The sequence below is a fragment of the Cricetulus griseus genome, chromosome 2 (assembly GCF_003668045.3).
Source record: "Cricetulus griseus strain 17A/GY chromosome 2, alternate assembly CriGri-PICRH-1.0, whole genome shotgun sequence".
In the NCBI taxonomy this organism is placed as follows: Eukaryota; Metazoa; Chordata; class Mammalia; order Rodentia; family Cricetidae; genus Cricetulus; species Cricetulus griseus.
In genome coordinates, this window is record NC_048595.1 from 205054284 (window position 1) to 205112414 (window position 58131).

At 42.9% G+C, this 58131-nt stretch overlaps 1 protein-coding gene, 1 non-coding gene and 1 pseudogene across 2 annotated transcripts; 2 read left to right on the forward strand and 1 right to left on the reverse strand.

The window, feature by feature from the left end:
• LOC100771112 overlaps positions 1-2479 on the forward strand; it is a 2570-nt pseudogene extending 91 nt beyond the window's left edge.
• A 6024-nt stretch (positions 2480-8503) lies between these two features.
• Positions 8504-8610, forward strand: LOC113834037. Its single transcript, XR_003482297.1, has one exon. It is a non-coding gene; the product is annotated as a U6 spliceosomal RNA (small nuclear RNA).
• Positions 8611-28835: 20225 nt separating this feature from the next.
• Positions 28836-54794, reverse strand: Ercc3 (ERCC excision repair 3, TFIIH core complex helicase subunit). The gene is given in 15 exon segments (NM_001246794.1): positions 28836-28967; positions 31286-31438; positions 33364-33482; positions 35364-35481; positions 37879-37975; positions 38388-38590; positions 42693-42877; positions 47810-48124; positions 49310-49514; positions 50139-50303; positions 50478-50613; positions 51341-51390; positions 53152-53388; positions 54347-54552; positions 54767-54794. Coding segments are annotated over 15 exon segments (2349 nt in total).
• Between the last annotated feature and the right edge of the window lie 3337 nt (positions 54795-58131).

Consider the following 58131-nt stretch of genomic DNA (forward strand, 5'->3'; position numbering starts at 1 on the left):
GATCATTTCCTCTTGCTCTCTATTTTTTTTAATACTAGCAACTTTCATCCTTTGGAACTTGTGCTGCAAAAGAAAAGTCAGCAAATACTACTGAAAGGGCAATATTTGATTATCACTGCGAGATGAGCTTTGATCCAAACCTTCTCCACAACAATGGACACAATGGGTACTCCAATGGTATTTCAGCAGCACTTCGTGAAACTGGGGTTATTGAAAAACTGTTGACCTCTTACGGATTTATTCAGTGTTCAGAACAGCAAGCTAGACTTTTCTTCCACTGTTCACAATATAATGGCAACCTCCAGGACTTAAAAGTAGGAGATGATGTTGAATTGGAAGTATCATCTGACCGGTGGACTGGGAAACCTATTGCTATTAAATTGGTGAAGATAAAACCAGAAATACATCCTGAAGAACGAATGAATGGACAAGAAGTGTTTTATCTGACTTACACCTCTGAAGCTGTGGAAGGGAATGCTCAGCTGGAAACTGGAGATAAAATTAATTTTGTAATTGATAACAATAAACACTGGTGCTGTAAGTGCTCGTAACATTGACAAGCTCGCTGTCAAGGAGTAGTTTGTGCCATGAAGGAGGCGTTTGGCTTTATTGAATGAGGTGATGTTGTAAGAGAAATATTCTTTCACTATAGTGAATTTAAAGGTGACCTAGAAACCTTGCAGCCTGGAGACGATGTGGAATTCACAACCAAGGACAGAAATGGTAAAGAAGTTGCAACAGATGTCAGACTATTGCCTCAAGGAACAGTCATTTTTGAAGATATTAGCATTGAACTGTAACCAAAGTTACCCCAAAAGTACCCAGTAAAAACCAGAATGATCCATTGCCAGGACGAATCAAAGTTGACTTTGTGATTCCTAAAGAACTTCCCTTTGGAGACAAAGACACAAAATCCAAAGTGACCCTGCTGGAAGGTGACCATGTTAGGTTTAATATTTCAACAGACTGACGTGACAAATTAGAACGAGCAAACAACATAGAGGTTCTATCAAATACATTTCCGTTCACTAATGAAGCCAGAGAAACGGGTGTGATTGCTGCCATGAGACATGGTTTTGGTTTCCTCAAGTGTGTGGATCGTGATGCTCGTATGTTCTTCCAATTCAGTGAAATTCTAGATGGGAACCAGCTCCACATTGCAGATGAAGTAGAGTTTACTGTGGTTCCTGATATGCTCTCTGCCCAAAGAAATCGTGCTATTAGGATTAAAAAAACTTCCCAAGGGCATGGTTTCATTCCATTCCCATTCAGATCATCGTTTTCTGGGCACTGTAGAAAAAGAAGCCACTTTTTCAAATCCTAAAACCACAAGCCCAAATAAAGGCAGAGACAAGGAGGCAGAAGATGGCATTATTGCTTATGATGACTGTGGGGTGAAACTGACTATTGCTTTTCAAGCCAAGGATATGGAAGGATCTACTTCTCCTCAAATAGGAGATAAGGTTGAATTTAGTATTAGTGACAAACAGGCCTGGACAGCAGATTGCAACTTGTGTGAGACTTTTAGGCTGTAATTCTAACTCCAAAAGGCTCTTGGGTTATGTGGCAACTCTGAAAGATGATTTTGGATTTATTGAAACAGCTAATCATGATAAGGAAATATTTTTCCATTATAGTGAGTTCTCTGGTGATGGTGATAGCCTGGAACTGGGAGATATGGTTGAATACAGCTTGTCCAAAGGCAAAGGCAATAAAGTCAGTGCTGAGAAAGTAAACAAAACTCATTCAGTGAATGGCAGTACTGAGGAAGCTAATCCCACCATCTATTCTGGTAAAGTCATTCATCCTCTTAGAGGTGTTGATCCAACACAGATTGAGTACCAAAGAATGATTGAGACTGTGGAGGAGGGGGATATGAAAGGTAAAGTGTATCCACTTGGCATAGTTGGGATGGCCAACAAAGGGGATTGCCTGCAGAAAGGGGAGAGTGTCAACTTCCAGTTGTGTGTCCTTGGCCAAAATGCACAAACTATGGCCTACAATATCACCCCCCTTTGTAGGGCCACTGTGGAGTGTGTGAAAGATCAGCTTTATTAACTATGAAGTAGGAGATAGCAAGAAGCTCTTTCTCCATGTGAAAGAAGTTCAGGATGGCATTGAGTTACAGGCAGCAGATGAGGCGGAATTCTCAGTGATTCTTAATCGGCACACTGGGAAAAGCAGTGCCTGTAATGCCTGGCGCGTCTGTGAAGGCCCCAAAGCTGTTGCAGCTCCTCGATCTGATCGACTGGTCAATCGCTTGAAGAATATCTCCCTGGATGATGCCAGTGCTCCTCGTCTAATGGTTCTTCGTCAGCCAAGGGGACCAGATAACTCAATGGGATTTGGTGCAGAAAGAAAGATCCGTCAAGCTGGTGTCATTGACTAACCACACCCACAAAGCACATCATTAATCCACTATGGTCAAGTTGGGGGGATTCTGGTGAAGGGTTCTGAATATCTTTCTCTTCATCCCTCCCCAAACCTGGAATACTTATTCTCTTGAGCTATTACACCAGTTTTAACACCTTCCTCGTGTTTTGTTTAAAAAATAAATAAATTTAAGAAATCATTTTAAAAAAAAAGAAAGATTGCCCTTTAAAAAATAAATGAAATGCTTTAATTAAATGTAAAACAAAATTTAAAAATAGGAACAAAACCAAAAAGAGAATGAATCATTTCCAAGTTGCCTTGGGGTCTTGGAAATAGGGAAACAATGAGTGAATAAACACAGGGTGTCTTCAGGTTGCCTGAGCTTTGCTTGTTTGTTTGTTTGGTTGGTTGGTTGCTTGGTTGGTTGGTTACTTGTTTGGTTTTATAGAGTTAATGACAAAAAAGTCCCAGGTGAGCTGAGAAATGGAGACTGACCTGATAGCACCTGTGGGCTGTCTGGACCCAGGATGTCTCTGGTAAGAGGAGCAACATTCTGACCTCCATTGGTGTCTCCCACTTTAAGACTGCGGAGAACTGACCTGCAAGTGGACTCTTCCATCCCCAAAAGTCCTCTTGTCCTCCCTATAAAACCTCAACCTCCTGTAACCCATGCACAGTCTCCATTCGCTTCCATTGTTCTGATTAAAGATCAATTCTGCTTGTGTAGAGTCTGGTCTCCGTTTTTTGTTGTTGTTGTTGTTTGTTTGTTGGTATGTTTTTATTTCCAAGTTACCTCCATCAGTCCTGATCTAAGAGGTTTGACATGTTTCGGGGGCTTTTTGGTTTTGGTTTTTTGAGACAAAGTCACATTCTATAACCCAGACTGTCCAGAAACTCACTTTGTAGCCCAGTCTGGGTTCAAACCCATGGCTGTCTTCTTGCATCAGTCTCCTATGTTCTGGAGTTACAGGCACAAACCACCATGCATAGCTGGAGTTAGAGGCACTAGCCACCATGCACAAATGAGCAAAGTTTTCATTTTTACATAAGGGTCAAAGCTGAGAATCTTTACTATCCTGCCCATTACTACTGGCCTATTTGGAAATTTGACCGTTTTCTTCTAATCCTGATTACTTGGAGTTCAGACAAAACAGTTTCGGTGTGGCCCTGTGGAACTTTAGCCTGAGTAACTCCATTTTTAGTCTATCAAACAATTGAAACAATGAACATCAAAGAAATGGGGATTTCCCCAGAAATCTCAATCCAGGAGAAGGAAATGGCCTAGCCAGAGGATTTGTCTCCCTGAGATTTTACACAGTTCTATGATTTTTCAGACCATCTTATAGGGGAGATTAAAGCTCAGACAGTGGCGGGTCAGTGGTAGCCAGGATCACTCTTGGACCAGGATTTCTTAGATGTATATCCTTGGCCCCCATTTCAACTTGAATCTCACTTCAGGAATCCTAAAACAGAGTTGGGGAAGTCCCTGGGTCTATTTGTTCCTCTTCCCAATGTGGCCACATTAAATTTTTCTGCTTTCCACTGTTTGACTCAATTGACTTACTGGAGGTGGGTGAACAAGCCCAGCTTGACTTTGATTCCCTTAATATGGCAACACTGGGACAGTAGGACAGTCAAGCCTCCCTGGTTGTAATACACACTTTTATAGGACCCAATACCTGTTTTGGAATTTTTTTCCAAAGCCAGTGGTATATATAGATATGCAGCAACAAGGAAGGTGGCTCTCTGCCTGATTCTATTCCTTTGACAGTGTGTTTGAAGGTTCCATCGGGGGAGAACAGGTAAGATACTGGGAGATTTAAAGACCATCCTTCCTCCATTGGGCAAGGTCATTCTCTTCCACGGAGTGCACAGCTTGAGGAGAGATATACATGGAGTAATGAAAGAGGAGGGGGCACTCACCCACCCCATTCAGCTGAATCAATGCTGGCAATTAATGCTATGGCAGGGGTTGCAGCCAGATCCCCTCATATCCATTGCTGTTGCTTTGAAAAGACCAGACATCGCTGGTGTCAATGGTCAGCACACTGTGAGGACACCCAGCTGTCTGCTCCATTTGAGAATTTGCATTTCTTTGATGACCTTAGAGTGGGCAGTATCTTCCTATCAGAAAATCCTGAGACTTCCTGAGTGCTTGCACCATTCCAAAGTTGGCAGTGAATGAAAGGCACACTCCCCACTTCCTGGATCATTTATGAAAAGAACTGGAGTTCCTGAGAGTTTGTCTTCTACATCCAAGTAATCATTTCCTCCTATTTAAATCAGCTGCGGGGGAAAAATGGAGGGGAAGAAAGGTGGGGGGTAGGGCTTCTCCATGGTTTGAATTTGAAATATCCAACATAGGTTCACATGTTTGAATACGTGGGCCCCAGCTTGTGGCATTGCTCAGGAGGGTGCAGCCTTGCTGGAGGATGAAGGTGCTGGTAACTGGCCTCAGAATTTTATACCCTGCCTTTTTTCCTGTTTTTTTTTTTTTCCTCTTCTTTCTGACTACTGATGTGGTGTGACCCTTAGCCACCTGTCCTGCTTCCAGGATGGATAGGATCCATTAGAACAGTAAGCCAGAATTAACCCTTCCTATCTTAAGTTACTTTGTTAGCTATTCTGTCAAAGTATAAGTAACTAGGACATCCTTCCCAGCCTCAAACTTCTCAGTCTCATCCCCACCTGCAGGGGCCTCTCTTCCCTCTTTTCCTCCATTTGCTATGGACCCCACAGACCCTCATGACAAACTCAGGTTTCCTCCTTCCTGTGGACCCTCTCAGCCCCCAGCCCTTATAGCATCCCCATTCCTTAGTGTCAGCTCCTAATTCCAAGAAACACCTTCTGCCCCTATAGGCCCTCACTCAGGGACTCAGAAGCACTCCCTACCAGGCTATCTGCAACCATCACAGCCTGCTAAGATCCAGAGAAAAAAACAGAAACCAAGGAATGGAAAACCCACTCAACAAAGACAAATCAACATCTAGAATTACAATCATACCAAACCTAGATGCCTAAATCATAGCTTTAAAACATGGTATGTACTCACTCATATATGGATTTTACACATAGAGCAAAGGATTACCAGCCTACAATCCACACCACCAGAAAAGAGGTCCCTAAGAGAGACATACATGGTCCCCCAGTGAAGGGGAAAGGGACAAGGTCTCCTGAGCAAATTGGGAGCATGGGGGAAGGGGAGAGGAAGCTAGGAGAAAGAGAAGGGGAGAAGAGGAGGGATGAGGAGGACATGAGGGAGCAGGAAGTTGAGTTGAGGAAAGAATAGAGGAGAGCAAGATAAGAGAAACCACAATAGATGAGCCATTATAGGTTTAAAGAGAAATCTGGCACTAGGGAAATGTCCAGAGATCTACAAGGATGACACCAACTAACAATCTAAGCAATAGTGGAGAGGTTACCTTAAATGCCCTTCCCCTATATGAGATTGATGACTACCTTATATGCCATCGTAGAGCCTTCATCCAGTAGCTGATAGAAGCAGAAGCAGACACTCACAGCTAAGCACTGAGCCAAACTCCTGGAATCCAGTTGCAGAGAGGGAGGAAGGATGAGCAAAGAGGTCAAGACCAGGCTGGAGAAACCCACAGAAACAGGTGACCTGAACAAGGGGGAGCTCATAAACCCCAGACTGGCAGCTGGGAAAACAGCATAGGATGGATCCAGAACCCCTGTACGTGGGTGTCAGTGAGGAGGCCTCAGCAATTTATGGGGCCTCTGGTAGTAGATCAGTATTATTTATCCCTAGCATAGAATGGACTTTGGGAGCCCATTCCACATAGAGGGATACTCTCTCAGCCTAGACACACAGGGGAGAACCTAGGCCCTGCTCCAAATGATATGACAGACTTTGAAGATTCCCCCACGGAAGGCCTCACCCTCTCTGTGGAGCAGAAAGGGGATGGGATGGGAGTTAGTGGGGGTCAGAGGAGAAAGGGAGGGAGCGGGAACTGGGATTGACATGTAAAACAAGCTTGTTTCTAATTTAAATTTAAAAAATAGAAAAAAAACATAGTCAATAATGCCCAGGACAACCCTACTACACTAGACCCTGAGAAATACAGTATAGCTGAAGCATAAACAAGAACTTCAAAATAGCTATTCTGAAAATTCTCAAGGACCTTAAAGAGGATATGAATAACTCCATTAATGAAAATAGTGGAATGAAACAAAGAAAACAGTTCAATAACTGCAAGTGAAAATAGAATCAATAAAGAAAAAACAAACTGAGGGAAAACTGGAAATGGAAACTTTAGGAACTTGATCAGGAAACTCAGAGGCAAATCTCACCAAATGACTATAAGAGATGAAAGAGAGAATCTCAGACATTGAAAAAAAGACACAAAAAATGGATACCTCGGGTAAGGAAAATGTTAATTTTTTTAAATCTACGCACAAAACATTCAGGAGATCTGGGACCCAATGAAAAGACAAAATCTACAAATAATTGAAATAGAGGCAGGAGAAGAAACCCAGGCTGAAAACATGGAAAATATTTTCCACAAAATCATAGAAGAAAATCCCCCAACTTAAAGAAGGAAATGGCTATCAAGGTACAAGAAGCATACAAAACACCAAATAGACTGCACTAGCAAAGAAATTCTCCATGACAAATAATAATCAAAACTTGAACAAACAAAGAATATTAAATGTACAGAACAAACAAAGAATATTAAAAGCCAGTAGAGGAAAAGAACAAACAATATATAAAGGCAGACTATTAGAGTAACACCTAACTTTTCAATAGAAACTGTGAAAGCAAGAAGGTCTTGGACAGATGTTCTACAAACTGTAAGGGACCACAGATACCAGCCCAGGCTACTATACCCAGCAAAACTTTTTCTCACAATAGACGGAGAAAAAAAGAAAACAATAAAAGCAAATATAAGCAGTATCTACCTACAAATCCAATCCTACAGAAGACACTAGAAAGAAAACTTCAACTTGTAGAGGCTAGCCACACCCAAGAAAACACAAGGAATAAACAATCTCAGATCAGCAAATCAAAAGAAGATGAGTTAAAACACACACACACACACCACAACAACAAAATTATGGGAATCAACAAACACTGCTCATTGGTATCTCGCAAGATCAGTGATCTCAATTCCCCCAACAAAAAGACACAGACTAACAGAATGGGTAGAGAAGGTCACTACATACTCATCAAAGGAAAAATCTACCAAGAGCATATTGCAATTCTTAACATCTATGCACCCAACAAGAGTATCAAGTTCATAAAAGAAACATTACTACAGCTTAAATCATGTATCAACCATCACACAGTGACAGTGGGAGACCTCAATAACCCATTCTCCTCAATAGACAGACCATCCAGACAAAAACTTAGAAAGATGCTGTAACTAAATGTTGTCACAAACCAAATAGGCTTAACAGATATTTATAGAACATTTCACCAAAACACAAAATATTATACTTTCTTCTCAGCACCTCATGGGACTTTCTTCAAAACTAACCACATACTTGGACACAAAACAAGTCTCAACAGATACAAGAAAATTGAGGTAACACCCTGCATCCTGTCTGACCACCATGGATTAAAGCTGGATATTAACACAACAGAAACCTTATAAACTCATGGAAACTAAACAATTCACCTCTGCTGAGGTGAGTGTCCCCTCTGCTCCTGCCCGAATCCTGCCATCACCCCATCCTGGATCTTTCTGGGCCTGCTCCTGGCATAGAGTGGACCTGCCCAGACAGGGAGGACCTCCCTGAGTCCAGAAAAACCTCACTCTTGGTTCCCCCTCTGCCCTGACCTCTTCTGAGAATACCAGGAGAGGCCAGACCATCTAGAGCTGTAGACACTGAAGTCTTGTCCCACGTATGCCACTGGATGACAAGAAGAGATAGAGAAATCCCACCTGCACCCACTGGAAGAAGAGATGGGAAGACAACAGAATAGGAACACACTCAACAACAGAAAGACCAATATGACACCACCAGAATCTAGGGACTCCACACCAGCAAGATCTGAAAAGCACAACACAGAGGAAGAAGAAGAGACAGATCTAAAAGTCTACTTCATAAAGATGATAGATACCCTTAAAGAGGAAACAAGAAAATCTCTTAAAGAAATAGAAGAAAGGTGCTTGCTTCGGCAGCACATATATTAAAATTGGAAGGATACAAAGAAGATTAGCATGGGCCCTGTGCAAGGATAACATGCAAATTCGTGAAGTGTTCCACATTTTTGTGGAGAGGAAACCCTAAAGCCATGCCCCTATAATGAGACTGATGACTACCTTATATGACATCCTAGAGACTTCATCCAGTGGCTGATGGAAGCAGAGGCAGACACCCACAGATATACACTGAACTGAACTCTGGAGCCCAGTTGGAGAGAGGGAGGAATGAAGATGAAAGGGGTCGGGACCAGGCTGGTGAAACCCACAGAAAAAGCTGGACTGAACAAGGGGGAGCACCTCAAGCCCAGACTGCTGTCTGGGAGGCCAGCATGGGACTGATCCAGACCCCTGAACATGGATGTCAATGAGGAGGCCTCTGTACTCTATGGGGCCCCTGGTAGTGGATCAGTATTTTTCCCTGGTGTAAGAAGGGACTTTGAGAGCCCATCCCATGTGAAGGGATGCACTCTCAGCCTGGACACATGGGGAAGGGCCTAGGCCCGGCCCAGGATGATGTGGTGGACTTTGCAGGGCCCTGCCCTCCCTGGGGAGTGGAGGGGGATGGGGTAGGGAGCAGGTGGGGATTGGGGGGAGGGGAGGGAGAGGGAGAATGGATTGACATGTGAAGCAAGCTTGTTCCTAATTTCAACTAATAAAAACATTTAAAAAAGAAAATTTCAAAACCAGAAAGAAATAGAAAAAAAAACAAAATAATTCAAGAAGTAATTAATTATTGTAAAGAATCTAAAGAAAGCCAAGAAAACCCAAACAAGTGAAGGAAGCAATCGAAACAGTTCAAGGCATGAAAACTGAAATAGAAACATTAAAGAAAACACAGAATGAGGGAATACTGGAAATAGAAAAGCTGGATAAATGATCAGGAACTAAGGATGTGACTATAACCAATACATGAGATGGAAGAGAGAATCTCAGTTGTTGAAGACTCGCTAGAGGATATACAGTCATCGACCAAAGAAAATCTCAAGTCCAACAAATCCCTAACACAAAACATTCAGGAAATATGTGAAAAGACTGAACCTAAGAATAATAGGTATAAAAGAAGGTGAAGGGCTGGACCCAGTTCGGCTGTGGCAGGTTACGAACATCGAACACCCAGAGGCAGCCCTGCAGGCCCAGGTAGGCCAGGAACCGTTTCCAGTTCCCGTTCGTCATCGCTGCTCAGAGTCATCTGAGGCAAGCGACCTGCCTGCCAGACCCAGTTCAGCGGCCGGTGGTGGGTCCCGAACACCAATCACACAGAGGCAGCCCTCAGAGGCAGCCCGGCCCCCATCCGCCGGCCCAGGTAGGCCAGGAACTGTTTCCAGTTTCAGTTCGTCATCGCTGCTCAGAGTCATCTGACACAAGTGTCCATACGGAGTTTGGCAGCGGGATCCAACACCCCGAGGCCCAGTGACAGCTCTGCATCCAACTGCCCTCCTGGCACCCGGACATTGCTGACACCCGGGTAACAGTGACACCTCCATCCATAAGAAGAGAACTGACATCAGAGTATTAGATCTGTTTGCATCTACCAGAAGGGAAACATGGTCCCACACCCATCAGGAGAACAAGAAACACTTGCTACACCCACCAGAAGAAAGGATAAGAAGAGGGCAAGGTAAAAGCACATCCAACAACAGAAAACCCAATATGACACCACCAGAGACTAGGAACAATACACCAGTAAGACCCCAACATCACGATGCAGATGAATCAGAAGAAAATGACCTTAAAAACATCTTCAGGAAAATGATAGAGAAACTCAAAGAGGACATGAGAAAATCACTTAAAGAAATTGAAGACAAAACAAACCAAAAAATACAAGAAACAGTTCAAGACCTAAAAACTGAAATAGAGACAATAAAGAAAGCACAATCTGAGGCAATGCTGGAAATAGAAAAGCTGGGTAAACGATCAGGAACTACAGCTGTAAATAGTTCAGAATAACCAACAGAATACAAGAGATGGAAGATAGAATCTCAGGAGTTGAAGACACACTAGTGGAAATAGATTCATCAACCAAGGAAAATCTCAAGTCCAACAAATCCATAACACAAAATATCCAGGAAATATGGGATACTGTGAAAAGACCAAACCTAAGAATAATAGGTATAGAAGAAGGTGAAGAAATCCAACTCAAAGGTGGAGAAAACATATTCAACAAAATCATAGAAGAAAATTTTCCCAACCTAAAGAAAGACATGCCAATGAAAATACAAGAAGCCTACAGAACACCAAATAGACTGGACCAACAAAAAAGGTCACCTCACCACATAATAATCAAAACACCAAGCATACACAGCAAAGAGAAAATATTAAGAGCAGCAAAGGAAAAAGGTCAAGTAACCTATAAAGGCAAACTTATCAGAATCACCCCTGACTTTTCCCTGGAAACTCTGAAAAGCCAGAAGGTCCTGGATCGATATTCTACCTACACTAAGAGACCTTGGATGCCAGCCCAGACTACTATACCCAGCAAAGCTTTCAATCATTATAGATGGAGAAAACAAGATATTCCATGATAAAGCCAGATTCAAACAATACATATCCACCAATCCAGCCCTACAGAAAGCACTGGAAGGTAAACTGCAACCCAGGGAAGTTAACTACAACCAGAAAAACATAGGCAATAGATAATCCCAATTTTCCAACAGTCAAAAGAAAAAAGGGATAGAATCCCACACATAATCTTGCCACCATCTCCAAATCAAAAACAAACAAGAATGAACAATAATCCATGGTCATTAATATCCATCAACGGTCTTAACTCCCCTATAAAAAGACATAGATTAGCAGAATGGATAAGAAGACAGAATCCTTCCTTCTGCTGCTTACAAGAAACTCACCTCACCTCAACCTCAAAGACAGACAGTACCTAAGAATTAAAGGTTGGGGAAAGATCTTCCAATCAAATGGACCCAAGAAACAAGTGGGGGGTAGCAATCCTAATATCCAACAAAATTGGACTTTAAACTAACATCAGTCAAAAGAGATGAAGAAGGTCATTTCCTACTCATCACAGGAGAAATCCATCAGGACGAAGTCTCAATTCTGAACATTTATGCCCCAAATACAAAGGCATCCACGTTTGTAAAAGAAACATTACTAAAACTCAAATCACACATAAAACCGCACACACTTATAGTGGGAGATTTCAACACCCCACTCTCACCACTGGACAGGAACACCAGACAGAAACTTAACAAAGAAACAAAAGAACTAATAGAAGTTATGGCGCAATTGGACTTAACAGATATCTATAGAACATTCCACCCAAATACAAAACAATTTACCTTCTTCTCATTGCCACATGGAACCTTCTCTAAAATCGACCACATACTTGGCAACATAGCAAACCTCAACAAGTACAAAAAAATTGAAATAACCCCCTGTGTCTTATCAGACTATCATGCTTTAAAATTAGAATTCAAAAACAACAAGAACTACAGAAAACCTACAATCTCATGGAAATTAAGTAACACCCAATTGCACAATTCATGGGTCCAGGAAGAAATAAAAAAAAGAAATTAAAGATTTCCTAGAATTCAATGAGAATGAGGACACAACATTTCAGAGTATGGGATACTCTGAAAGCAGTGCTAAGAGGAAAGTTCATAGCGCTAAATGCCCATATGAAAAAACAGGAGAATAATCACACTAGAGAATTAACAGCACAACTGAAAGCTTTAGAAAACGAAGAAGCCAATACACCCCGGAGGAGCAGATGCCAGGAAATAATCAAATTGAGGGCTGAAATCAATAAAATGGAAACTAGGAGAACAATACAAAGAATCAATATAACAAAAAGTTGGTTCTTCGAGAAAATCAACAAGATAGACAAACCTTTATCAAACTTACCAAACAACAAAGAGTGAACATGCAAATTAACAAAATCAGGAATGAAAAGGGGTCATAACAACAGACACAGTGGAAACCCAGAGAATCATCAGGTCATACTTTGAAAAACTATATTCCTCAAAATTTGAAAATCTAAAGGAAATGGAAAATTTTCTGGACAGATTTCACTTTCCAAAATTAAATCAAGAACAGATAAGCAACTTAAATAGACCTATAACCTCTAATGAAATTGAAGCAGTCATTAGAAATCTCCCAACCAAAAAAAGCCCAGGAGCAGATGGCTTCAGTGCAGAATTCTACCAGAAATTCAAAGTACAGCTAATAACAATTCTCCTCAAAGTATTCCACACAATAGAAGCAGAAGGGTCATTACCAAACTCTTTATATGAGGCCACAATAGCCTTGATATCCAAGCCACACAAAGACACAACTAAGAAAGAGAATTACAAACCAATATCCCTCATGAACATTGACGAAAAAAAATTCTCACTAAAATATTGGCAAATCGAATCCAAGAACACATCAGAGAAATCATCCATCCCGATCAAGTCGGCTTCATCCCAGGGATGCAAGGATGGTTCAACATATGAAAATCCATCAATGTAATCCACCATATAAACAGACTGAGAAAAAAAATCACATGATCATCTCACTAGATGCCAAAAAAGCCTTTGACAAAATCCAACATCCCTTCGTGATAAAGGTCCTGGAGAAATCAGGCATAACAGGAACATACGCCAACATAACAAAAGCAATATGCAGCAAGCCAACAGCCAACATCAAATTAAATGGAGAGAAACTCAATGCAATTCCTCTAAAATCAGGAACAAGACAAGGCTATCCACTCTCTCCATACCTCTTCAATATTGTCCTTGAAGTTCTAGCTAGAGCAATAAGACAACAAAAGGAGATCAAGGGAATACAAATCAGAAAGGAAGAAGTCAAACTCTCACTATTTACAGATGATATGATAGTCTACATAAGTGACCCGAAAAACTCAACCAGGGAACTCCTACAGCTGATAAACACCTTCAGCAAAGTGGCAGGATACAAGATTAACTCAAAAAAAATCTGTAGCCCTACTATATACAGATGACAAACGTTGGTGGAGAAAGAAATCAGAGAAGCATCACCCTTTACAATTGCCACAAACAACATAAAATACCTTGGAGTAACACTAACCAAAAAAGTGAAAGACCTGTACAGTAAGAATTTTGAGTCTCTATAGAAAGAAATTAAAGACGATACCAGAAAATGGAAAGATCTCCCTTGCTCTTGGATAGGTAGGATCAACATAGTAAAAATGGCAATCTTGCCAAAAGCAATCTACAGATTCAATGAAATCCCCATCAAAATCCCAACACAATTCTTCACAGACCTTGAAAGAACAATTCTCTACTTTATATGGAGAAACCAAAGACCCAGGATAGCCAAATAATCCCTATACAATAAAGGAACTTCTGGAGGCATCACCATCCCTGACTTCAAGCTCTATTACAGAGCTATACTCCTGAAAACAGCTTGGTATTGGCACAAAAATAGACTGGTAGACCAATGGAATAGAATTGAAAACCATGATATTACCCCACACACCTATGAACACCTGATTTTTGGCAAACAATCCAAATTTATATGATGGAACAAAGAGAACATCTTCAACAAATGGTGCTGGCATAACTGGGTGCAGACATGTAGAAGACTGCAGATAGACCCAAGCCTATCGCTTTGCACAAAACTTAAATCAAAATGGATCAAAGATCTCAACATAAATCCAGCTACACTGAACCTATTAGAAGACAAAGTGGGAAATACCCTTGAATTAATTGGTACAGGAGACCGCTTCCTGAACATTACACCAGTGGCACATACACTGAGGTCAACAATTGATAAATGGGGCCTCCTGAAACTGAGAAGCTTCTGTAAGGCAAAGGAGACAGTCAGCAAGACAAAACAGCAGCCCACAGACTGGGAAAAGATATTCACCAACCACCACATCTGACAGAGGGCTGATCTCCAAAATATACAAAGAACTCAAGAAGCTAGTCCCCCAAACACCAAACAACCCAATTAAAAAGTGGGGTACAGAACTAAATAGACAATTCTCAATAGAGGAATCTAAAATGGCTGAAAGACACATGAGAAAGTGTTCAACATCCTTAGTCATCAGGGAAATGCAAATCAAAACAACTTTGAGACACCATCTTACTCCTGTCAGAATGGCTAAAATCGAAAATACCAATGACAGTTTATGCTGGAGAGGATGTGAGAAAGAGGAACACTCCTCCACTGCTGGTGGGAGTGCCAATTTGTACAGCCACTTTGGTAATCAGTATGGCGATTCATCAGGAAAATGGGAATGAGTCTACCACAAGATCCAGCAATTCCACTCCTAGGCATATACCCAAAAGAAGCACATTCATATAACAAGGACATCTGTTCAACCATGTTCATAGCATCAATATTTGTAATAGCCAGAAACTGGAAGCAGCCTAGATGCCCCTCAACCGAAGAATGGATAGAGAAAATGTGGTACATTTACACAATGGAGTACTACTCAGCAGAAAAAAACAATGGAATCTTGAAATTTGCAGGAAAATGGATGGAACTCGAAGAAACCATTCTGAGTGAGGTAACCTAATCACAAAAAGACAAACATGATATGTACTCACTAATATGTGGACCTGCTTTATGATACACAGTAGTGACCATGCTTTATCAGAGCTGTTTTTAATGATGTTGCTCAGAATGGTTTCCTCCCAGATGATGACTGAGAAACTAATTTAAAAAAAAAAAATGGTGCCAAGTACCACAAGAGTAACAGAACTGTGCTGTCTTCTGGGATTTTGTTTTTTACTTTTTTGTTGTTGTTGTTTGTTTTTTGTTTTCTTAAAAATGGAGTGTGCTGGATGTCTCTACATTTTTGTTCAAAGGACTACAGAACCCGGAAAAGCTGTTGCTGCTATTGATGCATAACATATTGCCATTATTGCTCTTTTATATAAATATAAATATATACATATATTATAAGCTAAATAAATAAATAAAATATTATGTTGGAAGATAAAAGAAGGTGAAGAAATACAGCTCAAAGGTACAGAAAACATATTCAACAAAATCATAGAAGAAAACTTCCCCAACCTACAGAAGGATGTGCCTATGAAGTACAAGAAGCTTACAGAACACAAAATAGGCTGGACCACAAAAAGAAGTCTCCTCGCCACATAATAATCAAAACTCCAAACTTATATTATAAAGAGAAAATATTAAGAGCAGCAAAGAAAAAAGGCCAAGGAATATACAAAGGCAAACCAATCAGAATCACACGCAACTTCTCAATGGAAACTTTGAAAGCCAGAAAGTCCTGGATAGATGTCCTATAAATGCTAAAGGAACATGGATGCCAACCCAGACTACTGTACCCATCAATCATTATAGATGGAGAAAACAAGATATTCCATGACAAAACCAGATTTAAAGAATACATATCCACAAATCTAGCACTACAGAAAGTACTGAAAGGAAAACTCCAACCCAATGAAGATAACTACACTCACAAAAACATAGGCAATAGATAATCCCACTTTACCAAACACCAAAAGAAAAAAGAGGGGGAAATCCACACAATAACACCACCAACAATAAATCTAAAACAAAAAGAACTAACAATCAGTGGACATTAATATCCATCAATGTCAATGGTCTTAACTTGCCTATAAAAAGATACAGGCTAACAGAATGGATACAAAGACAGAATCCATCCTTCTGCTGTATACAAGAAATATACCTCAACTTCAAAGACAGACATTACCTCAGAGTAAAGGGTTGGGAAAAGATTTTCCAATCAAATGGACCCAAGAAACAAGCTGGTGTAGCAATCCTAATATCTAACAAATTGGACTTCAAACTAAAGTCAATCAAGAGAGATGAAGAAGGGCATTTCCTAGTCATCACAGGAAAAGTCCATCAAGATGAAGTCTCAGTCCTGAACATCTATGCCCCAAATACGAAGGCACTCACATTTGTAAGAGAAACATTACTAAAGCTCCAATCACACATAAAACCTCACACACTTATAGTAGTAAATTTCAACACCCCATTCTCACCACTAGACAGGACCACCAGACAGAAACTTAACAAAGAAACAAAGGATCTAACAGAAGTTATGACATAATTTGGTTTAACAGACATCTATAGAACATTCCATCCAAACACAAAAGAATATATCTTCTCAGAGCCACATGGAACCTTCTCTAAAATTGACCACAACTTGGCAACATAGCAAACCTCCACAGACACACCAAAAAAATTGAAATAACCCCCTGTATCTTCTCAAACCATCATGCTTTAAAGTTAGAATTCAACAACACAAACTGCAGAAAACCTACAAACTCATGGAAATTGAATAATGCCCAATTGCACTATTCCTGGGTCAAGGAAGAAATAAAAAAGAAATTAAAGACTTCCTAGACTTTAATGAAAATGAAGATACAACATACCCAAAATTATGGGACGCTTTGAAAGCAGTGCTAAGAGGAAAGTTCATAACACTAAGTGCCCACATGAAGAAACTGAAGAATAGTCACACTAGAGAATTGACAGAACAAATGAAAGCTCTAGAACAAATAGAAGCAAACTCACCACGGAGGAGTAGATGTCAGGAAATAATGAAACTGAGGGCTGAAATCAATAAAGTAGAAACTAGAAAAACTTTACAAAGAATCAATGAAACAAAGAGTTGGTTCTTTGAGAAAATCAACAAGATAGACAAACCTCTATCCAAACTAATGAAAAGGCAGAGAGAGCATGCTAATTAACAAAATCAGAAACGAAAAGGGGGATATAACAACAGACACTGGGGGAATCCAGAGAATCATCAGGTCACACTTTGAAAACCTGTACTCCAAAAAATTCAAAAAAGGAAATGGACAATTTTGTGGATAGATATCACTTACCAAAATTAAATCAAGAACAGATAAGCAACTTAAATCGACTTATAACCCCTAATGAAATAGAAGCAGTCATCAAAAGTCTACCAACCAAAAAAAAAAGCCCAGAGCCAGATGGCTTCACTGCAGAATTCTACCAGAAATTCAAACAAGAGCTAATAGTGGTACTCCTCAAATTGTTCCACACAATAGAAGCAGAAGGGACATTGCTTTTACAAGGCTACAATTACCTTGATACCCACACAAAGACACAACTAAAAAAGAGAATTACAGACCAATATCCCTCATGAACATCGATGCAAAAATACTCAACAAAATTTTACTGGCAAATCACATCCAAGAGCAAATGAGAAAAATCACCCACCATGGTCAAATAGGCTTCATCCCAGGGATGCAAGGATGGTTAAACATATGAAAATCCATCAATGTAATCCACCATATAAACAAACTGAAAAAGAAAAATCACATGATCTTCTCAATAGATGCTGGAAAAAGCTTTTGACAAAATCCAACATCCCTTCATGGTAAAGAGTTGGAGAGAACAGGAATAACAGGAACATCCCTAAATATGATAAAAGCAATATACAGCAAACCAACAGCCAACATCAAATTAAATGGAGAGAAACTCAATGCAATTCCTCTAAAATCAGGAACAAGACAAGGCTGTCCACTCTCTCCATACCTCTTCAATATTATCCTTGAAGTTCTAGTTAGAGCAATAAGACAACAAAAGGAGATCAAGGGGATACAAATTGGAAAGGAAGAAGTCAAACTTTCACTATTTGCAAACGATATGACAGTCTACATAAGTGACCCAAAAAACTCAACCAGGGAACTCCTACAGCTGATAAACACCTTCAGCAAAGTAGCAGGATAAAAAATTAACTCAAAAAAATCAGTAGCCCTACTATATACAGATGATAAATGCAATGAGAAAGAAATCAGAGAAACATCACCCTTCATAATGAAAGACCCCTGCCCCTTAGCCCTTTCTTTCTCAAGTTTGTCTCCTCCTCCTCCTGTCGGCGGCTTCCCCAATCCCCACCCCCGGCGGCCTCTACTTCCCCCGCCACCCACCGCACGCCCTGCCCGAGAACGAGCACCAGGTGGGCCGGCCTGGAGCCCTGCCCCTGAGCCCCCGCCCGATGAGAAACACTCCGTCCCAAGGTCTCTGCCCCCAAGGTCAGCCATCTGGACGCGGAGGGGGGGGAATTGAGTCTGTTGTACCAGACACCAGACCTTGAGAATATGCTGATCTGGAATGGCTCTGTGTCTCATTTGAACCATCCAATAGAAATGATTCTGTATTTCGCCTCATTTGAAAGACTCTGTGTTTCACCTCATTTGAATAACTCTGTACTGCGCCTCATTTGAATAACCCTGTATAGCGCCTCATTTACATTGACCAATGGGAATAGCTCTGTACAATGCCTCATTAGAATTATCCAATAGAATCCCTGCTCCTAGCTTGCGCCTTTTTCCCTATATAAGGACCCCTTTCCCTTGGCTCGGCGCGCTTGGCCTCACAGAAGCTAAGTCGCCCCGGGTACCCGTATCTCCAATAAAGCCTCTTGCGGTTTTGCATCCAAGTTCGTGGTCTCGCTGATTCCTGGGTGCGGGTCTCCTTCTACGAAAGTACCTCTTCGGGGGTCTTTCAATAACAGCCACAAACAATATAAAATATCTTGAGGTAACGCTAACCAAAAAAGTAAAAGACCTGTACAGTAAGAGCTTTGAGTCTTTAAAGAAAGAAATTAAAGAAGATACCAGTAAATGGAAGCATCTCCCATGCTCTTGGACAGGTAGGATCAACATAGTAAAAATGGCAATCTTGCCAAAAGCAATCTACAGATTCAATGTGATCCCCATCAAAATCCCAACACAGTTCTTCACAGACCTTGAAAGAACAATACTCAACTTTATATGGAAAAACAAAAAACCCAGGATAGCCAAAACCCTGATATTAACCCACACACCTACGAACACCTGATTTTTGACAAAGAGGTTAAATCTATACAATGGAAAAAAGAAAGCATCTTCAACAAATGATGCTGGCATAACTGGATTTGGACATGTAGAAGATTGTAGATAGATCCACATCTATCACCATGCACAAAACTTAAGTCCAAATGGATCAAAGACCTCAACATAAATCCAGCCACACTGAACCTCTTAGAAGAGAAAGTAGGAGGTACCGCTTCCTGAACATAACTCCAGTAGCACAGACCCTGAGATCAACAATTAATAAATGGGACCTCCTGAAACTGAGAAGCTTCTATAAGGCAAAGGACACAGTAAGACAAAAACAACAGCCCACAGAATGGGAAAAGATCTTCACCAACCCCACATCTGACAGAGGGCTGATCTCCAAAATATACAATGAACTCAAGATGCTAGCCACCAAAACACCAAACAATGAAATTAAAAAGTGGGGTACAGAACTAAATAGAGAATTCTCAACAGAGGAATCTAAAATGATCAAAAGACACTTAAAAAAGTATTCAAAATCCTTAGCCATCAGGAACATGCAACTCAAAACAATTCTGAGATGCCATCTTACACCGGCCAGAATGGCTAAAATCAAAAACGCCAATGACAATCTATGCTGGAGAGGATGTGGAGAAAAGGAACACTCCTCCATTGCTGGTGAAAGTACAAATTTGTAAGACCACTTTGGAAATCAGTATGGAAGTTTCTCAGGAAAATGGGAATCATTCTTCCTCAAGATCCAGCAATTCCTCTCTTGGGCATATACCCAAATAATGCACATTCATACAAGGACATATGTTCAACCCTGTTCATAGCAGCATTGTTTGTAATAGCCAGAACCTGGAAGCAACCTAGATGCCCCTCAACTGAAGAATGGATAGAGAAAATGTGATACATTTACACAATGGAGTACTACTCAGAGGAAAAAAAAATGGAATCTTGAAATTCGCAGTCAAATGGATGGAACTAGAAGAAACCATCCTAAGGTAACCCAGTCACAAAAAGACAAACATGGTATGTACTCACTCATTATGAATTTTAGACACAGAGCAAAGGATTACCTGCCTACAATCCACATCACCAAGGGAACTAGGAAAGGAGGACTCTAAGAGAAGAATGCATGGACCCCAGAGAAGGGGAAGAGGACAGGATCTCCTGAAGCTAATTGGGAGCTTGAGGGTAGGGGAGAGGGAGCTGGGAGAATGAGAGGGGGAGAAGAGGAGGGGAGAGGAAATGGGGGAGCAGGAAGGTTGAGGGGAAGAATAGAGGAGAGCAGGATGAGAGATACCATAACAGAGGGAGCCATTATAGGTTCGAGAAGAGATCTGGTACTAGGGAAGATTTCCAGAGATCTACAGGGATAACACCAACTGACAATTTAAGCAATAGTGGAGAGGCTACCCTAAATGCCCTTTCCCTATAATGAGACTGATGACCACCTTATATGCCATCCTAGAGACTTCATTCAGTGACTGATGGAAGCAGAGGCAGACACCCACAACTAAACACTGAACTGAACTCTGGAACTCAGTTGCTGAGAGGGAGGAATAAGGAGCAAAGAGGTCAAGACCAGGCTGATGAAACCCACAGAATCAGCTGACCTGAACAAGAGGGAGCGCATGGACCCCAGACTGATGTCTGGGAGGCCATCACAGGACTGATACAGACCCCTGAACGTGGATGTCCATGAGGAGGCCTCGACACTCTATGAGGCCTCTAATCGTAGATCAGTTTTTATCCTTGGCATAAGAAAGGACTTTGAAAGCCAAGCGTTGGTGGCGCACACCTTTAATCCCAGCACTCCGGAAGCAGAGGCAGGTGGATCTCTGTGAGTTCGAGGCAGGCCTGATCTCCAGAGTGAGTGCCAGGATAGGCTCCAAAGCTACACAAAGAAACCCTGTCTCAAAAAAACAAAACAACAACAACAAAAAAGGACTTTGAGAGCTCATTCCACATGGAGGGATGCTCTTTCAGCCTAGACACATGGGGAAGGGCCTAGGCCCTGCCCAGGATGATATGACAGACTTTAAGGATCCCCCATGGAGGGCCTTACTCTCCCTAGAGAGCAGAGGGTGGATGGGGTGGGCAGCTGGTGGGGGTAGGGGAGGAGGGGAGGGAGAGGGAGAAGGGATTGACATGTGAAGCAGGCTTGTTTCTAATTTGAACTAATAAAAAAAAAACTAGAATTGAATGAAAATGAAAGCATGACATACCCAAACTCATGGAACACAATGAAGGCAGTTTTAAGAGGAAAGTTCATAGCACTAAGCACCTACATTTAAAAAAAATTTGTCAAGATCTCATATTCGAAACTAAATGACATACCTGAAAGATCTAGAACAAAACAAACTTATACCCGAAAGGAATAGAAAGTGAAAATAATACAAACTTATACCCAAAAGGAATAGAAAGTGAAAATAATCAGTCTTAAGACTGAAATCAGTAAAATAGAAACAAACAAATAAATACAAAATGATCAATGAAGCAAGGAGTTGGTTCTTTGACAAGAACCAATAAGATTGACAGGCCCTTGGTTAAATTAACTTATTTTGGGGTAGGGATCCAAAGATCACTTAACAGGACCAAAGTCTGAATTGAGGGTCTGAATTAAGCCTGCTGGCATCTGTCGGGAGAGAAACACTTCTCACAGAGCAGTCTTGAATGAATTTTACAGAGAGCTTTTAAAGGCAAAGAACAGAGAAAACTACATCCAGCTGAATGAAAGTTGCAGGGAGAAGCAAGCAAGCAGTTTAATAGGACCAAGAACAGAGGAGCCAGAGGGACCAGGGACACAAGAACAGGGCACACAGAATCAATGGACCAGGACTAATGGGGGCTCACAGAGATCAGGGAGCCCCGAGGGGTCTGACCTAGGTCCTTTGCATATATGCTATGGCTGAGTAGCTTGGTGTTCTTGTGGGATTCCTAACAGTGAGAGTGGGGGCTGTTTCTGACTCTTTTGCCTACTTATGGAATCCTTTTCCTTTTACTGGGTTGCCTCATCCAGCCTTGATGTTATGGTATGTGCTTGCTATGCCTCATTTGGTTGATGTCCCTGAGAGGCCTGCTCTTTTCTGAGGGAAGGTGCAAGTGTGTGTGGTGGGGAGGGGGATAGGGGAAGTGGTGGGAGAGACTGGAAAGAGAGAGGAGGGAATGAAACTGTGGTCAGGATGTAATAGATGAGAGAAGAATTTAAAAAGTCTGTATGTCAAAAGGAAAGGATCATTTGTTAATTGGGGCATTTCAGTCCAAGTTTCTAGAACAGTATTGGTTGCTTTCCCATGGGACTTTTCATGGTTGGGAGCAGAAAAGGGGGGGAGTCAGTTTCAGTTTAAACCAAAGATAGTTCCATTTGAAACAAGATGGAGAAACCTTTGCCTTGACACAAACTAAAGACAGAGAGAGACTATTCAGATGAACAAAATTAGAAACAAAAGGGGGGACATAACAACAGGCACCAAGGAAATTCAGAGAATCTTAAGGACTTTAAAAACCTGTACTCAACCAAATTGAAAAATATAAAATAAATGGATAACTATCTGGATACACACCACTTATCAAAGTTAAATCAAAATCAGATAAACAATTTAAACAGACCCAATACCCTTAGTGAAACTGGAGCAGTCATTAAAAGTCTCCCAAGCAAATAAACAAACAAAACTCCAGGGCCAGATGATTTTAGAGCAGAATTCTACCAGACCTTCAAAGAAGAGTTAATGCCAACACTCCTCAAATTATTCCACAAAATAGAAACTGAAGGAACAATGCTCAATTATTTTTTACAAGGCATGTCATCTGGTATTGTAATTGTGCAGGTCTTTTTTTTTTTCTTGGTGGCCATAGCACTAAGATTTCATGGGTATAGCTCCCAGTCATGTATAGAAGACACTATCTCAAAGCATATGTATGGGTCCTCTAACATTGTCCCTCTTCTATGCCGCTCCCTGAGCCTTAGGTACAGGGGTTGTGTTGTAGATATTGGGTACATGGCCAATTGTTCTCTGCATTTTTACCAGTGGTGAATTTCTGCAGTGTTTCCTGGTCTGCTGTTAAAAGAAGATTCTTTGAGGATGAGTGAGAACTACACTTACCTGTGGATATAAAGATAAATACTTACACTGCAGTTAGGAATAAATATATATATGAGTTAGCAATAATGGTACATGCTTGTAAACCCAGATCCAGGCAGGTAGATATAAGCATGTTCTTGAGGCACTGGCTAGCTAGCCTAGCTCAGTAAGCAAGTTCCAGGCTAATGAGAGACCTACCCCCCAAAACAAGGTGGACCATGCTGGTATGGTGGCCCATGCCTTTATCTCCTCCAGCATCCAGGAAGCAGAAGCAGGCAGATGTCTGTGGGTCTGAGGCCATCATAGTCTACATGGTATGTTTCAGGCCAGTCAGGGAGAGAGGGAAAAAAAGAATAAACATCTCAGGCCCTGCATAGTTCTAGCCAGACAAAATCCTGGCACTGAGAAGAGGAGACTGCTAAGTTCCACCCCTAACCAAGAAGCTATCTGCAATTGACACCTGCTGGGTACGGAAAGATTGGCTTCCCCAGTGAGGGGGCCAACCACACTCTAGGGCAGTCCCATGCCCAGGAGTAGTTGTAGCTGGCCAGCACAAAAACAATTTCATGTGGTTTCTTAGGCTTTTGGATTTTTTTTTTCTTACTGGTTTGTTTTTATTCTCTCTCTCTCTCTCTCTCTCTCTCTCTCTCTCTCTCTCTCTCTCTCTCTCTCATCCCTCCCTCCCCGTGTGTGTGTGTGTGGTGTGTGTGTGTGTGTGTGTGTGTGTGTGTGTGTGAAGGGAAAAATAAAAATTAATTAAATAAAATGTAAGAAGAAATAAACAAGTTGACAACACCTTCGATTGCCCTCATGCACACACATGTCCACGAGACTGGGGTGTTCTCCAAGTTGGCTTGAGCCAGTCTCCTCTGCATGGCCACAGACACTAAACCCCTCTCAGTAGCTTCCTGGCAGCAGGAGCTAGCTCTCCAACCACAGCGGGAACCGGCTAGCAGGATGTCTAGGGCAGCTGAGAAGCAGCCCCATCTAGTGGTAGCGTGGAAGTAATGAGCCAGTGCACACCCACAGCTTCCTCCTTCTATGCCTGACCGCAGTATGCAGTAGGTGCTCAGCAGATAAATAACTTGTTGATATGAGTGTCATGGGTTCAGACAAAGACCAACAATATATCCTTGGTGCCTCTTTTCTCCGCTTCTGTCGTGTGTCCTGAGAATTATACTCAGGTAAGCTGAGTCATTCTAGAAAATAGTGGAACATGAGAGGGTTGTATGAATCTGATGATTCTCGAGCCTGTGGATGAGTCTCAATGAAGAGGGTCTGATTAGAAACTGCGCCCTTAACGTGGTAACTTCGGTTCCCCTGGGTCATCCGCACCACTAATCACTGCAGCTGTGTGACGAACCCTCGGACCCTCCTGCCATGGCCTCCCCAGGCAGATGTGTGAGAGTCGTGTTTTCTCAGGGAGCCCCAATTTCTCTGGAGTCAACCGCTTATGAAAATCGCACCCAGCCCCTGGAGGAAGAAGTTCTTTCTCTCCACCAAAACTGAAACATCATATGTTGCTGTTTTCTTTACCATTCTTGTTTGGGGGCTGGGAGATGACTCAGAGGGAAGAGCATTTCCCCCATAAGCATAGGGACCTCACTCCAATCCCCAGCTCTGACATAAAAAACAAGGTACCTCACTCAGTACATGACTGTGCCCCCAGATCTGGTGTGGGGGAAGCAGAGACAGGCAAGTCTTGAGAGCTTGCCAGCCAACCTGCTAGTAATGAAGCTACCGATTTAGTGAGAGGCCCTCAAAACAGCAAGGTAGAGAGCCACATCCAACATCCTGCTATAGTCTCCATATGTGCCTACATGGGCTCATGTTTCTGCACATTCATGCGCATACACCACACACACACACACACAAACACACACACAAGCGCACACACACACACACACACACACACACACACACACACACACACACACACACACACACACACACACACACACACGCATGCACGTACCAAACATAGTTTTGTTCTGGCCATATTTTCTGACACGGAAGCTAATTTTAAACATCCTGGGGTTCCCTGGGGGGTGCCAGTCTAACATCTCACACCAACATTAGCTCACTGTCATATCCACCCCAATACCACTTATGATGTCTGTGATTCAGCATGAGAGAACCAGGAAGGCTTGTATGAGTGACATATTTCACTAAGCATATAATTTAAATATCTGTGTGTGATAACATTAACATAACCACTTAGCACACATCTGACGTCAAAATGGCCCCCTGGGGAGGACCCATAGTGGGACACTGCAGGGTAGTGATAGCCAGCATTATCCCTCTGCAGAGATCTCTGGTCACAAGTTGCAGCACCAAACTACAAAGGTCTGCTGGCCCCCAGGAGAGTCTGAGATAAAGCTGCCAGGGGGCCTTCTGAGAGGATTTAATTGTGTAGGAGACACCAAGCAGAGCCTGCATAACACAAAACACTGGAGTGACTAAGATACTTCCTCCTCTGAGAGTTTCATTGTGACACACTGATCCTGGAGCCCACCATCATCCTACCCAAATCTATGTCTGCCCTGACAAGGTGTAGTGGGGGTGTTCTCCTTCACCTATCCACACCCTCGGCATGTCAAACTGCTCTTTTAACTCCTATTTCTTAACCATAGATTAGTGCCACTCTCAAACCTCATCAGAGAAGCTCCATTGCATAATAATTGTGGTTAATTCAGAAACTCACAACTGGTGAAAGTGCAGGGAATGAGTGTCAGTGTGGTGCTCTCCACAGATGGGACATCGCTATTATATTACCTTCCCAAAGCTCAGGGACATTTAAAAAGGGTGTGTGTGTGTGTGTGTGTGTGTGTGTGTGTGTGTGTGTGTGTGTGTGTGTGTAAAGATTGTTAAGAACTAGAGGGCAGGATGTTAAAACTTTAACAAGCAATCAGTTTAACTTTGGTTAAGAAAATAAACCATTAAGGCTCAGTGGTTAAGAGCACTGACTGCTCTTCCAGAGGACTCAGGTTCAATTCTCAGTGCCCACATGGCAGCTCACAACTGTCTCTAATTTCAGTTCCAGGGGACATGACACCCATGACAAAACACCAATACACATGAAATAAAAGTTTTAAATATTACTTCATTAAATTGTTCTCTCTAAGCTGGGCAGTGGTGGCACTCGCCTTTAATCTCAGCACTCCGGAGGCAGAGGCAGGCGGATCTCTGTGAGTTCAAGACCAGCCTGGTCTACAAGAGCTAGTTCCAGGACAGCCTCCAAAGCCACAGAGAGACCCTGTCTTGAAAAACCACACACAAAAAAAAATTTTCTCTCTAAATTTTGTAATAATAATAATAATGTTAAGATTAAAGAATTATGTAAAAATTTTTAAATGAATATAGTTGTAACTAAGTTAAAAATACAAAGTTATAAAGATTTTAAGACTAATTGATTATCCTACAATACAATTAATGTTTGGTTTTCTATAACAATATTTTCTAAAGTATTTATTTGTTTTTAGTATCCTCTTTCTAAATGTATATTTAAAACCTGTGATTAAATTTTAGTTTTTTTATGTTTACCACTGAACAAAGCCTTTGCTGTTTGGATACTCTTTGTTTTCTTTAACCATAAAACAAATTAGAGAATGATGCCTACTTAGGATATTCCTACTAAATTACATAGTGATTAAAAACTTGTTTTAATGAACAAAAATGTAAATGTTTATGAAATTGGGACTATTAGATAAGCAAATAATGCATAATATTGTAACAGACTTAGTTATTTAAAAATTACTTTATGTGTGCAGGTGTTTCGCCTGTATGTATGTCTGTGCCTGGTGCTTGTGGAGGCCTGTAGGCAAATTCTAATTGGTCTTAATAATAAAACCTTGGAGTCAGATATAGTGATTAATGTTGAAGGATCCGAGAAGCAAAGTAACCAGCCGCTAGTTCTTACATCTACTGAATCCTCAGACCAAAGGAGTGATCCTGTCCCTACGAATCCTCAGACTGAATGCAATGAGCTCCTGTTTCCTCCTGCCTAATATTCCTGTCTCCTCCCGCCTTATATTCCTCTCTCCACCCAGCCATATGACTCCTGTCTCCACCTCCCTAGTGCTGGGACTAAAGGTGTGAGCCACCACGGCCTAGCTCTGTTTGTCTTTTAGACTGGATCAATTTTGTGTAGCCCAGGGCAGCCTTGAACTCACAGAGATCTACCTGTCTCTGCCTGAACATCTCTAATTACAAAAATATTTAAGAAACACAAAAATTGAGGTAAATATTTAGTTAGTCCCTCAGGGCACTTGATTGTCAACATTTTAGATGTTCCACAGGACCTGGATCTCAGATGAGGTGAGAAAGTCCCCACCTCCTGGTGACTTAGAAGTTAACTGAATACAGTCCTAGTTAATGTTATAGTTTTGGTTGCGAGCCATCCCTCCAGGCCTCCTAGGTGATTTTAGATCCCCTCAGTTCATGACCAATAACTAAGCATGTGGTGGTTGTAGTGTCAACTTGCCTCAAGTTACATTCACCCCTATAGAGAACCTCAAACGAAGCAACTGATGTGGGAAGAGCCACCCCCACGTGTGGCACCATCTGATATGGACCTGGACCTAACAGAGGGTGTGGCTTCTGGTGGAGGGACCTTCCCTCTTGCCATCAGTCTTTTTTACCCTGTTGCTGCCAATCTCTTAGCTGATATCTGAGCCAGCATTTTCAGGCTCCCACCCCTAAGGACCAGCAGCTCTCCAGGACCCTTCCATAGTTTTGGCTTCAGATTGGGATTGCTAAGGCATCAAGCCTCGTGAACTGAGTGACCGGTCAGCCAGTGCTCAGACTCTCGGGTTATTAATATTTCAATGTAAGCCAGCTTAATAAGTTTTCATCAGTTCTGTTCCCCTAGAGATCCCGGACATGAAATTATGAGACAAGGAACCTATAAAGATGCCATTGAGTTCATTTCTTGTTGGCCATCTACTGCTGGGCATGGGGTCTACTCTTAAGAGGAGTTTGTTTCCTCAGAGAGGCTCCCTTGGGAAAACTAAATCTTCATTTCCAAGTGGCTATCAGTTGGAGTTTGCTTCTGGTGAGGGACAGGAACATGAGTCCACTTCTCCTTTCAGTTCCAGGGCCCACCAAATTCCATTTTTAATTTATTCAGTAGAATAAAAACAATATGCATTTTTTTTGACAAAATACCTTAAGTGGTGTAAGTTTTATACACAGAAATGATCCACTCTCAACAAGTTTCAGACAAACAAAAACAGTCTTTCTTTCCTTTTTAAAGCCTGGGCAACCCCATGAAAGCCAAGTCAAAGCCTTAATGCTGGGAGTTTTTCAGTCAACAGGTATTGTATTTAATACCAACTCAAGTACTTAGACTTGGAGAGAAACTATCACACGAGATGTCTTGTCAACCCTGATTCAGGCAGCCAGTCTTCAACTGAGGAACAGGGCAGGTGTCACTTCCTAAAGCGTTTGAAAAGTGGGTGCACGTGCTTGGTGGAAGCTTTGTTTCGGGAGGAGTGGTACTCCATATACACAGTGTCATCTGCTCCAGACATAGAGCTCATGGTGCCAAAGCGCCGGGATGCCTGTGGGGAAGAAGCACAAGCCTGACTAAGGTTAATCTCCAAAGGGAGGACCCTTTTACAACATTCATCATCAAATTCAGTACCTCGTGAGTGAGTTAGTGTGTGTGTGTGTGTGTGTGTGTGTGTGTGTGTGTGTGTGTGTGTGTGTGTGTGTGTGTGTGTGTGTTTATACATATGTGTGGTGCTGGGAACTGAAGCCAGTGTCTTGTACATGCTAAGCAAGCACTCTACCACCAAACTGAACCCCCAGTCATTTCTATATGTTGTTTTTAAAATAATACACTCTAAACTGGCGAGCTGGGTAAAAGCATTTGCAGTGTAAACATGGCAACCTGAGTTTGATCCCCAGAACCTACAGAGAGGCACAAGGAGAGAAAAGACTACAAAAGTTGTCCCCTGACTTTCCTAAATGTCCCCCTACACATACAAACACATGTGCACTTAAAATATAATACAAAATAAATTGTAAATATCCTTCTGACCACTTTCTGTGTCTTTGGCACTGCATACATACTACCTACCCTGTCCCTCACAACAATTATAATCTTAACCTACAGAATAAGAAACTGAGGCACAAGATGTTGATTTGGGCCAGCTCCAACACATAAGAAAAAGGGACTAGAACACTGCCCAGGCACTCTGATGTAACAGAACACTAGCTATAAGGGCACCCTTAATGACACCTGCTCAGCAGAACTTACTCTTTCTTTTGTGGTTCTGGGGTCAAAAAACAAGGCCTAACACTGCACATGCTAGGCAGACATGTTGTCACCAAGCAACATCTTCAGTCCCTGAACAGAATCTTTTTATTATTATTATTATTCTTTTATTAGTTCAAATTAGGAACAAGCTTGCTTCACATGTCAATCCCTTCTCCCTCTCCCTCCCCTCCCCCCCAACATCCCACCTGCCCCTAGCCATCCCCCCTCCACCCCTGCACAGAATCTTAAGAGTTAGGGTGGATAGAGGTGGAGAGGTAGTTCAGCAGTTAGGAGCACTGGCTGCTCTTCCAGACTAGGGTTTGAATTCCAGCACCCACTGGAAGCTCACAACTGTCTGTAACTCTAGTTCCAAGGAATCCGATGCCTCCTTCTGGCCTCCATGGGCACCAGGCACACATTTGGTACACAGACACACATGCAGACAAAACACCCATACATAAAATAAATAAAAGGAAAGTTAGGGTAGGAGTCTCCTAAGATCTCCTAAGACTTAATGCAAGGCTTTCAACCAATGGGAAAGCCAGGAAATCATGATTTGACTCAGCTCCATGCCATGGGCAAGTTCTGAGTGTCTATAAAATGGAGATGACCAAATGTGCTCCACAGATGGGTGTGGAGCTGGAGAGGGAGGTGCACACCTTTAATCCCAGCACTTGAGAAGCAGAGGTAGATGATTTCTCTGAGTTCCTGACCAGCCAGAGTTACACAGTGACACCCATCTCAAAAACACGAAACAAAGTAAAAACAAAGATGGGTGTGAACAGCAACCACATAGTCAGGGCCCAGAGCCAATCTGCAGGGGCACCTGAGCATTCACACCATGTCCCCCATAACCTCATCTCAGGGGACTGATCCAAAGGTCACCTTGGCACCTGTGGACTAACATGCAGACTGCCTGGCATGAGAAAGGTCTTGGCTGGAGGAGGTTGCTAGCACCTGTCTAAGTGGCAACTGCTGCTTCTTTGCCATCTTGCTCTAGTTAATCCTCACCTTCTGGCTTTAATATCACTGAATTTCAGAAATTGGAATTTCTGGAACAGCCAATTCAGTTTCACTTCTCTCCTTGAAGGGCCAGATAATGCTCCTCATGATGTACTCACTGACTACACAGGGCCCATGCCTGGGCCTGGCAGGTGCTCTCTAATGCATGTGAAAGGCTGAGTCTTTTTAGGGTTTTCAATGCACTGAAGCTGTGGTTTGAGTTCACCAACACACTCATCTGGAAGACTGAGCACTCTCACTGAGGAGGAAAGCAAGGTGAGCCAGTTAACCCCAGACCAACAGACACAGCACTTACTAGGTCCAGAGCCTGCAGGATTGTCATCCTGGGCCCTCATATCACCAGGCTGTCATATAAACAGACAGGATCCTAGTCACTGTTGCAGTAGACGCCTATGCCTGATGATATATTTACAAGGGACCCACAGTAAAAAATAATGGGGCTGTTTCTTCAGAATTTTTAGTTTTTCCCCAATCCTACTTGCTCACATGTCACAAGCTTGTGTGTGTCTGTGCATGTGTGAGCATATCACATATGTACACATGTGCCCATGTATAGCGGGCATCCTACAGAAGGACCTTTCTCTCTTCACTCACCTGGCCAGATCTAGAGCCAAACTCTCCAGCCACCACCTCTTCCTCTGCATCCAAATCAGTGGCTGCCAGGACCTTTTGCAGGAGCTGCTGCTGCTCCTCTTTGGTGGAGAATGCCAGCTCTTCTTCCTCCATGCCAGCTAGTTTTGTGATCACCTGCAGGAGCAACAGCAGACACAGACTGTTGTTCTCGCCTCCAAGTCCCCACTGCTTCCGGTCACCTTCCCAGCTCTACTGGTCCAACTAGAACTTGACTACTGGTTCATGACAGAGACTAAGGAACTCCAAATGCGCACACCAGAAGAGGAATCTTTGGCTTATAGAACATTCCCTTGTATTTTCCCATCTTGCACTAGGAAGGGAAGGAAAACATGGAAAGGTACGGGCAAAGACACTCCAATACCACCTGGCATCTTGGGCTTTTAGCAAGTTATTCATACAAGAGGTCAAGAATTTATAGACCAGGGGCTAGGACCTGGATTGAGTCCCCAGCACTCATATCTATAAGTCCATTCCAGGGAACCCAAAACCCTCTCTGGCCTCTGTGGGCACTAAGAACACATGTGGTACACAGACAAACATGCAAGCAAACACTAATACATATAAAGTAAAAATTTAAAAATAACTGACCAGATTTTCTCTCAGAAACAAAATGTCCAGCTCTCGTGTCTGTGGCTATGATAAAATACCCTGACCAAAAAAGCAGCTGTGGGGAGGACAGGTTTATCTGACTGACATTCCAGGCCACAGTCCATTACTGACCGAAGTCAAGGCAGGAACTCAAGATAGGAACCTAAAGGCTGGCCTGCCTGCATTAACTCTGACCAAGAAACTTACTTCACAGCTGAAGAAGTGTGGCAGGGCTGCTCTTCTGAAGGCTAATAATGGAAATCTCACCCAGGCTTACAGAGACCAGTGAAAATGTATCTCAGCAGTGGCAGTTTCTGTCCTATTTTGTTAAGAGCACAACGACACATACATTGAACAGATATTGGTATTTTCTTTCCTTATTGGTATATTGCTTTTTATCGTGTGATGTGACATAGACTGAGATAACAGCAGTGCTTAAGAGCTGTGAATCTGTTACCGTCAGCACTCCTAAAGGGACTGCCATCCGTTCTACACTGGAAAAAGACACAATGTGTGTGCAGCCATACACGGACAGCTGATCATTTTAGGGGGAGTTGCTCCTTTGGAACTTAAGCATGGCACAAGGAGATGTGACTGGGTGTCAAGCTGACACAGGGTGGACCTGTTACAGCTAATCTTGGTTGTCAACTTGACTAGAGCTGGAATCAACTAAAAGGCAAGCTGCTGAGCACTCCAGTGAAGAATTTTCTTGACCTAAGATTATTTGAAGCTGGAAGACCCACACTAAATCCAGCACCTTCTAGTGGCAGCTCAAATAAAAGGGCATGGAAAGGGGAAACTTTTTTTTTGTCTGCTTGCCCTCACTCTCACTAGCACGTTCATCTATCCTGTTTCTGCATCCAGTATTAAATAACTTATTCAGGACTCCAACATAGACTGCAAACCAGCAGCTTTCCAGGAATCTTGCAGGCTGTCCAGGCCAGACTGAGACTGCTGAGACATCCAGCCTTGTCTCTAGTATAGGGCAGTCATGACTGGACTACCCAAACCAATCTAATGAATGCCCTTTTGATAAACACATATTACATCAGCTCCGTTCATTTAGAGAACCCTAACATAGGGACCCATGTATAGTTTTTTGCAAATTAAGAACCTGGAACTTGGCATCCTGATTTGACATCCTATTAGTAAGCCACAGTAGGAGTTTTTTCTTTTTGCTTCTAAAAACATTCCATTAATCCCTCAAGAACAGAACGTTGGATCAGGCCTCTCCGGTTAAGGAAGACCTCTCCAAGCCACCTGGAGGGGCACACCGGAGAAGGAACCTCAGGGGTTCAGACTCTCAGTGACTACAGGGCTTTGGCACCTCAGAACTGCCAGTGTTACCTCAGCAATTTACAGAAAAAAAGAGCATGAAGCCTGCCTGAGTGCTGTCCCAGGCTGACGCCCCACCTTTGTCATAGCATAACCAAAGGTAAACGAATACATACCTTAAAGCTGTAACCTTGATCTACTAAAAATCTCTGTCGTTTGGTAGAATAAGCCATTTCTTGTGTGTCCTGAGACACCAGTGAGTAGAAAAAGGCATTGTATTCCTCTGCGACCATCCCTATAGGAAAAAGGTAAGAAAAAATCCACACTAGCAAAGAAAATCCACACTAGCCACCGAAACACCAGGTTCCCAACTGGAAGCAAGCACTGCAGTGGGCAAGCTGTTCACCCAGTGTGTAATCACCCTGACTGCATGGCATCTCATCCAAGTTCACATCCTATCTGCACTGAATCACTATCAAGTGAGTGAAGAAACAGGGCTGAGGATGTTGCTCAGCAGTAGAGCACCTGCCCTAGCATGCTCAAAGAGGGCCTGGGTTTGATCCCCAGCATCACAAACATAAAAACACGCAAACTTAAAAAGACACAAAAAGGACAATCAAGATGGTTAAGTGGATAATGGCACATGCTGCCAAGCCTGGTGATCCGAGTTTGATCCGGGGAACCTGTTAAAAAAAACCATCAAAACGTGCAGCAATTGGTCTGCAAAGGAAAGCAAACACCTAAGTTCCTTTTAGGAATGAGGTTTAGTATAGCGAGAGAGCCTCAAGGCAATGGCTGAGTCTCAAGGTCTGCAGGGAACCATGGAGTTGGCCTGGCCTGGCCTAGAGACAGGCATCATGGGTTTTTCAGGTTAGAGTTCATGGATCCTTGGACACAGTGTGCCTTCCAGTTCCTGAGAGACTGATGGACTCCCTCAGGTAGTGAACTTGCAGGCCGCCTTGTGTTTCTCTGTATGTTCCCTCAGAAGTCAACAAAGCGTGGAAACCCGACAGGACAATTGGTCTTAGACATTAATCTTATGTACCATGTAGAGCTTACAAACATCATTGTATCCTGGCAACTACAACTTTATTGATCTTGACAATTGACAATTATATTCTGTTTCTGGTAAACGTATAAAGTCTAATTGCCCTTCTTTTGAAGAAATGTCACAGCCTTACAGGTGCTGTGGCCCCTCTAACCTGCCCTGATTTCCTTCCTCAGGTCCTATCAGGTGACCCTGGTATGGTAAGTAAATGCAGGCACTTTCAAAGGTGGAAGGGAAAGCTTTCACACAGAAATGCTACAATATACGGTGATAGAATATGAGGCCTTAAAGGGAAGAAGTGGCTTCCCTTAAAGCCTGGAGAAAAACTTCAGTGAGAGTGGGAATCAGAGAGCCATCTCTCAAGGAGAAGAACAGCAGTGTGGAGGCTAGAGGAGCCTTTTCAGACAGTAGTGTTCATCTGCACATTTTCTTTCTTTCTTTTTTTGGTTTTTTGAAACAGAGTTTCTCTGTGTAGCCCTGGCTGTCCTGGAATTAGCTCTGTAGACCAGGCTGGCCTCAACCTCAGAGATCTGCCTCCCAAGTGCTGGGATTAAAAGCGTGTACCACCACCGAATGGCCCAGATTTTATTTCCGATTTGATGTGTATGTTTGTGGGTATGTGTGAGTATATGCCATGTGTGTGCACTTAAAGAGACCAGAAGAAGGTGTTAAGATCTAGTGGAGCTGAAGTTACTGCAAGGCATGGTGGTGCATGCCTTTAATCCCAGCACTCGGGAGACAGAGGGGGATCTCTGTGAGTTCAAGGCCAGCTGGTCTAAAGAGTGAGTTCCAGGACAGCAAGGGCTACATGGAGAAACCCTGTCTTGATAAGCCACCAAAATAATAAAATAATAATATTACTACTAATAATAATAACAACAACAACAAAACCCAAAAATAAAATACCAACCAAAAAAAAAAAAAAAAAAAGGGAGCCATTTAAAGATTCTGTGGAGAGCATGGATCCCTTGTGCCATGAGAAATAATGAAGACTTTGACTTTGGGCTCTGAGCTCTGCTTGGGGACCTTCCCATCAAGGTCTCACCAGCAGGTCACCTCCACTCTTCCTAACCTGTGTGGTGAGAGGCCATCCACCAGCCTGTGGCAGCAGATGCAAGGCAGCCTTACCTTTTTTGGCTCGGAGTACCCGCCCCAGTCTCTGGGCTTCCTGCCGTCTGGAACCACCATGGGAGGAGATCTGAATGAGGACATTTGCTTCTGGCAGATCAAAGGATGTGTCACCGACCTACAGAAATAAAGGAGCTATGGTCTGGGAGTTTTTATATAGGGAATAGTAAGAACAAAAAGAATATCAACTAGTCCAGAATTTCAATCTTAAATTCCTGCAGTTCTAGGAATGGAGTTAGGGCTTCAGGCATGCTAAGCATGTGCTCTCCCACCAAGCTAACTCCCCATACATCTCTGGTTAAGACTAAGTCAGAGTTGGAGATAATTTATAGAAACATCCTCTCTTCCTCTTGTCAAGGACACAATGAACTTCAGAATGACCTCCCCAGAACCTGGCCACTACTTTTATCTTTGTGCTACAGAAATGGGTCTGTACAAAAACCTGTCTTACTTGATGAACACTGACAACTGCAGCAGCCCAAGTAGAACAATGCACTTTTACTACTCACACAGACCCTCACTGAGAGCTGGCTCCTTCACTGGGGTCTCAGCTCACACCACAGAGGTACCCAGCCATGGCCACCAGACTGGAAACACTCCTGTCTTCTAGACTTTAGTTCTATCTTCACCTGACTAAATGCTATCCAGCTCCTTACACTATGGGTTATCGTGTCCAAGGTGACTCAGCAGGTGTAGTAGAAGGACAAGCTGTCCTCTGACCTCCACACATACAACACAGCACCCTCTCCCAACCTACCAACCAAACAAATAAATGTAATTAAACTATTTTAAAGGTTTCTGCATGTTTAGTTAAATGCATAATCTCGCTATAGCCTTGGTTCCAAACACACAACACATACACCTCACACTGTGCTTGCCATCATCTTTGCAACACAAATAAATGCTGCTTAAAATACCTCAATTGCACAAACTTTTCTGCGTTTACATAATGGTTTATTTATGGAAAACAAATTAATATTTTCTTACAATCATTCCTAAGCATGTGAGTAATAAATTTGTATATCTTTGTATTATACTGTGATAGAATGTTTAATTTTAATAACCCTATTTTAATGGATAACTTTTGAAATTCATTTTTAAAAAAAAATCATTCAACAAATTTGGGCTTGGGATTAGGACAGAATTTCTAACAATTTCTGGAGTGGCCCCAAGCATACTTCTGTTGTTCTGAAGTATGTATTTATGTGAAACTGCATTCTCAGCATTGGCAATTACAAAAAATATCCACCAACTCTGGAAAGCACTGACAGTGTTCTACATCCTACAACAGGATCCTGTACATCCTGTGGTATCAGCTGAGATGTTAATTCTTTAGTAAAAGCAGCAAGCAAGTCCATCACATCAATGGGAGAATTCACTTTCATCTTTAACAAATGTCTCCACCCTCGTAGTTCACTCTTGCACCCTTGCTGCACCAGAGACAGATCCCTGTGTGGCTATGAGTTTGTCAACAGACTCACCAGGTGAGTGATTCCAGGAGAGTGACAGGTGCCATTCTCACTTCCCAAAAAAGTTCACAGGTTGTCAGACTCTAAAAACATGAGCCAGCTAACTGGTATAATGGATACACCTCAACAACACACCCCTAGAGCTACACCTCCCTGGGATCAGGGACAGCCTGGCTGTAGGCTTGTGCTGTGAAACCTTCTTCCAGACTCCCACTCTGCCTTTCGGGCCTGAACTATTCTCAGAGCTCCTGCTGTGCTGCTGCCATCTATCTGTGTGGCCATGATGTAGGGAACTCTCCTAACAAACATCTAACCCAAAAGAGCATCCACTTCAGTGCCCTGCTGAACCCCAAGCCCAGACAGTTCACATATATCAAAAGTTTTTAGGTGAAAAGAGATCATTAGTGAAAAAAAATAAAAAGACCTCATTTAAACCACGGGTCAGGCAGTGGTGGCACACTCCTTTAGTCTTATCACTCCAGAGCAGGTAGATCCTTGTGAGTTCAAGGCCAGCCTGGTATACAGAGTAAGTTCCAAGACAGCCAGGGATACACACAGAAAAATTCTGTCATGGGGAATGGGGTGGGGGGCAAACCAGAATAGAATAAAATAAACAAAAAACAAAGGGTCATATGGTAACAGTGATGCCATGATGAAGCTCAGCCTACCAAGTCCATTGTGGCACTGGCCACCCACCATCAAGGCACATCAGACACCAGGACAGAAGCTTCCCAAACACACAGCATCTCCAGTTCCAAAAAGGAAGCTTCATTCTAATACCTGCTTTTGCCAGAGCCAGAAAGACAAAGGAAATAAAATTTAAATCTCTACTTCCCAGGGAGAGGTACAACACACCTGAGAAGTGAAAAGCCCTTACAGATAACCTCAAGACATAAGAACCCTAAGTTACTTTTCACACTAGCCAGAGCTGCCCCTCCCTAACCCCATCGCTGGGCCAGGAAAGTAAGCACACACAGGAGGCCTTCAGCATGTATGAACCATGTCCAGAAGAGTGAGGCACTGCCCCGCCAGCCTGCACCACACACCTTGGAGATGAAGATGGTGTTGATTTTGGGGTTGTGCTTGAAGTTCTGGAGAATCTGCATCCTCTCTCCCTGGGATGTGGGCCCGTAGATATAAGGTCTAGGAGCAAGGAGTTTTAGAAACATCACAGAATCACACTCTTGCCTTGACTCCACCAGGCATTCGGTCAGTGAAGAGAAAATCAAGTACACCTGAGATACTAGCCACTCCAGCTTGCCCGACTAGCCCTGGGACCATACAATCTAGCCTTAACTCCAACCCCAGTTCTCACTTAGCCTGAAATGTTGACTCATTAGCCTTTGGAGTCCTGAAAGTTCAGTATGGTCAGGTGCCTCTTTCCTACATTTTCTAGTCTCTGACCCTGACTATATGCTTGCCAGTTACTGGGATAAGGGCAGAGAACAGAGACCTTTAGATCCCAGGGAGTTCTTGAGAGCTTACAGAGACAGGAACCTCTCATACTCTCAATGGGAAGGGGATTTGGAAGCAACTCAAAATTTTCAACTCTTACTTGTTCAACCGAATGGCATATTCTTTCAAGGCAAATACGTTGTCAGCAAAGACAATAATCTTGTCATTCCGCCGTTCGTGGAACTTAATCAGAAATTGGCAGGCTCTGAATTTGTTGGGATTCATGGTGTACAGCAGGATTCTTTTCTTTGTTTTGATTGCCACATACTCCCGGTAGAACTCAGGAGACATCGGGCACCAAACCTGAGATGCAGTAAGAATAAGGGGTAAGGGATCATTTTCCAAAACAAAACATTACACTATTAGGGACCTTTGATGCTGTTTCATTTAGCAGAATTAGTTTAGCAAAATAATAATAATAATAATAATAATAATAATAATAATAATTCTAGTGCCTTCAATGACTCAATAAGCAGAGGTGCTTGGTTTTGCAAAGGTCTAGTGACCTGACTTTGACTCTCAGACCCCACAAGGTAGTAAGAAAGAAACAATCCCTAAAACTTGTCCTCACCCTTCACAGGCACACTGAGGCACGGGTATGCCTACACACACACACACAAGCACGCATGCGTACATACACACACCCACTACAAGAAATGTTTTTTTTTTTTAAATTAAAAACCAAAACCAATGGTAGGTGAATTTTATCTCAATATAGTAGTCATCCTTTATCTATAACTTCAGTTTCATACAATCAAATGTTGTCTGAAAATATTAAATAGAAAAATCCAAACATACAATTCATGATTAACCTGCACACTATTCTGAGTAATGAAATCCTATGCATACCCATTCTACTATGCGTATGCTGTCACTCATCTCTTGCTCTAGCTTATCTGCACTGTACATAATTCCTGCTCATGAGCCGCTATCTTAATTACTGCACCGACTGGCCCAGTACTACAGTGCTCATATTTAAGTAACACTTACTTAGTAACACTACTCAACAGTCTTAAAGCGCAAGCCTTGTGATGCCAACAACTTAAATATACCAAAGATGCCATAACACTCTTCCTCTACCTGAAAAGATGAAAGTCCTTAACATAGGAAAAGAACAAAAGCCTCATGCTGAGACTGCTGATAGCCACGGCAAGAATGAAGAAGAAGAAAAGAAAACTTCAGCTAAGTTTTCTGTCAAGTCTCACGGAGCAAAAGAAATGACCACAGTGCATGACATGTGCTTGTTATAATGCAAATGCCATTATATCAGAAGATTCAGACCATCCAGTATCTGACATCCATTGGGCAGTCTTAGAAAAAATTGACCATGGACAGGAAGGGAAAAACACTATACAATTATTAATCAAATTTAATACCGAGGACCATATCTTTAATCTCAGAACTGCAGAGGCAGAGCGAGAGGCAGAGGCAGAGGCAGGTGAATCTCTGTAAGCTAAAGTCAGCTTGGAACCTATACAGTATGTTGCAGGCCAGTTAAGACTACATAGTAAGACTATGTCTCAAAAAACAAACAAAAACCACAAACGGATGGCCAGGCAGTGGTGGCACATGCCTTTAATTCCAGCACTTGGGAGGCAGAGACTCTGTGAGTTCAAAGCCAGCCTGGTCTACAGAGCAAGTTCCAGGACAGCTAGGGCTGTTACACAGAGAAACCCTGTCTCAAAAAACCAAGAAGCCCTGACGCAAAACATAAATGAATAGAAACAGGTTAAATTAAGTTATAAGAGTTGGCGGGACAAGCATCAAATCTAAAGCCAAGCATTCATAATTAATAAGTCTCCATGTCCTTATTTGGGAGTTGGTTGGTGGCCCAAAGAAAATTCCAACTACAGGACAAAACAAGAAAGGGAAGGAAGAAGGATAAATAACACTAAGGATGTTTGAAAAAGTAATAGTGAATTATTTTATATTTACAAATTACATATAATACCTATCAATATATATATATGTATATATACATATATACATATACATATACATATACATATACATATATTGCCTGAGGACTAGCTTTCATAGTACCAGAAGGTGATACACCATCTGCAAAGGGAGGGAAATAATGAATAGTCCTGCCCAGCCAGGATGCCTGTGAACCAGACAATGACACCCCTAAATGTACACAGTAAGTGGAGCTTTCATCATGGCAGTAACCAATAACTGTCTAATTGGATTGAAGGTCCACTAAAAAAGGAGGGAAATGAAGCCTAGTACTGGAAATCATAACCACCTATCCAAGGCTAGTAAAGTCATGTAACTTAGAGGAGAACTTAACTGTTGCCACTTTCCTAAAACCAGTATAACTTCTAACTGGGTTCTAAATACTCACCCTTCTACCCACAGTAAGTGCAGTTCTCATCCATCAAAGGATTTCTTTTTGAAGCAGACAGAGACTGCTACACAAAGTCACTGGTCAAAATGCAAAGAACAACTGACCATGGTGTCCCAAGCCCTAACTGTTGTATCTACAACACAACCCTACACCTAAGGCTCAGTAACATAGTGGCAGGGAGGTAGAAAAATTGGAAGAACCAGAGGACCAGGACAGCTGTTGTGTCCTGTGTCTTCTATATATGACAGAGGACAGGGAAGCTGTACTCATGATTCCTTAACAACATGACTACTTAAACAAGACCTGAAAAATGACAACATGGATAGGGGGAATCTCATAGTACTCGATCCTCAGATGAAGAGCTGTAAACAATTAAGAACTGCTAAGAGAGGGAGAATTAGTTTTTCTCAGGGATAAGTCCCTACCCAATATCAAGTGGTAAGTCCTAAAAAAAGGGAACACTAAACAGGATAAGCAAGTTCTATTTCTTCATACACACACACACCTCAATAGTAATTAAAGAAAAAGAGGCCATGAATTTTAGAGAGAGACATGGCAGAAAGAGGTTGGAAGGATTGAAGGGAAAAGAGGGAATCAACGATGTAATTATATTTTAATTTAAAATAAAATAGTGGCTGAGAGATGGCTGAGTAGTTAAGATTACTAATTGCTCTTCAAGAGGACCTAAATTTGATTCCTAGCACCCACATCGCAGCTAACAACTGTCTAATTTTAGTCTCTTGGGGATCCAATGCCCGCTTTGGGCCTCCAAGGGCACTGCATGCATGTGGTATACAGATATACAAGCAGGCAAACACTTATACAAACAAAATACATTTAAAAAGAAAAATTAATACTCAAAATGTAACGGTTACTAACTTAATCAGAGATTTTCAAATACAGTCATATTTAGGGAATTATTTTCATGGAGCTGCTAGTGTGAGAAACCAGAAACCCCTCCACTTAGACTACATCACCACACACAAATCAGTACTGCTCCTCTTGCCTTCTTGGACGGCCAGCAGCACATCAGACTGTCGGGGGAGTATAGAGCCCTCTGTTACTATGCAGCATAATGGTGTTGGGGCTTTCATTTCTCCCTGTTCCCTGAACCCCAATCCTCACTCATAAATTATCTCTAATAAATGTTTGCTTATTTATTTCTTTGTGTATGTGTGGGAGATGAACCCAGAGTCTCTCTCACACATACTAGGCAAGAGTTTTATCACTGAACAAGTAATAAAACCCTTATAAAAACAATTTAGTAAACAAAATGTCAGTCAATATTAAAAAGGGTTTTCTATTGCTAGGTAGTATTTAGTTATATATCAAGTTGGGATACAGCGTATGAAAGACTACTACACAGTAATTCAAAGGAATGAACTACAATTACATGCATGATCAAGAAAATACGCAGGGCTGGCAGGATGGCTCAGTGGGTAGAGTGCTTGACAAGTATAACACAAGTTCCATACCAGTTACAAGTTTCTCACACTCATGAGTCCCTTCCTGTCCTTTCAGAGGCCACCTACTGTAGCTATTGAGTGGCAGCCATATTAAGTGCTAAAATGGATGGTTTTGTCATTCATTCAAAGACTTAGCTTTGACTATGGATTTTAACACATATCTGTGCGGGTATTCACTAGAAAACAGCATTAGAAAAATGTGTTCTCAGAAATAACACCATAAGGACCAATCTATTTTCTTAGGGCTTTGGCACTGTTATTAGTTTAAGTGGATGCCCACATAGGCCATTGCAGCAATCCTTCAGGGTGAGCATGAACAGAGTACCTAGAAGCCCATCACAGGAGAGCAAGGAGTGAGTGAGTGAGGCATGGTCTGTACTGGGCTTACTGACTTTACCACATGGCAGAGACAGGATTCCACTGCACTCTGCAGTGAGGTATGGCTCACCTCTCAAGGTGACTATGGTATGCATGCTCATTTAGACTTGGTCCTGTCCTGCTTGTCTGCCCACGAGGAATTTATCAACAGATCCCTTCCACTCCCATGGGAGGAGTCCTTTCTTCACATACCACCCAGGGGTGCAAATACCTCGGCACACTGGACTTTGGCAATGTACCCATTGTTCTGCAGCTCCATCCAGTTGGCTTCATAAAGCTTGGGCCCAATCAGGAAATTTAAGTCAACAATTTTGTCATCTTCCCGAACAAGGGTTGCAGTCAAACCCAGCTTACAGTGGGCCTGCACAATGGTCAGCACCCGTCGGAACATCTTGGCTGGGGAAACAAAGGGAACATTCATATCAGCATTTTCTACACTGAAAAGGTACCACACACAGCTTGACACTTGGCACTGGTCTGTGGCACTGTATGTGTAGACCTTGGGACTAGAGAGCTGAAGTCTGGTTCCAGACAAAAACAAAGTAAGAGTATTTCATCATGTCTTTTAGACCTGTTCAAGAGACAGAAAGAACAAGGGACAAATGACTTCAAGGAGTTCCAAGTTCACAAATTCCAGCACTCTCCTACCAACACTGTCAGGAGTCCAGACAACAGCAGGAAGTATGACTTGACTCCAAGCCACACAAATCATTCATCCTGAAGCTGGGAGAGAGACAGCCAGCTCTGCTCTGCTTCTTACCATCCCCCCTCAAACCAAAGAGCAAACAGAGCTCATGACAGTGACGAAGCGAAGCCTCCAGTTCGCCTAAGCATCCTGCTTACCTGTTCCCCTCCTAAAGATACCAATTACATCAAGCATGGAAGTGCATGCCTTTAATCTCAGCACTCTGGAAGCAGAGGCAGGAGGACTGTTGGGAGTTCGAGACTAGCCTATCCTATATAGTTAGTTCCAGGACAACCAGGAATACAAAGTGAGACCCTGTCCCAACAAAACAAAACAAACACACAACAATACCAATGAGACTTATTTTCGTCAACAAGCAACTTTTATTTTCTTCCTTTGCTTTGATTATTATAACTCCTGATTTCATCAAATAAACACATAAATGGGAAACAACTTTTTAAAAATCTTGCGTGGGTATGCTTGTGTGTGTGTGAATGCAAGCACCCACATGCTACATCACGTGTGGACATTAGAAGACAACCGCAGGTATCCTTCTTCATCTTCCATCTTGTTTGAGACAGCGTCATTTGTGATACACTGCTACACATGCCAGTCTAGATGAGTAGCAGAAGCCACTCCCATCTTCCATAGGACCAGAGTGCTAGGGTTACAGATATACCCTAGTGTTGGGAGCCAAATCTCGGGGCTGGGCATGAGATCCTAGGCCATGCTTGGCAGGCCACATAGTTAACCTTTACATAGCAGCTCCTTAGAACCTCAGCTCAAGAAAAGAAACAACTTGACCCAGTCCTCCACCCACAGGCTCAGTCACCTAGACAACCCTTCCTGGACCTCTTACTCATAAACTCTTTATCCTGCCAAACATCCTCTTTGTGGCTTCCTAATATCCTGCCTACACTAACACCTGGCTCACAAACAACCTATTCTACCCCTCCCCATATCCTGCTCTGCCGACTATATTACCTAGCCTGAGAAAAGTAAAGTTTGCCACTTGATCAGAATCCTGTCTTGTGGTCGTTCTTTCTGCGTCTCTTGTCCCCATTCCCTATCCCTGACTCTCTTGCCCCAGGTTGATGTCCTAACAGGTCAGGACACCCTAGCACATCCAGCTTTTATGTGGGTTCTTGGGACTTGAACTCTGATCCTCCAATTTGTAGGTTTCCATGGCCATAGATCTTAAAACTTTTAACACTTTGGAAGAAGATTAAGATGTTTTAAGTTGAGAGAACAATGAGATGGCTCAGCAGGTAAAGATACTTGCTGCCAGGTCTGATGACCTGAATTCAAAGTCTGGGATCCATGTGGTAGAAGGAGAGAACCAACTCCTATGGACCACCATGCCCTTGATGTGACATACACATGCCCTCCCCGAAAATAAATATAAAATTTTTAAGTGTTTTGGGTTGGGCCACACATTTTGAAGATAGCCTATTCCCCACACCCACAGGGAGCTGTTACCCTACTTCTCAATAAAACCTGGCTTGCCTGTCTTTCCAAAGGAGGAAAAAATAAGAGTTGGAGTTGGAGGTGTAGCTCAGTGGAAGAGCATACACTTCACATACATGAAACCCTGGCTACAATCGTCAGTATCCCCACCCCTACAGACATGTGATGTGGGATTCCCTTCTGTGTGCTGTATGTTTTATTACCATCTTTCAGAATGACCTCCAACATATGAACTCATATGAACAAGGTTTCTCTGTGTAGCCCCAGCTGCTCTGGAACTCACAGAGATCCGCCTGCCTTTGCCTCCCGAGTACTGGAATTAAAGGTGTGTGCCACTACCGCTGACTTAATTGTAGGAACTCTATGCAACACACCCAAAGGCCTCAACTCACATCTGGTTTCACTTTTACAACCAAAGACAAACCAGTGATGTTGTGGACCAGACCAGAAAACACAGAGCCCACATTATGAGCTCTATTCTTACCACCTGACACTAGGTTCCCACACACCTGATTTTGAGATCTCAGTTAAGAGCAGCAGCGTGCATTAAGTACACTCTCAGGAAGAATGTCTCAGTCCTCTCCAGCTTCATGTCCAGCCTCAAAGAAACCACTGCAGAACAATCTCAGACTCATTTATAAGAAATGACATCCTATAACACACCATTAATTCTAGCAGACCTGATACCCATACTCTTTAATGCTGAATTAATGTGATAATTCCTAAATTATCACAAAAGAAATGTAACTCTAGGGAATCAGTTCTATGAATCTGAATATAGGTATAGATTTGTATGTCTACACCAAAATCAGGACATAGACCAATCAATCACTCCCCTAAAACTTTCTAATGATGTCCTTAAGAGTATTCTCCATGACTGCTGCCCCAGCAACCACGGGTCTGTCCACTAGCATGATGATATCCTTTTCACAATGTCATGTATATGTAACCACATGCTTCTTTCAGCACCATGCCCCTGAACCTCAGAACAGCTATTGCATGTTCTTCCTCTTTATTGACAAGTTGTGTTCCAGTGTACAGATGTGCCATAGTCTGCTACCTAAATATCCCCAGGTGACCACTAAATTTTGGAGCTTATGAATAGAGTTGCTATGGAACATTCAAGTATAGATATTTTTAAATAAATATATTTTCATTTCCTTAAGACAGCCAGGAGTGGTACAGACAAGTCACGCTGTGATTTTATAGTGAATGTCAATCTGTCCTACAGAGCAAGCATCCACTCTGCAATCCCTTATTTATTTATTTATTTGTTTGTTTGTTTATTTATTTATTTTTGAGGCAGGGGTTCTCTGTGTAATGGTTCTAGCTGCCCTGGAAATCACTTTGTGGACCAGGCTGGCCTCAAACTCACAGAGATCTTGCCTGCCTCTGCCTCTGAGTGCTGGGATTAAAGGCATACACCACCACCAGCTGGTGCATGCCAAGTTTTTCATCACCAAAAGGCCAGTACCCTGCCATTTTCCCTCCTCAAAGACATCCAATCTCTACCGGACCGTGTACCAACAATTCTATTAACATCTCTAGTTATCCTTAGACATATATAGACCCTGGAAGAGCTCTCATCATACAAAAAGACCCAAACGGTGGGCGGCCCATTTTCAGTGTTCTTAATGTTCTCTGTAAAAACGCCTCTCTAGAGTAAAGAATCTCCTCTTTAGACCAGGGATCTTCCTTAATCTCTCTTTTCAAGGAAGAGCTGCCTAGTCAGATATGCTGACTCTCATACCTAACAGTCAGTTACTCAGAAGGCTGAGGTGAAGGTGCAAGCTCAGGAGTCTGACACCAGCCTGGGAAACAGAAAGATCATATCTCCAAAATTCAAAAACCAGAACAGTACATCACCAACAACAAAAACTCAAGAGGTCATTTGCTTAGAGGACTGTGCATCACTAAAAGGGAGCACATCACTGTTATGACACAGATGATCCATGCAAAGTGAAAGATAACAAATACAAGAAAATAAATAGTGTAGTTTCTTTTCTATGAAAACTCCCAGAAAGGGTACATCTAGAACAGTGGTTCTCAATCTGTTGGCCCTGACCCCTTTGGGGTCGAATGACCCTTTCACAGGAGTCATGTATCAAATATCCTATATATCAGATACTTACATTGTGACTCATAGCAGCAAAATTACAGTTATGAAGTAGCAACAAAAATAATTTTATGGCCAGGCAGACAACTTTAATCTCAGAACTTAGAAGGCAGAGACAGAGGGATCTCTGTGAGTTCGAGGCCCATCTGGTCTACAGAGTGAGTTCCAGGACAGCCAAGGCTACACAGAAAAATCCTTTCTTCAAACTAGTAATAGTAACAACAACAACCACCACAATAATAATTTTATGATTAGGGTCACTACAACATGAGGAACTGTATTAAAGAGTTGCAGCATTATGAAGGTTGAGAACCACTGTTCTCGAGAGTCAGAAAGTAGCATGGGTTGCCTCAGAATGCAGAAGAAAATAAGAGCTGACTACACAGAGATGCAGGAGATGTTCTAAAACTAGATCATGGTGAGGATGCACAGCTCTCGGAATTTACTAAAACCTGCTGGATTATACTCTTATAATGGGTGCCTTTCACAATAGACAGACTATTTCACTGAGGCTGTTTTAAGAAAAAGATATGCCTGCAATTGGAGAAGTCGGATTTATATGACATACTGACAACTGACACTTCACCTTCATTTAAATGAACATAACAGTGTCATCAAGGGTTATGTAGTACTCTTGGCTCAGTTTCCCAGGACCATAAAAATGGGCTAAGGGTTAAGTTTCAACAATGAGAAGGTGTAGGAAGGAAGAGACCATTGCTCTCAGCGGTTTATTTGTTTGTTTTTCTGGGTTTTTCAAGACAGAGTTTCTCTGTGGCTTTGGAGGCTGTCCAGGAACTAGCTCTTGTAGACCAGTCTGGTCTCAAACTCACAGAGATCTGCCTACCCCTGTCTCCCGAGTGCTGGGATTAAAGGCGTGTGCCACCACTGCCCAGAGCTCTTGGCTCTGAATGTGTACACCTACCTCCCAGCTCCATCCCATCAGGCTGAATGACTACTTCAAAGCTTTGCCTGCCAGTAATTAGACTATAGAAAAGCCACTTGCAACCCCCAAGTGGAAGTCAGCTTTATTTATATAAACAGTCAGCCTCCACCTCCTTACCTGGAATGGTGTGCACCTCATCAAGGATCATGAGGCCCCACTCCTGGGTTTTGAGCCATTCCATCACTCTCTCAGCCTCCCAGGACCTTTTGGTGGTGTGGCCCAGCATAGAATAAGTGCTAATGGCAATGGAACAGCCAATGGGCTTGTCCTTGGCATCCGAGGTGAAGCGGCAAATCTGGCTGTCATCAATGGTCGACCACATCTTAAACTGGGCTTTCCACTGCTCCACAGACACAGCAGAGTTGCCCAGGACCAGGCAGCGCTTTCTGACAGTACATGCAGCAGTCACACCAACCAGGGACTTCCCAGCACCTACAAGCAACCAAAGGGTAATGCTAACCAACAACAGACTGAAACAAAGGTCAGGAATGGACAGAATGGCTCAAAAGGACTGGAATCTATGCAAAATTCATATACCAGTCCTCACAAACAGTATCTGTAAGGCATTTACTGATTCAGGCTGTTTTCTTCATGAAGAAATGACCCACTTGGACTTCTTTATAAGAACTAGCAGAAGCAGGCCCTTCTGTAGCTGCTTTATATATCTTACTTAGAATGGTGAAATGTTAGAACCAGCAATGAGAATGATACTCCTGCTACCATTGATTTAAAGAAGGGAAGGCTAGAAAGAAGAGCATTTTGTCCATGGTCACATGTACAGCATTGTAGGCTGTCTTTGGACAAACTTTAACTAACAGGACAATCAAGACTCAGGAATGCACAAAATGCATATGCTCCTGGCAAAGTGAGAAAATAAAGGTCTTTAAATTCTTACTTTAATATCGCCTTCCATTCAAAGATTAAGGTGAAAAAAAAAATCAAACCGTTCAACAATGATTCTGCCTTTACCTCTGACATAACCTATGAAGCTTTATGAAGATAAGTGAAGGCAGAGGCCCATCTCTGCAAACTGTCCAGGGTGGAGTTCCCAGATGAATCTGTTGCAGCCTCTGGCTTTGAACCTACGCAGACCTGACACTACTTAGAACTGTGAAGTCTGACAAAGGGGCATGCGTGTATGCAAGTGTGTGTGTCTTCTGCCTTTCCTCAGCCTTGCATACCCATCACGAGTCATCTAGAACAAACAACACTTGTGGCTGGGTGGGTCCAAACTCACATTTCACAAGACTGACTCACTGGGTAAGGAACTGTGCTGTATGTCCAGCAGCACTGCTATCTGTTCATTCACCATGCTCCAATTTTCTTCAACACCTTCATTATGAGTCAAGGCTTCATAGGTTCCTTAGCGGAGCCATTTGTACTCATTCTCATCCCCAACTGAATGAGCTCCGATATATCCACATGGGCCTAGACCAAGACCAAGGGCTGCACAAAGCAAGCCCTTCTCCAATAAACATCAGTCAAGCCTGGAATCAGGAAGTGGTCTGACCTTGGCCATTCACAAGCAATGTGCTTGCTAACAGGGAAACACACTGAGCAGGGTAGGCAGCAGCTAGCAGACAAAGATGGAGCCTCCTTCACTTAGGCCTCACTTACCACAAGGAAGAACGATGACTCCAGAGCGTGCTCGTCCATTCCCAAACATCTTCCGCAGGCTCTTCTCTTGATAGGGTCTGAGCACAGCTGTGGGCTTCAGGTCAATGTTGATATCAGGGTTGAGAGAATCATTCCGGAAGTCATATTCTGCCAACAAAGGGTACTCTAAGTAGATGCAGCGCTTCTGGAGCTCCTCAATCATTTCCTAGGAGCCAGCAGGAAGGACGTTTGATAATCTCAACTACAATAAAAGGTACTCAAGACAACATTAAAAAAAAAAGGCCTCATGATCAAAATCTGGAGTTTTATCTGAATGAATACAATTTCAGATCTTGCTTGCTAACAAGAGGTTAGCACAGAAAAGCAGCACAAGCTAGAAACACGGTCAAAACAATTTTTTTTTGTTGTTTAGTTGGTTGTTTTTTTCTTGTTTGGGTTTTTGTGAGGCAAGTCTCATCTATCCCAGGCCAGTCTTAAATTCACTATGTAGTTGAGGATGACCCTGAACTGTCAATTCCTCCTGGCCTCAACCTTCCCAGGCTCAGATTACAGATGTATATTACCACACCCAGTTTATGTGGTGCAGGAGACAGAACCCCGGGACTTACACATGCCAGGAAAGTTATTCTACCAGAAGAGCCACATCCCTGGTCTCCTCAAAATGAACTTTAATCAGGACCAAAATGGATCCTGGGAAAACCAGCCTCCTAGCCCAAGGAAGGACACTCAAGAGACTATCATGGCCCATACTGGTAAGAACAAAACTGCAAACTTAGAGGGATCCCTTTCTCTCAGAGGGTGCTGACACAAGCTGGACTGGTAAACAAACCTGCTTAACTTCAAAGGAGACTGTCTGGGTCTCTTCTTCCTCTTCCTCATCCTTGTCCATTTGCTCATAAAATTCAAACAGGTCTTTGGGGATGTCAGATTTGGCCTGTGGATCTACCACCTGGGAGGTAGAAGGACCACCACTACCTTCTGCTGTCTTAGAAATCTGTAAGAGAAAGACAGTTTGGGACTCTACACAACACTGAACCTTGCTGCTATCAACCATGAATGGAAGCTGTAAGGGGCAACAGCAGCAGGGCAGCTAGACTGCCAGTTCCGGTTTACAGGAGAACCAAGGTCCTAAGTTCCCAGCCCCCAGGTAACTCAGGAGCTCACGCACAGCAGATTTGCTTGTGAAAGTCTCTGTGATGAGTTCTGTGGCCTCCCCCTCAGCATTCCTCAAGCGACATTCGCGGATCACAGGGTCTTGAAGAAGATGCTGGATGACATCAGGGTGGGAACTCTCAACAAAGTACCTACAAGCAGGGAAGGAGGGAAGTCCCTACTAGCCAGCACACCATTTCCAGAATATTCTGCAACTGTAATTCAATTAGATGATCTGAAAATAATAGCCTCATAATGACTTTTCCCACACCTTTTGCAAACCACAGATAGGAACCACAGGCAAAGAAATAACATGCCGAGAGTCATAGGAGAGCTTCATTTTGAAGTTACATTGTCCTGTCAGCAGCAGGAGTGCAAATAACCTTACTAGTGAAATTCTAAAAATTACATGTTTGCAGCTGGGAAAGGCGTACAGTTAAACTCGTCATAAATGCTTAAAGCTTGAATATGATCACTGCTGTTTTAACCTTCTTGTTTGAAACACCTATATAAAACTACTACTAACTGTATGTAGATAACTAACACTTCAAATTTTAACTTCTAGAATTCTTTTTTTTGTTTTTTGAGACAGGTTTTTCTCCTGGCTGTCCTGGAACTCACTCTGTAAACCAGTCTGGCCTCGAACTCAGATACCTGCCTCTGCCTCATGAGTGCTAGGATTAATGTGTGGGCCACCATGCCCAGCTATGATTCTTGATTATCAGCTGGGAGTCAACCAGACTACAGGGTGACTCCTTTCCCTTCCCATGTCCTCTCAATTTTCCATCTTTGTTTCAAGCAGAGTCTGAGCTCAGCCCCTATCCTCGGCCCTTCCCCCTCCCTGCCATGCAGAGGGCAGTGCCTCACACCTCCTCTTACCTGTTGTGCTTCAGGACCAGCTTGACTTTCCCATAGCTGACAGTACACAACTGCAAGCAGAGAGAACACCAACAAACAGGAAACTCAGTTCCCAGAACTTGTAACACATTAGCACAGCCAAGTGAAGAGCTGAGAGTGCTTTAGGAAAACTCCCATGTTCAGTCATAGCTGCCTAAAGGAAGCTTTTTCCACTGACCTCAAGTTTTTAGGGACAAAAACCTTCCTCCTGTCTAATTCACATACCTAGCTTTTTATTTATAAAACAGTGCTAATACATACATACATACATACATACATACATACATACATACATCACGGCTGTGTTTTCCACTTTACTTTCCCCTGCATGCCCACAGCCCCCATCCTGATCTGGAGGCGCATCCTGCCTCACCAGAAGTCATAAGGCACACAGTGAGTGCTTAGCAATATCTGCTACACAAGGCAAGTTCAAACACCATAAATATTTAGGTCTTTCCACCAATGTTCTCGTTTCCCAACTAAAAATTTAAGCTTTTAAAACTGGGCAGTGGTGGCGACACCTTTAATCCCAGCACCTGGGGAGGCACAGGCAGGTGGATCTCTGAGTTCAAGGCCAGCCTTATCTACAGAGTGAGTTCTAGGACAGCCAAGGGTACACAGAGAAACCCTGTCTTAAAAAACAAACAAACAACAACAACAAAAACCAAGACAAAACAAAATAACCCAGCTTTTAAAAAAATTGTATTGGCAAATGAACTCATCCCTAGCCACCACTGCCTCTATTTTAAATCTTAAGACAAGTTCTTATAAACTGACCAGCTTAGCCTTGAACTTTCAATCCTCCTCCCTGGACAGTTGGGATTAGAGGCATGTGCCACCATGCCCAGCACAATGTAAGCTTCCTGGTGACGACCCCAATCTGCTAGTAAGAGTCCAATTGCCCCAGCACCATAATCCTTATAGGCAGCTTCCCACTAAGACTGGGCCTAGCCCTGGTGATTTCTCCTTGGGCATCCTTCTATATCACAACAACAGAGAACTCTGTAGAGCTCCAAAGCTTTTCTGGGAGTGGATGTCCCTGGTATTCTGCCTCCAGATGTTAGCCAACGGTAACAAAAACTACTGTCCTAATATTCACTTATGTTCAATTGCTGTGCCCATGGAACTCTCCTTACTTCAACATTTGAAATTTTGACTTTCTCTAGTAGAATTCATTTACCATGGGTCTTGAGTTAAGTATTTAACCTTAAATGGTGCTCACTACCTGTAATAGTCAGTCACCAAAAACCACACAACAAGGATTTACTTTTTCAGAGTTCTAGATGTTCATGATCAATGGACCAGGACCAGCTGATTGAGTTTGTGGTCAGGTCTCCTGACTGGTAGATTGCCACCTTCTCTCTACATAGTCCCATGAAGAAGGGACTTATGACAACTCTATTAAGACAAGTATCTTCCTGACTGGGAGGTCTCACTCTTATGGTCTCATTTAAGCTTACCAAATACAGGTATATCGTGGTTAGGATTTCAATACACACACACACACACAGATACACACATATAAATGCAGTCTATATTGCCAACCATTCAGAGCTGTTTTCCCAAATAACCCTTGCTAGACTGAACCTGAATCATTACCCCATGCTAGGACAACTCATGGGAAGCATAGCCTCAGCCAGAACCACAGCTGGATACAAAGCAGCAGCAGCTAGGCAAAAAGCTATTGTACTACCAAAGGAGACACAAACCAGGCTGCATTTTCAAAGCAAAATACAATATCCAAACACACCACAGCCACATTATCAAGATAATTAGAGTTGCTAGCAACTCACCTTAATAAACTGCATAATCCCATCAGGGACTCCAGTCTTACTGAGCTTTTTGAGGTACTCAGTGATGTCACTGGTTTGCAGCCCAACACTGACAGCTGCATAGAGGGAGTAGGCAGTTAACTTGTATTCATGTACATGAGTAGGCCGGCACACTGGCTCTGCAATTGCCACCAGGAAGTCCTGAGCGTATTTGTAAACTGGAGAGAAGGCTTCCAAAAAAATGTGGCCATCAGGAGCCTAAAAACAACAAGTAAACACAGCAGGCAAGACTATTAATGAGCTGCAGATCACTAGACTCTCATATCATTATATCAAAAAGGATGAGCTGTCCAGTGCTAAAGATATTCTTAGACATAGAAGATCAGAGAAAAAAACAGGTTTCCAATGTTCCATATACAGAAATCTTCTCTAACTTACTATTCTCAAATTGCCTTTTAGATAGAATGAAAATGAGTGAAGAACATTATGTATTTTAAGTCAAGCAAACTCAGCTACCAAATACATGTCTTCCATTAACTTGAAAGGGGGCCAAAGAGATGGTTCAGTGGTTAAGAGCACTGCTGCTCTTGCAAAGAAGCCGGGTTCCATTGCCTATAACCATGAGCTGGAAGAGGTGGGAGGGGGCCGAGGGGGGGGCGCACGGGGGGAGTGTTGATGGCCAATCAGTCTAGCCAAAAGAGGGAGCTGGGCAAATAGGTGAAGAGTGATTGAGGACAATCTCCTGACATCAATCTCAGGGCTCTATAAGCAGCCCCATGAGCACACCTGCACAATGTGTGCACATAGACCACACACACAAAGAATAAGTAAATGCTATTTGTACATTTATTGATTGTTTGTATGTGGTGTATGTGTACGTGTGAGTGCAAACATGCCACAGTTCCAATGGCGAAAGTCGGGGAACAACTTGCCAGAACCGGTTCTCTCCTCCTACCTTGTAGGTACTGGTACAGACCCAGGTCTCACTGTTGACCTGCTGAACTATCTAGCCGGTCTACAATGCTATTAGGCATTTGCCACTGTGTGGTGGGCTGGGGACAACTGGGGAACGCCCAGGTCACCCCAGCTATTCCAATTTGCACGCACAGCAGTCTCTCCAGCTGTTTCAGAAAAGCAGCATTTCTGAATCTTGCATTTTGGAGGTGTGGGAATGTCCAAGATTTAGCTGCCACCCAGACTTTTGGGCCACGCTTACCACCCAGAGGGGCCTGGAAGCATGATCGCTCTTTAGCGGCATCTGCAGCCTGTAGTCCTTGGCTCCATACTCATCCACTTTGGTGCCGGACTCGTCCACCTGTTTCCCAGCGGCTGAGGGCACTGCCTCCTGAGAGTCGTTCCCAGGCGTGTCGTCTTCGTCCTCCTCTTCCTCCTCATACTGCCTCTTTTTGGACTTCTTCTTGTCTGCGACAGAAGACAGAGAAGTGAGTCCAGCAGGACTCTAGGATTCACACGGCACCGCACAGGGGAACTTGTAAGTTCTCCTGAACCAGCACTCTGTATCCCGGCGTCCCCCAGGAGTCCCGCAAACACCTCCCACCCGGCTCGGTACCGCATCTCCTGGACCCCACAGACAGGAGAAAACCCTGAGACAATGACCGTTACAAGGAGTCCTTACCGCGATCTACTCGGTCTCTCTTGCCCATAACGGCTCCAGGACCAGACAGCCACAGCACACCACACCGCGTAAACTCCGGAGGAGTTACTTCAGAGGAATTTCCGGTCCATGCCGGAAATACAGCACCAGACGGTCGGAAAACCCGCCTCTGAGACTTTGGACCGGAAGAGCGGAGCCACGCTGCTCACAGCCGACTTAAAGTGAGCTGCGCGTGCGTGGGGTGTTCGTCCTCCACTCGACGAGTTTGTTTTGAACCTCATTAGTGCTAGGGGGCTTGCGCTTACCCTGTAGTCCAGGCTAGCCCACAACTCAGAGATCTGCTTGTCTCTGCATCCCCAGTGCTGTGGTTCACTGCGCCCTGCCTTCGCTCTGGTTTTTGTTGAGGCCACTGCTTAGATCGCTAAGGTAGGACAGTGAACACACCTGATGGTTCCCTCAGCCTCCCTTCAGCTGGGATCACAGCCGTGTTCCACCACACCTGGTTTCTGAAAATTAAATTCTAAACGGGAGAGGTAGGAAATACACATTGTTTTAAGGGAAATAAAATGGTCCAGTGTCATTCTAAATGGAGTGGCCCTGAATGGGGGTGTGTGGCTCACTTTTTGCCTATACCAGAAACCAAAGAATAATCTTGGTACCTCACCAAAGATGACACGAACAATAACTCAGCAAGGCATTTCTTTTTGAAAATGGTGCCCCAAGGGGGCTGGAGAGATGGCTCAGAGGTTAAGAGCACTGACTGACTCCTCTTCTAGGGGTCCTGAGTTCAATTCCCAGCAACCACATGGTGGCTCACAACCATCTGTAATGAGATCTGGTGCCCTCTTCTGGCATGCAGTCATAGATGCAGATGGAACCCTGTATACATAATAAATAAATAAATCGAAAGAAAGAAAGAAAAGGGTGTGCCAGAACCCAAAGGGGCTAACAAGCACATTCAAGGAGGCTGTTCACGTAGTTTTTAATTTGGTGATTGTGTGTTTTCCCCATTGGCTGGGGTTAGACCTCATGGCTTCTGACAAGTATCCGGTTTTAAAACAAGGCACAGAGGAAATGGAAGGAAGGGGAAAGGTAGGGTCAGCTGTTTTGAATTATCAAATTCTGGTCAGCAGCCTGCGTGTGGCGGGGGCAAAAGTTTGTTTGTTTTTTCCCCTCCCATCTAGCAGGTTCGAGCCCCATCACCACATAAACCAAATATGTGGTAGCTCATGTCTGTAATCCCAATACCTGGAAGGTGGAGGCAAGAAAGAAGTAAGCAACACTTGACTACCTCATAGTTTGAAGTTAGCCTGAAATACGTGTTACATGTTTCCAAAAATAATAGTAGAGTGGTCCTGGACTAGATCTAAGTAAAAGAAATGAAGACTGGTTTCATTCTGTGTTTATTTTGAAAGAAAAATGGATGGGATTTGCTGAGATAATATGGAAAGTGGGGAATAAGAAAGTAACACCCAAAATTTTTGGTTTCAACACTACAAAATGATGTACCTTAGGGGAAGTTCAGATTTGGAAGATGATTCGGAGCAAGTCAGATGTAAGTGGCAGTACTAAGTCTATTTGGTGTTTCATAATAAAATGTCACAAGTGGCATGATTTCAATAGCAAAACTTAAGAAAGGAGAAGTGGGTGAAAGAGGGACCAGAAAGAAGGGGGAGGGGGGATGAGAAAGCATGACATATGAATGAAAATGTTACTATGAAACCCATTGTGCTAACAAAGGAGCAAACAATACAAAATTGGATTATGTCTCTAAAGAGAGCTGGGAAGATAACTGAGTGGGGAAAAGGACTTGCTGCACGAGCATCCAAGGCTTGGTTTTGGATCCCCAGAACCTACATAAATGGGGCAGGCATGGTGTTACATAGCTATGATCCTGGCACAGAGGGGCAGAGAAAAGAGAATCCTTGGGGCTTAGTGGCCAGTCTAATCATTTGATCTCTAGATTTAGTGAAAAATCCTGTTGCTAAAAAATAAAGTGAAATGAGGCTGTGGGGAAATGAGTCTGAAAAAGCACTTGACACAAAGGTATACAGATCAGCATTTAGAGCTAGGGAACAACCAGGCAAAAGCTGAAGAGACAGCTCAATGGCTGAGCGTGTGTTGCTCTTCCAGAAGTCTGTGGTTTGCTTCCCAGAACCCACATGTAGGCTCATGGCCATCTCTAAATCCAGTTCCATGAGATCTGAGGCTTTCTTCTAATTTCTGCAGGCACCAGTCACACATGGGATGGACATGCATTCAGCAAAACATTCATACAAATAAATCTAAACAAAGCAAAAACGGGTGGCACATACACTAGAACAAATGAGGAAAGCAATAGAGCGCGCGCACACACACACACACACACACACACACACACACACACACACACACACACACACACCAACCCACCCACAAAAACGGGTGGCACATACACTAGAACAAATGAGGAAAGCAATAGAGCACACACACACACACACACACACACACACAACCAACCCACCCACCCACCCACCCAAGCAGGCCCGGGGGAGTGAAAGTCATAGCTGAATTTGTAGACACTTTCCTTTGGTCTGTACTGCTGAGTCTGTATTGAAAATGTGTCCACTGTCTGAGAGCTGTCTTCATAGTGGCCATTTTCCTCCTTTGTGCCTCTGCTTTGTGCTTCAGGTGTCTCTGCTGATCTCACCCATCTTTGTATTCTATAGGCTAAGCAGGTTCTCGCCCTCTGGAGACTTCCCAGATCATATCCAGGCGGGGGTGGAAGCAAGCACAGCACTGAGATCACTCCAGATGGAGGAACTGTCTTCATACTTTCCAAGCCTCTCAAGTATTAATCATACTGCTGGAGGGCTTCGGCTGTGGCTATCAAATGCATCCCTGGAACTTTAGATTTCTTATACTTCAGAAGAGCAAACCATAGATAGATGGCTTCCAGCATTTGATTCTACCCACTGGCTTTAGGCTCAGTTATCTAAACTCCAGGGTTATTCCTAGCTGAGATCTGTTCTCAGACCACCAGGGAGCAAAGCTGTCTCTCCCTATGCATTTCTCTACCTTAGTCAGCTTCCTGCCACCTGCACCTTTCAGCTTATTTCAGTCTCCAGCCACAGCGCTCACCACAGCTGCCTCTCTGAACCTTCCCTTATGCCAAACAAATAGAGCCTCAGGTCATGGAGTCATACAGTGTGACAGGATGGGAATTCTCTCCTCAGCTGGCCCATCTACCGGAGGAATCACCATTTCACCAAACCCCACAACTGGAGCTGAGGCTCATGAAGGCTGTAGGACTGTCCTAAGAATAGGAGTACCTGGCTTTCATATAGCTTTCCTTTTGAAGAGGCATCTGAATCCCCCTTCATGGCTTTTCCTCTATTTCTCTCCTT